We start from the raw sequence: 60587 nt of genomic DNA on the forward strand, positions 1-60587 counted from the left end.
ATTTTTGCAAAATATTTTTCAGAAAAATGACATTATTTTTCTCTGTGTAGCTGAAATCTGAAAATGAACTGGAAAATACTTCCACCATTTAATATGGAGAATCTGATTTGATTTTCCTCCGTACACTCCTTTTCATAATTTTTATTTTTATTTTTTCTATTCTTATTTTTATCTTTTTATTTGTTTTCAAAAATCAAAATTTTAATTATGTTTTATTTTATTTTATTCTTTTTCTATTTTTCTTTTTTCTTTTCTTTCTTTTCTTTCTTTTCTTTTTTCCCTCTTCTTCAGTCGATAGCTGGTCTATGGCGAGGCTTAAGCTTCATATGTGGCCGGCGGGAGAGGCACGAGCGCCCCTATGGCCATTAACCTGCCGAAGAAGAAGTAAAATAAGAAAAGGAAAAAATAAAGAAAATAAAAAAATAAATATAATTAAAATAAAAAAATAATTTAAATGAGTGCAAGGGGAGAACATGCTTGATATGAGTGAAAAAAAAGAGAAGGAAAAATGATTTTATTTTTTCAAAAAGAGGAAATCATTTTTTCCACTTTTGAAGGTATTTTTGTCATTAACGGAAAAATGTTTTCCTTGACTGGTTTATTTTCTATAAATCAAAACCTCGAAAAATTCTAAAAAAAATTCCTAAAATTTATTTTTCATGAGATAAACGAAACCTAATCGGTCTTACTTTTTCACTAGCGACGGACTTCATCATTTTGTCTACGTTATCGAACGCAAGTGCAATATGTGGACCAGACGTGAGAACAGGTATTAATCGGTCATAGGACCAAATAATTTAAGCAAAAAAAGCTTCGGGTGGGACCACTGAACCGATCTTGCATTAGTACCGACTCCCTCATCATCCTTGCGGTTTTTGATTTGGTGACTGACACTAATCTACGTAATCATCTCTTTTATCAGATGTAATGGGCATGCTTTGCACGAAAGAACATGTTAAAAAAGGTTATATGAACTTATGAAGGCATAGTAGTTTCATACACTTATTTTAATCAAAAACTTGAATGTAGGGGAAGATTTATGTCAGCATATCACGTTTTTTTCGAAAACGAAGGGCTTATTCAATATAAACAAAACGTTCATATAATACATATTCAGAACACCTAAAAGATTTCGACCCAAAAAAAAAAAATGAACACATAAAAGATAGTTCAAATAACATTTGCCTGATAAATCAAATAGACAATGTGCAGAATCCGCATATTTGATTCTGATCGAGCCTTTTTACTTAGGTATTGCTCTCCAGTCTCCTTTTTACCTTGACCGCTCTTGATGGATAGAATCCTAGAGACTCTCATCCGCCAAACCTAGTCATAACATGAAGTGCCATTGTAATTTTCTTACGGGGATGATGTTCGAACTTAAATCGTTTAAATCTCACCCCTTTCTTCCATATTATGACATTAAATGGGATGCATTAGTACTAAAAAGAATGAAGTGCTTAAATAGTTTACAATACTTAAGCACAGCTAAGCACATTTTACTAGGGAAATCGCTCTAGTTAGAGTCCGTTTATGGCCTTAAGCAATCAAATTATCTAGAAATGACCATCCGATTAACCTTTGCATTTTCTCACTAAAGTCAAGAAGCTGAAGGTACTTCTGAATTCTCGAATCACATTCCAAGTTTGATTATTTACATCTTGCGAATTAACTTTGACTCGCATCGCGATGTGGATATACTTCAAAGTCTCTCTCTCCCGATGTCCAAGAAGAGCCTAGCTAATCACCCTAGACCCCAAGAGCATACCATCTACGCAACAAGCTACGTCACATAACCAACATATACGGTCACCATATGGTCCGGCTATACGTATGAATTATCTGGGGTGTCTTTATAACAGTAGATGCAAATTTACAAGACCATGGAACATCAATTGTAAAGGATGAGTCCACCGTTGTTGTTTACACCATATATGGAAAACCGAATCATAATATACTTTTTCTTATTTATTATATTATATTTTATTCTATTCTATTCGCCAGAGATACTACATTAAAAGAGGAAGGTTCTGTTAACCAAACCGGCATTGGTCTAATATTAGTGCCTATGTAGTTTCATCGATTTTCGCAATCGTCCCAATTAGCAATAGTAGGATATTGACAAAAAAAAAAGCTGTTGAATATTCAATTGATTCAGCATATCCTTCGTGATTATGCATAAATCTTCTCGACTGATTATATTCGATAATATCTTATTATCTTAAATAATCTTTTAATAAATCCTGTAAATAGGCTCCATAGAAATTCTCGAATTCTCTTTTCGGCTCTATTGTTAACTATCCTTAATATCTGCGCCGCCTGACGTGGCGACACCATAAAGCCCCAAAAACAATGAATGCAAGTTTTTTAAGCCGCGAGATTATTGTGACGCGTGAAAGTTAGTAAAAATAGAAAGTCCTTGTCGAGCTGCACGTCGGAGGCAAAAGAGTAGGACCGAAAGTTGAGCTTTGTCGATTAGCGCGTCATGTCAATTCTCTCATATTTTCTTGACATCTAGAGGAAGATGGCGAGGTGTTTGGGCGGTGGTGAGGTGGCCAAGCCATGCATGAAAGAGTCCAAAAAAACATGGGAAATAGCAGCACCGGCTATTCTCACGGCAGTTGCACAGTTCTCAATTGGGATTGTGACTGCTGCTTTTGTTGGGTATGTGGGTGATGTGGAGCTTGCTGCTGTCTCCGTTGTTGAGAATGTGCTTGAAGGCTTTGTCTATGGACTCATGGTGAGTCACTTTTTTCCCGTGCTTTTCCTCTATCGAATTCAAACTCAAACATGACACGGTTTGAGGCAACATTGGAGAAAAGTTTGCCTTTTGATCTTGAGATTGTGGCTTTTCAGCATATATGATCTGTTACGATGTTCATGTGATTTGTTTTGATTATTCCGTTTCACTCGAAAATCTTGGTCGCGAATTGCATGCTTTTACGGAGTGTTCTTGTGCACCTGACAAACTTAAACTTGGAATTCCTTCTAGTAAGACTGTGAAGCCTAAATTTAGTGTATCTGAGAGAATCAATCTCTTCAATGCTGCAGCCTTGTGTTAGCTTGTATCTCATCATACATGTACTGGACCCCTTTGATTTCTTGCCCAAAAGAAAGTCAACCCTGAGATTCTATAATTACAAATATTCAGAACTATAACGTCTCTCTTCGTCCCAATTTGATGTTTGTCTGAACTGTTCTTGTAGCTAGGGATGGCAAGCGCCCTCGAGACGCTCTGTGGTCAAGTAGTTGGTGCAGGGAAACTGCACATGCTGGGTATCTACATGCAAAGATCATGCATCATTACCTGCATCACGGCCTTGCTTCTAACCCCTATCTATATCTTTGTATCACCAATACTCCAAATCCTTCGTCAAGACAAGCATATTTCTGAGGTTGCAGGGAAGTACTCTTTGTGGGTAATTCCACAACTGTATGCTTATGCCTTAAACTTTCCTGTTCAAAAGTTCCTGCAATCTCAAAGTAAAGTTTGGGTCATGACCATCATCTCCTTAGTGGCTGTGGCATTACATGGTCTTCTGAATTGGGTGTTCCTGTCAAAGCTTCAATATGGCCTTCTAGGTGCTGCCATAGCCGGAAATATATCATGGTGGTTCTTGGTCGTGGCTCAAACAATATATGTGGTCGGTGGTTACTTCCCACTGGCGTGGACTGGTTTCTCTATGCTTGCTTTTAGGTCGCTGGCTAGCTTCGTGAAGCTGTCTCTGGCGTCAGGCATTATGTTATGGTTAGATGTTGTACATCAAAATCTGCAGACTCACATATTCAGTATACTATTTTTCTTCTTATTCTATTGTGAGAAGCACTTTACCATGCTGATAGCATTTATGTGCTTATTGTGGCAGCTTGGAGCTATGGTATTACACAGCCGTTATTCTCATGGTGGGAAGCTTGAAGAATCCAGAGATTGCAGTTGACGCCGTATCGATCTGGTTAGACATTTATTCTTCCTCTTTTACTGGGATCATACTGTGTATTTCTCTCTTTTAAGAATGTTCTGTACTTAATTTGACTCCTGCCTAATGGCAGCATGAATTTGCAAAGCTGGGCTCTGATGATTGCCCTAGGCTTCAATGCTTCTGTGAGGTTAGCTTCTTCACTTCCCAATCTACCTTTTTTCCCCGAAAATGGGACATAACATCTAGACCAGATCATTATGAATGTTTCCCTAGACCAGCATGTGTTTTAGATAACAGGTCTTCTTCACTTGTTCCTGTTAGCTTCACCCATGCTTTTGCATTCCTGCAGCGTGCGAGTGTCCAATGAACTCGGTGCCGGAGATGCCAAAGCAGCAAAGTTCTCGGTACTGATCAATGTTTTCACATCCACGGCAATGGGGATTCTCTTCACAGCAGTAGTAGCTGCAACAACGAGGGAGTTCCCCAAGATATTTACCAACCAAAAAGAAGTCATAACAGAGACCTCGAAGCTCGGTTACTATCTCGCGGCTACAGTCTTCCTCAATAGCATCCAACCAGTTCTTTACGGTACTCTTTCATTATGTCAACACATATAACCTGAATGTCACAATTGTAAGATTTGTCTATGTAGATCTTGATCAAACATTTGATCGAACCATGAATACTTGTCCAGGGGTGGCAGTTGGCGCAGGGTGGCAATTTTTCATTGCCATATTGAACATTGTATCATACTATGCTTTGGGGCTTCCAATAGGAGCCTTGCTTGGATACAAGCTCAAGCTTGGTGCACGTGGCATTTGGATCGGGATGCTGATTGGCTGTCTAATACAGACTGTCCTGCTTCACTTTATCATCATTCGAGCGGATTGGCGAAAGGAGGTACTGTGTGCATTATCTTATTCTACTGCCTGACCACTTTGGCGTTCCTTAGTTCCAATGTACATAAAAGTCTCTTGAAAATGATGTGCAGGCTCTGAAGGCCGAGATACGAATGAGAACATTGGGCGGACCATCGGAATCTCTAGAGGCTAGATCAGAACCCAATGGTGTGGACCGTCCTCGCAGCTAAAGATCCATCCCTTCCATGATCAATTTCAAAACTCGATCTACTTGTGATATTCTCTGTTCTCCATCTGGTTTAGGATCTTTATCTGAAACCGTTCAACATGCGGAAATCAATTCCTAATTTTTAGCTGTTATGAGAAGTGCTCGACCTGACTGTGTCGCCTTTAATTTATCAGCAACTGGATTGTTTCCATTCTCCATCCACACCATCACGAGTCCCAGAAGTGATTTCCACCAACACCAAAAATCGCAAACTCCTCTCAAGCCTTTCAAGATATTGCATCATCTAGTTATTTTTCTTTCCTGTATTAGTTACTAAAATTCACCAACAAGAACAGGTGCTTCATTAGTCGAACCTGGTGATTTGCAGGTAATTCAGCTGATTCGGGGTTGTTCATCACATTGATTTGAGCATCTTGACATTTTTAAGGCAGGAATCTGAGCTCGACAAGGAGGCTCATAGCGGTCAGTAGGAATCATTGTCCTAAAAACTGTCTTTCAAAGTTTAGAAACTAATTCCTTACAGGAAATACCCTGAAAAACAAGGACAAGTCTAGGACAACTCAAAAAATCACAAGGGATCATCTAAGTTAAGGCACTCATCCCAAGATTCGCAAAACAGCTTAAAATACAGAAAGACTGCATATGAATTGAAGGGTAACAGACATTAGTACAGTCCAACGCTATTGAAAACAAACTGTCCATATCTCTGAGGACAAAGAAGAATCTATAATATCAACTATGAAGTGTACGAAAGTGAACCTGAGACAAATGGAAATCAGCTTCACAGAGAGAGCTGAAACATGAAAATGGCACCTTTTAGGCTTTCCCTTCAATCCTGGCATATGTAAGGCCAATGCAAGGATCTGCAAAATCTCCATCTATGAAGTCTGTCGAGAAGATCTGCAACCTATCAGCTAGCCCTTTAGAGAAGCACTGAGATATAATAGCCTAGCATCCATGAATTCGATTAGTGACCACCTTGACACACAACCGGATTGTCCGCTTGCGGCGTTACTATGTTCTCAACCCTGTAAAAGTATTTCCTCATGGAAGCCAGCGGCTGCTCGCCCAAATGCTTCATATTGCTATCAAACTTGGTTGATGGCAAATCGGTATTCATCCGGTCATCCTTCAGATAGCCCTCACTCCACAATGGGCCTCCCGCCTGTGGTTTGGGCGAGTTCCTAGGTTTCCAGACACAAAATCACTCTCTTCGGCAACAAATCCGCAATCGTCTTTCCAAAAGCACCTGCATCCTGGCCGATCAGGTACTCCCCAAGTTGATCCACCAAGTACCAATCAAACTCAGGCGGGTCCTGATGACCAAACTCAGCTCAGATTTTTAGTATTATGATCTCGAACTTCGTCTCACCTAAAAACTTCTTGTCATCATTCCGGAGTCAGGACGACATCTACACTATAAGTCGCTAAAATCCCATGGCATACCCGGTGATCCTTCTGGACTCAAATATCAAATACCCAAGTGCCTCCCACGAGCTGATCATATATACTTAGTGATTGGCATTCGGTGAAAGGACGAGACACGAACCATATTCCAATCTTGTTGGTCGCGGAATCATGAGTTCCTGGCCACACAATCTTGAAAATAGGAAGCTTTTCGGGATCGAGGCTGTTCATCCAGTTCTTCCTATCCAAACAGCAGTAATGGGAATTGTGCCCGCAGGTTTTACTGAGATCGCTCAGGACTTTTCCCTCTCTCAAACACATCTTTCCTTCACTGAATCTGCTTCGATATCTCAGAACACATGCTTGATACAAAGAAGATGAACAGCAAAGTTTTGACTTCTAACACTCTCCTTTCTTTCCATATTGTTAATTTATTGCAAAACAAACCGAGCTTGAAAGGGTCGGAAATATTATGGCAAAGTTTTTTGGGCCTACTTGTTAAAAGGCGCATTTGATCAAGACAAGAATTAACTCACGGATCTAAAACACGTGCACTTTACGAATTACATACCTAATCGAATGACAATGATTTAGCACTTGAATTCAACCCCAAAATAAGTTCAGCATAACAGGTTGTGGACCACAAGTGAAAACGAATCATTCCACCCATAAGTTGAAGCTTTTGAATTGAACTTATAATGAATAGGAAAATGACACAAAATAATCTCTAACTTTGACCTAATGTACAATACTGTTCTTGAATTTTTAATTTGCTCAATTTGGTCCTTGAACTATACCTAAATATTTAATCTAATCATAAATTTTCAAGTTGTTCAATCTAATCTCTCAACTTTTCAGCTCAGTCCGCTTATCTTCCTCTTTCCCAATCTGAGTGTGATTTACTCAACGGCATATATGTGTCCGAGAAGGATGACAACACACACAATCATAGGATAGTGAGTGACGTTTCTACGGTTTTTTATGTCAGTTCTAAACCTCACAAGAAGTACCGGCATGTTTGTTCCGGCTTTTAAATATTCTATTCTGATTGCTCAAAAATTTCTCATGTATGTTGACAAACTTGCTCTTTCTCCCTAGGCCTTTACCCCAATTTCATTCTTCATTCTTAAAATAAAAAAAAAAAAGTACTCGCAAAGTACAAAACAAATTCTTACATTCTCCATAAATTCCATGTCATCACGAAAAAAAAAAAAACATCTTAACTCGGTTTCATACCGTAGAGCACGTTCTAATGGTCGGACTAGACCCTTTTTTTCATTATTATTGTTTAGTTTAAGTCTTCTTTCGTTTTTTTTTTTTTGGGGGGTCGGAAAGTGTTCTTTTGTTAAGTAGGCTTGATTTAATCATTTTAAGGGTAAAATTATCTTATCTTGTAATTCTATCGAGTCGGATCTCCAAGGTCGGTTCTTAGTTCCAACCTAACCATGCCCATCCTAATTAAAAGGTGATGGAAAATCATCGATCTAACTGCATGTCGAGATTAAGAAATTGAAAGGAAAATCTTGGCGGTATAATGTTGGGGAGTATTATTCTTTTCCTGGTCAAGCTTTTATAGGTCTGTTCAGTCTACAAATATGTTTAGCCTTGGCATCAAAGTAAGGAACAGAAGCTCATTTTTCAAATAGCAGACCTGTACAAGCTTTTCTTTTTTGTTGCAATGTCCGGAGCGAAATGTGATGAAGCGACAAACTTACTCATCACACCCTCCAAACCAAATGGAGAGAGCAGAAACATATGAATGAGCTGTTTGAAGGGACATGCCCAGGTCCAAGTGGGCATTAGAGTTTCTATGCTACTGTTTGATTCTTAAAATTCTGCCTCTAGAAACAATCACAAAAATCCCGCAAAAAAGAAAAATAAAAAATATATATGTATATCTGGAGGATTCAAATGGAGAAGCACAGAAACGGGTCACTGTGAAAATGTGGTATTGATCAAGAGAGACACCAATTCCTAGGTCTAGTGTCTCCCCAAATTTAACTCTTCCAAAATGATCACATCATTCCCAAGTTCCACTGTCGAGGTGTGCATGACCAAGCTCGACCGAGCGCGGGCGCGGAAGTTCTTCAGGCAGCCGGGCGACGGGAAGGCCGGCTACTCCGCTGGGAAAGAAATGACTGCCCTCACCGGCATCAGGGAGATCAATCCCGGGGTGCTCATGTGCTATCTTGCTTTCAACCCCGTGTGGTTACTCCATGTGTGGGATCGACGGCGAACATTACTCGACAATACACGTGATGCAAGAAGAGGGATTGAGTTACGCGAGCTATGAGTGCGTGGGTCCGCATACGACGATGGTGAAGACATAGTGAGGATGCTGAGAAAGGTGGCGTGGGTGTTCCGGCTGGGCACCATGTCGGTGTCGGCAACTCTCATCCATACTTGGCTACCTACGGTCGTCACCAACACCGATCGACATGGTGCTCGGCTCGAACACCTGCGTCACCTTTCTTAGGATCCCCGCTAAGTCTTTGCCATCGTCATATGAGGACCCCACGCACTCGTGGCTCGCGTAACTGAATCCCTCTTCTGGCGTCACGTGTATCATCGAGCAACATTCGCCGTCGATCCCACTCATGGAGTAACCAAAAGGGTTGAAAGCAGAATCGCACACGGGCGCCCCGGGATTGATCTCCCTGATGAGGGCGGTCATTTCTTTCCCAGCGGAGTAGCTGGTCTTTCCGTCGCCCAGCTTCCAGAAGAACTTCCATGCCCGCCCTCGGTCAAGATCGGTCATGCACACCTCAACGGTGTAGATAACGTCCGGCGCCGGCCACACATCAGCAACGAAAGCCGGATCGCACGCATTAAACACATGCCAGGAATGGGAGGCCGCCATGTGGGAGTGCATGATAGACGCCTTCCTAGAGCAAACATTGGTGGGCAAGCAACCTTGCCGCCAGGTCGTCGTTGGAGAAGTGGAGCTCCAGCCATTTGTCGAAGCCATCGAAACCAGAAGCAGCCATGGACGACGGTATAAAGATGTGAGGAAGAAGGCTTGAGACTTTGAGGGATGGGACTCGTAACTGCAGTGATGGGAAAAGAGTGAAGTGTATTTATAGGCGTGGAGAGAGAGAGAGAAGCAAGTGAAGAGAGGGCATGCGTTGTGAACCACCTAAAGTGCCAATTTTTTTTGGAAAAACGATCTTTTCGTGTTAACTCCCATCTATTTGGCAGAGATCTGAGGCGGCCTTCTTTTTTTAATCTCCTAAATCGAAGTGGCTAGCCGGCAACAACATGCATATCGTAAGAGTACGTTCTAATGGTCTGCTATGCACGTGAAATCCACACGAGTGTTCCAGAGCAAATGCAGATTTATAGACAGGCAATTAATCAGAAATAGAGCGACCTTCAAGGGATTAGACCAGGCGTACTCCAGTTCAGTATGCACATTGCACAGGCAGTCAAATGATAGAGAACCTCCGATCTTTAGTAAAGGCCAATGAGATATCCCATCGAACTTAGCTGAGCAGAATGGCAAAATACAAGGTAGTTGATCATTCAGAGACGAGATTCTTTTCGGTGATGCTTTAAGCAAACATAGATTCACGAAAGGAAAGCTCGAGCTTTCAATGACTCAAGCACAAAACAGTAAGTTATTTGTTGAAAATGCTTGAGAACATGGCCAGTGATCAGAATCTCAACTTTATACATCTGATCTACGAACAAATGATAGTTGATAATGCATTTGCAGATAATCAGAGCACCAGTAGCCTCTTTGTTTTCAGAATAGAAATTACACTTGGAAGGGTGGAATTTTTTTTACAGAGGCTTACACCATTTGTATATTGTAACCCAACTCCACAGAAGTTTCAGAACTTCGAACATGTCGCAACATTCTGCTACGTGTTCAATGACGGAGCAACATCTTGCCCCGGAAACTCCAAATTGAATAGTCCTCTTGACATGTTTCGCTTCTTTTTTCTGAACTTTTCCCTTTTTATTTTACATCTCTTTGGGAAAGTTACAGAAAAGAAACGGCTGATATATCATCGCAGGAGCTAGGTACAGCAGAAAGTAATAAAAGAATGCACCCGCCATTGGAAGCAAAATAGCTACCAATAGTAACAAAACCCTGCAAATAAAGCAGACAAATGTATAAGACCATGCGAGCACTCCACAAAATCATGCAGCATCACTAACAATGTTCAATTTATATATACACAACCTCCGTATAATCTCTTGTTCACGCTTAGCTTGGCTCTCTCACAGATCATGTCTCAAAACAACCAGTTGATGGTCCAGCAAGCACATACTTAAGAAGAAAGGTATGTAGATGGAGCCAATTTGCATACCTTTAGGAGGGAAATAAACGGCAGAGTCAAGAAGTAAATGCGAATAGCCTATCTCCAATTTTTGTGCGACAAATAGGACACTCAGAACAAGCTAGAGAACAGGATTTACACACTGCAAAAGAGATGGGAAGTACAGTAATTTGTCAAAAAGATCAGCAAAACGATGAAATTTCAAGTGGCAAAAAAAAAAAAGTGGCTAAATCTTCAATTACTTACAACAAAAATGCCTGCAGGGTAGAAGGATAGCTGCAGTTGGCGATTCAAAACAAACTTTACACATATGCGAGTTTCCATCTCCATTCCCAGCGGATTTGAGTTCCTTTTCTCTCATTTCTTGCATTCGTGCCTGAAGAATTAAACAGCTCAAACACAGATATATTTCAAACAACAGTGAGCGATAACTTAAAATAAGAAAATTTCGCTGACTCGATCAGACAACTCAATGGATCCCAAGTATACTTTGGAGAAATATTCAGCAGAAGTGTTTGTTTCTCAAATAAACTTACAGAAGTACAAGCGTTGCTGCTCAAAGAACATCTGCAGAAATTACCTTCAAGCGAACAACAAGAGGTTCCTCCTTGACAAGTTCCTCAGTTGGTTTTGAGACATCAGGAATTTGCCTATCTTTTAGGACACCATTGCTATCACTGTCAGTAGGCTTCAATTCATCAATGTTGTTTGCTTCGGAAGATCTGTCATCCGAGTTCAGCTCAGTTATGCCTCCCCCGTCCTTCTTCAATTTAGCAACAAGGACCCACATATTGGCCAAGTCATTTTCTAAAGCTTCCTCCCTCTTCTTTGCCTCGTCAACTTTTTTCCTGTAATCATCTTCTAGAAACTCCTTTTCGGCCAATGCAGCTTCAAGAGCTGCTTCACGTTGCTTTCTCGCCTGTAGTTCCATTTTCAAATCATCTGGGTCAAAACTCCAGGCATCAAACTCATCAGAGGCAGATCCCATGTCATGGGAACGACCAGATAGACGCCCTTTCCTAGCCGCCCTTACACCATCACCGAACTTGCGGTTTAAACCATTAGCTCTAGATTGTGCCAATTCTCGCGCAGCCAAGAGTTCTTTTTCTAGCTTTGAGTTCTGCAGGGAAAGCTTAGTAACTTCCCCAGCCAAATTCTTCAGCTCCACAGCAGCAGCAGATGCAAGCTCTTTTGCATATGAAGCTTCCTCTGCCAGTTTCTGATTTTGGACACACAAACCACTGTTTTCTTCTGAAAGCTGGACGTGTTCGAGCTTCAATTTCTCATTCTCAATCTCCTGCCGAGAAGGCGCAGAGCAATCTTACAAAGTGAAGAACATTGCAAAACATATGTACACAGTAAACGCACTCGACCATTTTAAATTCATTCCTGTGCATGACATTTCTCATTATGCGGTTCAGTTTTTACTCATCAAGTACAAGGTCCTAACTCCATTATGCTTCTTGTCTATACTTTCAAAAGAAAGAAAGAAAGAAACAACAAGGAATCACCTGAGTTTGAATTTTCCTTTTCAGCTCGTTGCTATTACTATAAGAAGCAACTGATGTCTTAATAGACTTATCACTGTTAATTGAAGTCATTTGCTGCTCCAACATGTTCACTCTTTCCCGTAGTTCCCTGTTCTCTACACACTGCAAGGCACAACAAAAGAAAAAGTATTGAGCATAGAGACCTCAGCAGATGCAAACAGACATTGTCGCACAAAAATTATGTATGGTAAAATGCTGTCAGTACTTTATTCTGCAACTGTTCCTGCAAGATCCGATTGTCTGCTGATTTTATCTGCATTTGTGATGAATAAAATATCAATCCATAGGACCATCACTGTCATCTACATAAGGATGGCAGGACAAATGGACAGGCCAATTGATAGTGCAACTCAAGTTGCAGGAAACAAGAATACAAAATCATTATCATCCTTCAATTAATCTAGCACTCAAGAAACTCACCTCCAACTCAAAGCCTTTCTCATTGCATTGCGCCATCAATCTCATGACAGTCTGTCACAATATATTGATGGAGTCAAAAACTATGGCGATACGGCATATGATGGATATGACTAGTGAGTGTGTGTTTTGGGGGGGGAAGCACCTGCTGCATTTCAACTAGGGATGCATTAGCGATAGAAGCTTCGCCACTTTCAATAATGCGCTGTTCTAGCGCACTCATCTGCCTCCTCTTATCTTGAATCTCACGTTCCAAATTATCAATCTATGTCAGAAAAAACACGATTACAAATCACCAAGTGAATATTCATTAGAAAATGTTGTGCACAAGAAGACATGTTGGTAAACCAAGTTGCTGAAGCTGCAATGCAGTCACCTCATCTTCAATTTCGTAATCCACACATGAAAATCTTGGAAGGCATATGTCGATAACAAACAAATAAATATGCAGCTGCTAATACCCAAGAATTAATAATTCTTGATCTTAGCATGCCACATGAAGAATCCCATTATGCACTGGTTAATTCAAAACAAAAATGAGGATTTCTGGTTGAGCAGGCCTGCACACTCTCCATTCTCTCACATTGTGAAAACGTACCATTCTTGATGAGCACATACTGGTCATTATCAGCTTCTTCAATTGTGAGAACAATAACAGTTCTCTCGAAAGTTACGCAGACAGAATCTTCCTTACTATAAATTAGAACACTTTGGGGCAGTATATATATATATAAACGGAATGGAAAATGAGAATACAGCAGCAAAATGTACCTGAGCTTTGGAACTCTCAGGGTCATCCACAGACTGGTCTACCAAGCGCTTCAGAGTACTCGTGCTGAACGCAATCTCCCCAGCAAGCATCTTTACTTGCTCAACTAGCAGATCCATCTGATCTGACATTGACATCCCACCCTAATGCCAAGAAAATAGGATGAGATTAATTATTCTGGGACTAACAAATGCCGAGCAGAAGCAATCAAATAGTTTATGTATGCACTTCATATGTGATGGTCAACTAAGGATCTTAAGATACAAATAGTTTATTCATGCACAACTCATCTGTGATTAACATAAAAATCTGACAAACAAATCCAACATCAAGTATAAAAGAAAAACTCCAGTCAGTCTCTGGCCAAAAGAATATTACCGCCATTTTCATACTGTGCAATAAGATCTGATAATACATTTTCAAGTATATCATATTAACGCATTTTCAAGCAAATGATGAGTTGGAGGAAGAACGCACCATTGTCAATTTGTTTGCACTTATTAGTTCGCCAGCCTGAGTTATTTCTGTAACTGCACTGCCAGCAGGTGAGAATTCATCACTCCATTTGCTACAAGATCTTTTATGAGTGGGATCACAAGGTGGATCTGACATAGTAACAGATGAAGAACATTGCAGCTCCTTCTGATTCTCTCCATCACTAAGCGGAGAACAATCTCGCAACCCATCTGATTTCTGACAAAGATGAGACAAATCAAATTATCACTTGCTGAACTATTATGAAGAGGTTTTGACTATAAGATGTCCTGGAAAATTCTTTACGAATGTAAGTAGTCTTCTGTGGTGGCAAATGTTTTAGCAAGTGACATGAAGACCATAACAAAGGGAAATTGCAAAAAGGACTAAAACTTTATCAACAATGGGATACAGTAACTAACATCACAAAAAACATGGTAGCGCATAGAATTTTACAATGTCCATCGATGAATTTCGGAGATGGTTTTCTTAAGTGCTTGCACAATGGGCCCAGAGTGGAGAAAAGGAAACATGCATAATAACAGAGGCCATGATACTTGCTACATGACCATAGCAGAAAAGAAGCTTGCCTCATCTTCACCAATAGAATGGCTCTTATGGGGATTAGGGATATTGCCCAAACATACTGGAATTGTATTTTTGGAAGAGACAAGAATGAGCTTTGTCAATTTCTGAATTCTACTCATGAGAGCAGCCTTGGCTTCTTCCTCCTCCTCCAATCTCGACTGCATTTTCACTTGGCCTTCCTCTAACTGTCAAACGAACCATCAATGTACTGTCACAATGTAAAAGTAAATAAAAGCAGACTTCAAATAAACTAGCCATCAAAAGAACCTGCTGCTTCAAGCTCAAGATCTCCTCATGGCTCACACCCACTAGCATCCCCCTCCTCAATTGATCAAGTTCTTCCTTCAGAACAGAAATTTCTCGCTGATACTTCTTAATCAAAGATTTTTCATCAATAATCTGAAAGAGAGACATAAGGAGATGCACAATTAGAAAATCCAAAATTATGTTACTTTCTTACATTTGCCCAGAAATTGCCTTGTCGTATAACAGACCTTATTCCGTGAGGCATATATCTCCACTCTTTTTGCCCGACTTGCAAATTTCAATGTGTTATGGGTTTCCTCCATGTTACTAGATGCTGGAGTAACAGTACATATAAGCTGTCAAAAGCACATCAAAGTCAATAGGGAAAGAGATTATATTAGCTGCAACACATCCAAAAAAGAAAAAAAAAACTGGATTAGAAAAACTTGAATTGTTTACTGATAAACTGGCTCAATCATAGCAACGAGAGAAGATGATTACAAAAAGTCTCCATAAAAAAGGAAAGGTTAGCAGAGGCTCGTTCTACAATTTCACAAGGCTTACCGAATATAGAACTTACCGACACATGTCCATGCCCACTCAATGAAGACTGGAGAAGGCGAGTGAGTTTAGAATCTCGATATGGAACATGAGAAGCTTTCCCTTCACTCAGTTTGCCGATCACCTATACAAAGCAGGCAGATCATCAAATCAAAAGCAAAAGACCGCTGTCTGACACACTTCAAACCCTGGATTATAAAAAAAAACAGCCATCTTTTGGTATAATATATCATGGTCCCTGCACAGGGTTTTGTGAGATCAGTACTACTATGTCTATCAGACAAAGCAGATTGATCACCCTACAGCACAAGGAAACAAATAGGGCTTTTTATCACCGAAAAAATAGAAGAAACCTACAGTTCCAAGAGTAAGAAGACTTTTATTTATGTAAGATCCTTCCTTTCTCCGCAGTCCAGTTGTTTCAGTCTTGGAGCTTTCAGATCCAGCCAGGTCAATCAAATTCTAGGGGAGAATCCAAAACGAAATTAGAAATATATACTAGCAGAAACATCATTGATTAGGTAAATTATAAACCTAATCCTATCATACCAACTGAGAGAAGATCACTCCATCATATTCATCACCATCGGCACTACTCTCAATCATCTGCAGGAATACCAGTAGTTATGCAAGGCATCAGAAAAATACAAGAAATGACTGCCAGGAGTTTATTTGCAAAGAAAAGCTTGACTGATGCAAAAAGTACATTAAAGATAGCACTGGGCTCTCTCATATATTTTCCACCATAGGCAATGATAATGGGCACAAACACTACTCCAGCCACACCAAGATGAACACAAAAATTGAAAAAGAATTCCCCCAAAAGAAATAGGTGAATTATTTCATATGAGTATGACAAGGTGTAGAGCTCTGCCTCCATTAATACGATTGCAGCTGCATGCAGATTAACAATAGAGTGGATGCCAGAATCTACAGAACTACTTAAAAAGGAATTAATAAAGCTCACGCAATACCCAGAATGCCCTAAACAAATGTACTAAAGAGCTGCAATAAAATAATCAACTAAAACGAAAAATCTCAGGAAACTAAAGGAAATAAAAATAAGAAACAGTGATATCAAGTTACACTGTGAAGGAACGCTGTGAATGACATGAAAAATATTATGGGTTTTTCTAACTCATTTTTAGATGTTTACCAGAGTAAAAATGGTGTGACTTCGGCTGCTCAAGAGATTGAAGTTATTGGATCCCACATGACGATGCTCTGCCAAACCAACATTAATACAAGTTAGACATTTTACCAGGATATCATTAAGGCAGAGACTAGAATACCTTCCCCAGCAGCAATGAATGACAAAGCATGCCCAGGAGACAATACAACTTCTTCTTTTATTCCCTCAACGTAAGTTCCCTGAGAAGAAGTTTTATAATTGACTGAGCCAAAGTACTGGAAAAATCTTATCATTGTAGATATTTTTGAAAAGCAGCAAGTGGAACCATTTTTTTGGGAAAGAGATCTCCAAAGGCTAGCTTTACTATGCTATGTCACAGGTGGGTTGGAGAATAACATAGATTATAATCATGCAGCAAAAAGAATAAGAGCAAAGAATCATAAAAATCAAGAGATAGCAGCAACTCTTAACAGGAAAAAATGAAAAATGTATAGAATTCCATGCAAAAGTGGTTGCCCATATGACAGAATAAAACAGCTAAGGAAAATAATTTGGAAACAGAATCCAAACAAAAGTGAAAACTGAGATGTGAACATGAAACGTGTTCCGATATGAAAATGTCAAGAGGAACGGCAAACAACTTGCATAGAAGAGAAAACCTGTGCATCTTCCCTAACACGCAGATTTTGACCGGTTGGATCAAGCAAGTCATTGATCACCTGGTGTAAATAAACGTAAGTGGAAATGCAGATCAGATAACTTTTGCAATAGTCAAACAGGTAATGCCAGAAACATGAATCAGCTAAGACAAATTCCAATGCTACTGACCTCGTTATAGATTTCAAGATATGATACACGGAGCAAAAACTCTCTGCCCGGAGTCTGTGACAACAAACTGTTAATAAATGATAGTGTGGAAGTATACAGCATACAGCTATCATGGAAATAAGAGTACCCTGCAATTGTTGCATGACAACCAATAGGCTGATAGACAAATAAAACTAGAAAACATCACACTTCTCTCCGGAAAGCTGTGTACATGAGTGTAATTTCTCAATTAATGAGATTTGATGGTAAAATACATAGTTTCAAGACTCATACCCTGGAAACAACCTTGAACTACCCCTATGACCTTAATTGGCGAACATGACAGTTTCAAGACTCATACCCCGGAAACAACCTTGAACTACCCTATGGCCTTGATTGGCGAACATGACAGATGTTGGAACAGTTTCCAATATACTCATGCCACCTTGATCTCAAACCAGACATCAGATTTTAGTAGTCCCACGTTACAGAAATCAAACTAGTTCCATCAAACAAAAGAGAATCTATGTGAACATGTAGTGCCTCAAAGATGCGTTAAATTTTAAGTCACTTACATCTTGGATCATGCTAAAAACATCCTTGATAGCCAGCGGTATGACACCAGGAGAATTTTGATCACCCTGAAGATTTATAATGACAGACAATTTAACATTAGGTAAAGGCAGCAACTAACTCAAAAAGCTCTGGATGAATATCCTATGAGTAGACACCAAGAATGAGCATACAGGATGCAACTTCAAAAAACACATAGCAGAGGCTGAGACTGGAAAAGTTCAGCCTTCACCAAATCTTTTCACGAGATGATATGCTTACTGGAAAACAAGTATGATGTAAGCATCAGCTGAATGGAATTAGCAAAATAAACAAGACAATGGACAAGAATAAACTACCAAAGTACTATGCAGCACACACATAATGCTCTAGATAAATGCCGCACATAGCCTGGCCATTTTGATCAAACATAAGTATACATAACCCAGAGCACCAAGTTCAAAAGACTAGGAATAACCACAAATCCCTTAAGGACTCACTAATTGAACATGAGCGGAGGGAGTCTCGAATGTAACAATAGCCTACATTCCCAATTGAATGTCTAAGTGGGTCAATAGCCATTTCTAGTATCCATCCATCAGGAACTCTGGTCTGCAAATTGAGGAACTCTACTCAGAAAAATTTGAATTTACGCGGAAACTTGGCACGAGACATGAAGTGGTCCAAATTATGCCAAAACTCTCTAAGTTCCTTCCCCTTATATTGACATCACTCAGCCATACAACAGCTTGTGTACAAAATAGGTACATATATGATACGGAAAGGCGAGAAATAAATAAGTCATTGAAAAGCCACTGGAGTAGACATTGGGTTCCTAAGAACGACCGGACACTGTTCAGTCAGAATGAATGTTCATGAGTAGAAGAGTTCCTGTCCCCAGGTTGCAGTGTGAAATACTGAGAGAGAGAATGCGAGATCTATCAGAGTTAGCATATAAACTTACATGCATAGTGTGTGTCTTCCCACTACTGGTAACACCATATGCAAATACAGTTCCTGCATTCGATCAAGCAGATTCCAATCAACCAATAACCGAGCTTCACACCACTGGACAAGCAAGTCATCATAGCAACTGCAATACTTCTCTTCAAAAATTTCTTCCATTTGACACAACTAAACTCAAAGTGCAGCTGAAACTTACCATTAACACCTTCCATCGCAGCCTTGACCACTGGCTTTGCGGCCACTTCATATACCTCCAGTGATGTAGTATGCGGCCCAAAAACTTTATCTGCCATAACAAACCATCGGTCAGCCCAAAACACACATAATAACTTAACTTTAGCAAATCACTTGGATCGCGATCTATTTGCATCTACTCAAATAGAAAAATATTGGCCAAATTTCAGTTCAGCAGTTCCTCCGTCTTGTATCCAACAAAATGAGTTGACATTGCAATAAGCAACTTAGAGGTTGTACTATACCAAATGCATAGGAAGCAGCTGGATTGTACTCATTCCTGACAATCTTATCCCCATCGGCAAACCACGCTATCTCATCTCCTCTCTGATACTCTCTCTCGCTGCAAAATCCACACAGCATTTAATCACGCACCGAGAAAAGGCAACAGTGAAACCACGTCAGTAAGCTATTGCTAAGTCGAATCCCCTTAGATCTGATCCGGCGACCACAGATCTATCGTTACCTCAACGGTCTAAACCGAATGGTCACCGAAATGCTATCTGCCGAGCGCGGCGCATCCAGAGGCTCGCCCATTAGCTCGTCGGAAGGGAACCCCACCGGAGAGCGATTATCACACGCACGAGGGCCGCCGCAGTACATCGAATCGGACTGAGAGCGACTCGGCGTCATCGACCGCGAGCCGAATCCGCTGCCCGGGTTGCAATACGACGTCGCGGAGGAGGAGCAGGAGCGAGGCAGGAGCCGCGGATTGGAGAGCGAGGAGGAGGAGGAAGTCGAGGAGTAAGGACTGGAAGGCTTGCGATACGAGAATGGGGAGCTGCTCCTTGCCCGAGACGAGGAGGCCATTTGAGCCAGTCAACTCGGGCGAGTTGATGAGTCAATGACTCGGCACCAAACGGCGAGGAAGATTGCAAAACCAGGAAGTGGAGGAAAAGGTGAAGAAGAAGAAGAAGAGAATGTGTCAGTAAGCTCACATGGCTAGATGGACAAAGGCAGAGACCAAGCACATTTCCGTTTTTTTTTTTTTTTGGTTTTTCCTGAAATTCTCTTTATAAAAATTTGCTCTGCAACAATTTTTAGCTACCTTGTCCGAGAGAGTGAGCTCTGCGTTCTTCTTCTTTAAGACAGAGACTCGCAGAGCGATGCTCGGAGCGAGAGCGAGAGAGAGAGAGAGAGAGAGAGGAGAGGGGGAGGGGTCTGATTTGCAATTACAGGTGAGAGAGACGGAGAGAGAGAGAGCGATGGAGGAATTCCCGGATTTTTGTTGTCCTTTTCTGTAATTTCATTTACGGTTTATTCGATTTTGAATTTGAATGATCGGCTTTCCTAGGTTGCAGGTGGTTGGGGATTTAAAAGAAATAAATTTAAAAAAAAACAAAAAAATTGGAAAATTCGCTGTGGTCAGGTGACGTGGCACTTTCGTGTTTCGAGTTTAAACATGGACAAAACAATTCGCGTCGCGCGCGCGCAACTCAGACGGGACTTTTTAAAATGGAAATAAACCGCCGGATGAGCGGGAATTAATAGTAAAACTCTAAACCCCGAGACACAGAGAGAGAGAGAAAGAGAGCGCATCTCTCCCACTCGCGCGCGTGAGCTCGAATATGGCACTCGCGGTGACAAAGCAGGCACGTGCCTTCGAGACGAGGTTATTGCGGGTTGGGAATTGTGACTAGCGTGTAAGTGGGATTAAAGAGAAGGAGAAGCGCGTGCGAGTGGTTGGCGTAGATGTTAATGGAACCACTGTGCTCGCAGGTGTGCTGTGAATTGGACGAAAAAGGTTGTTAACTGCTCGAGCGCGTGAGGAGCGCCGTCTGCGTCTCTTGATGGAGGAGTTTTGTCCATTTTTTGTTTTTCTTTTTTTGGTCAGAGGAGTTTTGTCTATTGACTTCGCTATAAATTTGTTTTTGTATTTGGAAACTCTTAGACAGATGTTTGCCCGAACAATTGGATAAGAAGTTCTTGATGAAATGTTTCATTAATTTCACCTTCATTAACTCAGAAGTGCTTTTTAATATTTATTGCAACAAATGGAATCCAAACCTGATTTTGCATCAATTACTGAGCTAGATCTAGCTCTATCACGAAGTCTGGTTATTTGAATGCGAGTCGTTCAACCCTAGTGCCGAGCTTCTTGCGAGTACTTCTTGAAATGCCGCAGAAGGGAGCGGAGAAGGACCCAACTTCGAGCATGTCATGTTCAATCGAGATCCCCATTGCTTTTACCCCGATAAAGCAAATCGCGTGGTGGGTTTTGAGATAGATTAAGAATCTTGTTACAAATTCACTTGTTAATAAATTATTTGGGATTTACACTATGGAGGAATTGAAACATGTATCTTGATAATGCTTTTTTACAAGAGTATCCTTGCTCCATTAAAGAACCAAAGGTTACTTATATAATTTCGTAAACTTAATTATAAGGTTCATTATAACTTTGTGATTTTTTGCAAAATCCATAATATTCAGGCCTACCTTCTATTTAGGTTTTTACTTTAGATTTTTATGTCATCTCGTGTTAAACTTCCACGACTTTATGTGTAGCGGCTGTAATTTTTTAATTGAAAGTGCAATGCATGAGTTTGAGTAAGTTGGTGTGACTATACATTCGAGGTGAACAAAAAATAAAACGGATAGATGCAGAGACTAGACACGAGCTGCTTAAAAAGACGGAGTAATCGAAAGAAACCCTAGTTCCTATAGAATAATATTTTCCTCTGTATTCAATAAATCCGCACTGCATTACAATCGTTCTTATGTACAATACGGGGGCTAATCCTAGCATCTTAATAAATCGGGAAAAAAAACTATAATAAAGGAAAAAACTTCCTAATTTGTAGGAAATACAGCTCACGCCAGCACTCCCACTCAAGTGGGTGAGAAGATGTTTTCGATACCCATCTTAACAAGTCGGCTCTTAAACGCTCTACTTGACATGGCTTTGGTCAAAACATCGGCCAATTGATCTTTAGATTTGACAAAATGCAACTGAATTACTTTAACATCCAAATTCTCATCGACAAAGTGTCTATCAAATTCAACACGTTTGGTTCGATCATGCTGAACTGGGTTCTGAGAAATAGCTACAGTGGCTTTATTATCACAAAACAACTTCATCCTAGACTCTGGTGGATACCCAAGTTCGGACAACATCTTTTTAAGCCATAATAACTCACGCAACCCCTTCGCTACTCCTCTGAATTCCGCCTCGGCACTGGACGGGGTTATAACTTCTTGCTTCTTGCTCCTCCACATGACTAAGTTACCTCCTACAAATGTGAGATAACCCGACGTCGACCTTCTATCCGTTGCATTCCCCGCCCGATCCGCATCCGTATATCCTTCCACTACAAGGTGACCATTCTTTGCAAACATTATTCCTCTCCCTAGAGCCGACTTTAAATATCGAATGATACGATATACTGCATTCATACGGTTTTCACTAGGAGCGTGCATAAATTGACTCACAACACTTACCGTATAAAAAATGCATGGGCGAGTGTGAGACAAATAAATTCATCTTCATAGTAACCTTTGATACCTCTCTTTATTAGTCGGCACTTGATTAGTATACTCCCCCAGTTTATGATTCCGCACCATAGGAGTATTAGCGGGCTTACAGGTCCAACATTTCCACTTGACCAACAAATCGAGTACGTATTTTATCTATAACAAGAAAATTCATTTCTTAGACCTAGCTACTTCAATACCCAAGAAATACTTGAGTCCTCTCAAGTTCTTCATCTCAAACTCTTCTGCTAATTTCTTTTGAAGCGTCGAAATTTCTTCAATATCATCTCCTGTGACGATCACATCATCAACATATATGATTAAGGCAGCCACTTTATTTTGACTTTGCTTAAAAAATAAAGTGTGATATGAATTACACCGGGAATAACCATACTTTCTCATGACCAAGCTAAATCGACCAACCCAAACACGAGGTGATTGCTTCAAACTATATAACGACCTTTTCGGTTTACAAACAACATTTGGCTTATCAACACACCCATATCCAGGTGGAACCTCTATGTAAATCTCTTCCTCCAAATCCCAATAAAAGAAATGCATTCTTCACATCAAACCGATGCAATGGCCAATCCAGATTTGTGGCAAATGACAGTATAACCCGCACAGTATTCAATTTTGCAACCCGAGAGAAAGTCTCTCGATAGTCCACACCATAGGTCTGCGTGTATCCTTTTACGACCAATCGAGCCTTGTACCTTTCAATGGTACCATCCGCCTTGCGTTTAATGGTGAACATTCAACTACACCTCACGGCTTTCTTCCATTCTGGCAACTCTACAAACCTCCAAATCTGATTTTTTTTCTAATGCTTCTATCTCCTCCTTCATAGCTTGGACCCATTTTGGATCGTTCAAGGCCTCTCCCACCCCATTCGAAATTCGAACAGCTGATACATTCGACACAAAAGCCTTACAAGGGCTAACCCTAGCATCTCAATAAATCAAGAAAAAAAAACAACTGTAATAAAGGAAAAAACTTCCTAATTTGTAGGAAATACGGCTCACGCCAACAATTCCAACGTGAGTTTTGATGAAGTAAATTCAAAATTATGGGATTTTGACAACAAGTCCAAAATTTTATATAAGAGTGCAATACGAATTCTTAAACTTTCAATTGGTTAATCAAATTGTAATTTTTACTAAAAAGTGCAATCGGGTTCTAAACAAATCAATCGGTATGAGTATTTCTCAATATTTAATTTGGGAATTGAAATTCAATAATATCACGCGCAATAATTTTTTAGTGATGAGCACAGGTGATCTTATAAGCAAAATAATTGGCTATCAATGAAAACATGCGGATTCGTGTCAATATACGGATCAAGCGCATCGTGTCGTGTAAAAAATTTATGTTTTCCTTTTGCAATTCATGTTTTATCTCGTGTCGTGTATAACAAATCCGCCGACACTAAAATTGGGAATCTTTCATCTCACGTACCTTACGAGATATAAGATGGATGGATTTCAAGACAGTTGCAAGTCGAGGTCAGTCGACCTTTCCGACTTCGTCGGCTTCCCTTTTCCGGAGAACTAGGCTTGCGGAGCGTGCAACGCACGCGCGAGGCGAAGCATCAGAGACATAGTTGAGAGAGAGGAGCGATGGACGGCGGGGAGTGGAAGATACTCTCCCATGTGATGGGCGCTTCTACCTGTCCTGCTTTCCACGTAGGATTCGCGGATGGCGATGTGAACAAGCGCGAGCCAATTGATATGGTCATGATTGTCCTTTGGCATCCTCCTCGGCGACGTCATCAAGTGTTGGCTCTGGTTTCCCTTCTCTCTCCATCGTGCGACGTGAGCCTTGGAAAACGAAGCTCGGTGTGGTTCCCTCTTTCGTGTTAAAATCCGATGTACAATCATAATAAAAATAATAAATAAATAAAAAATCGAAACGTAAAGATTTATTTCGATTCACTTTTGAATTATGATCACATCTACCAAATGATTTGATTATTGTTAAAACCTTGCTCACTCAATTACAATCGAAAAAAATTATATATTTAAGCGTGAGTTATTCATGAGCTCAAATTCAAACTATCAATAAAAATGGGCTGAAGCTATAAAAGTCTTATAGAAGTTCGAAAGCGCTGCACTCACGACTCTCGTCGAGTTTCCTGTCAATAGGGAGTACAAATCATATCTCAATATTTTGCGTGAGCTTTATTTTTAACAAGGCAAATTACGAATATTTTAGACATATAAGCGGCGTGGTTGGTACATATTTTTAAGCTCGGAAATTGATTTACAATACGTTTCTTTTGGATCGGACGTGAGGGGTTGATAGGCGGATCGACCGACAAATCTTTTTCCCCTTTCTTGACTATTTATTTGTGTTGTAAGGTCTCCCCATGCCCGTGGTTGCTCGTCATGTAAGAATAAGAACTGCTGCTCCAAGTCGTGCCCGTAACTCGCTGCATTCTCTTCTTTTTTCTTTTTTTTTTTTATCAGAATTCTCAATCGATTGTATTTGCCGGAACAAATTCGGCTTCCCGATGCCTAGGTGGACACATAACCCCGAACAAATTAAGCTTCTCAATCGATTATTCGATAGTTCACGTTTTCCTCGCCACTTCGACCGATCAATTAGAATGCTTCCAACGTGAGGTGAGTTCATGACGTTTTTAAAAAATAGAAAGAATCATGCTACTAGAGCGTTTCTCCACTCATTCATCCGTTGCATGCGGTTTGATAGGACAAATCTTCCGGACAGTGCAACTCATTTTTTCAACAACTTTTTTAGGTGAAATTTGTATTGATTCTGTATAGTTTTTAGAGATGAATGACATGGATGGCACGAAATTTTTCGAAAATAAAAGGAACCATGCTACAACAGCTTTTTTTCACTCGTTCATCATGTTACATTCAGTTTGATATGGCAAATGTTTTGGACAACATAACTCAACTTTTTTTTTTTTATTCTGCATGACATTTTCTAGAAGAATGTCATGAAAAGCATGAAATTCTTCGAAAATAGGAAGAACCATGCTAAAAGAGGGTTTTTCTGCTCATTCGTCTTGTTGCATTCTGTTTGATAAGATAAACCTGTCGAACAACGTAACTCATATTTTTCACAACTTTTTTTCGTGATTTTTTTTATTCTGCGCGACTTTTTCGGAGGAGAAACCATGCTATTCGATGTTTCTCAACTTATTTGTCCTATCTCTTTTTTTTCAAAACGTCCTGATGTGGTTCATAAGCTATTCACATAACTAAGCAGTTGGGATCAACGCCCTTTTAACAATTATTCCTTGCGTAGTTGCGTGGTAATTATGGACGTCGGATTGTTAATTTGCACGTATAGTTCCAAATTTTCCTTTGATCAATTTGACGGGGTGGAGATGAGAACGTCGGGGCTCGATGGAGTATATGACAAGAAAACTTACCATAATTTACAAACTTTCCTACGCTCAAAGTTGACTCGAGACAATGAAATTATGTCGTTTCTTAATTTGTGCTGATGATATTCCTATAAATATAACTACGACCTAATGTCGTCGTTTATCTCGTTATTTTACGAATAAAGGGCGGCTCTGGGGAGGAATCCTATATTTGCCGACAGACATGTCACGGTGTAAGCTCTCGTTGACAAATGTTAAGATGGGGCCGTACAGGGATTAGTAATAGCAAAGAACCAGCAAAGAGCTTAGTTTTTTTTTTTTTTTTTTAAATTATCCAAAAAATCCTAAATCTATTGCACGATAATCATTTTTGTGCTAAACATTTTCAATCGTGTTAATTTAATCGTAAACTTGAAAAATTATCTAAAAAGTCCTAAACCCGATTTTTTTTTTCTTAACTCAATAGTAAACCTTTCAATTTTGCCAATTGAGTCATAAATCTTTTCATACTTTGCCAATCGATTTCATAGGGCTAATTTTGGTCTGAAATCGCTGATGTGAACATCATTTATCTTACGTGACACTGGGCAGACCGACGTGAACAATTTCTAACACTATTTAAATAATTTTTTGGATTTTTTTTTATCTTTTGTTTTTAGTTTCCTTTTTCTGTGCTTTTTTATGGCTGGTGAGGGTCACCGGCAACCCTTGCCTGCAGCCAGTGAGGTAGCGATGGCCTTGCTTAGGGCCTTTGTGGCCCCACCGGCAAGGAAAGGCGCAAAAAACTAAGAAAAAATGGAAATGAAAGTATAAAATTCGAAATTCGAAAAAATTGGAACAAATATTAAAATGTTAATATCATTTAATTCTATCAAGATCGGTAATGACAATGTCACGTAGGATGGTCGGCGCCTACGTCAAGGATTTATGGCCAATATAGGTCGAATAAACTCAATTGGAAAAATTGAAATTTTTAGGACTAAACTGGCAAAAAGGAAATAAGTTTAAGATTTTTTAAATAATTTTCTCATCCTAAACCTTATGACAACTTGTCAATTCAATCTTATAATCTTAAACCTTTTAAACGATTTGTTAATTTTGTCGTTCCAGCAACTCCCCCCTCCCCTCTCTTTTCTTAGACTTTTGTCCTTCTCAAGCCTCTGATTATCCAATGATGTAGATTAAGAACCTTGAATTGGAAAAAAAAAAAAACAAATGAAATTAAGGTGGGAAGTAAAGTGGCTCTTAAGTTAACGCAACGGGTCTACCATGCCCACCAACCCGATCGAGTGAAAAATGTCTCGTTCAATGGAGGGACAGCAAATGTAAAAAATTAGATGTGTTGTGTAATAAGATTTACTCGGGTGGCGTCGAATCTTGTCTTCTTATTGTTTTGGTCGGAACGGCTTCTTCGCATGCACACCACGAGTCTCGAAACGAGGAGGAGTGCAAGCAAAGAATAATTGAATGTGCGGACCCCCATCGGAATTCAACTCCATCTCCTTTTCTTGTGGAGGGGGTCGACATGCACATGCGAAAAAGGTCCAGCCTTGCTTCTCGGTGTTCTCACCATTCGAGTGGGCGAGACATTATCACTCAGCCAACTGCTCAAGAGAATCTCAAAAAATAAATTAAAAAAAAAACTTATTTACTTCCATTTCAAGAGCAACGCAAGAGACATATTCAGTTAAACTGCTATATTTACAGGTTTCAATGTTAATAATCTCAGAATTTCTGCATAAATCATGGATAGCCGCGTCTTACAAGATGATAAAAGAGCTCAGCTTATAAGTTCACACGATTACATACACTTTGTTAGTCTTTTGTTTCCCTCTTAACTCGCCGAGAGAACTATGATCAAGTGAAACCCCACATGCTAATTTGTCGCAAAAGGAGTATTTCTTCATTCTCACGATATCAAGCGTCCGTCTACGTGGACTTAAATTAGCCCGTAGCTTACCCGACCCACGAGATTAATAACAGGGATCCAAATAGGTCCATGGTCCTATCTACCGTAGATAAAAATCCACCGATTTTAATGCGGATTCCTAATAAGGGTTTGGCGATAAGACCAGCAGAAACAGAGCTGAAAAAAAAGCTGTCAGCTTCCCGCTTTTCAGCGCGGGCAAGTGGGTCACGTCACGTGCGACGATCATCTGCACGCGCACGTGTAATGTTCCTCCGTCTATGCTTTTTCATGGGCGGGGTTGGGGTTGGGGTTGGGTTGGGGTGGGGTGGGGTGGGGCGGGGCTCCCACGTGGAGCTAAATTCCTCACTAGCAACTGCTTACCTCGAGCTCGATCCACGGTCTGTATCCACGTCTCTTCAGGAAGGAACGGTCCGATTCTGGTTGATGCGTGGTTGGGAATATGGGTGTGGCTTCATAACCTCCGGTCAATTCGTTCCATTTGTGTTCTCCATTTGCAAAAAAATAATAAAAAATAAAAAAATAAAGGTACACGTTTTTTTATATAATAAGGGATTTGGAAGATTAGAGTTTGGTAACTTTTGGGGGCCTAACACATGCTACTTGGGTAGTGTACGAGCGCCGAGTGGGGCCGTGATTGGTTCGGGTGGATAAGATAGTGCTTTAGTCCTAGATGTCCAGTTAAGTAACGTGCCTCGCTGCGTTTGGGTTTGCGGGTCAATGATACTGAAAGAGGCCGGGGCGAGTAGGCCCAATTGTTTCCTAGAGGAGAGATGGGTGGGCCTGTTTCACTAACAAATGGTCCGATCCAACTACCTTGCAATACGTTCCACTTCCAAAATTAGAAGCATTTTTGCTTTTGTCGAGAAACAAAATTTTGATTTGACTAATCCAATCTAAGATAAAATTTTCAGTCTTCTGTGTTGATGATCTACTGGTGCAGCAGTCACATCTTAAATTTTGAAGATTTGGATCTCCTTTAATGCTAAAAACATAAATTTCTTACCCTCTCGTTTTTATTTTTTTAGCAATGAAAATGATGATTACTCCACGAGACGATTCATAATATTTTTTGTGAAGCAATGAGATTCTCGTCCGTAGAAATCGAAAGCAAAGATGAGAAAGAACTTGTGCCATGATTACATTTATTAAATATCTCTTTTTTGTATCGTGATCTATTATCTTGAATAAATTATTAATTCATTAATGGGAATAGGTAAAACCTAAGGTTCTTTAAAACCATTAGATTAGTAGGAGGATTTGATCTTTACCGTTATATTTGTTTGACGAGAATTGATATCGAGCATTTTCAGATCAATTGTCAAAATGATTAGGCGGGGATGGATATATCCGTCAGATAAATAGAAAATCAAAGCTTACAAAGAGAGAATTCACGTATAAACATAGGTAAAATATTTCTCTGGGAAGCAACGTGACTCTCTCTCTCTCTCTCTCTCTCATCTTTTTAAAACACGGGAAAGATTTTTGGAAAACAAGAATCACCAGCTTCCGTTGCTTAAGCCTAAAACTTCACCCTAAATGGTTTTGCCAGAATCAAGACGAGACCTTGTATCCTTGGATAATCCTTTCGTTGATCGTAGGCTGCTTGGTTTGCTTTAAATTTTTCTATATGTTGCTGTTTTTCCCTGTTACTGATCAACTGTTTGTCTCTTTCTTCCTCTCTTTTGTGCGTTTTTTTTTTTTTTTTTGGTAATGAAAATGAAGGGTCCGTTAATAGGACTACTATCCATTTCTGTGGTGTCGTTTGGCCTCTATCCTCGTAAGGACTAAGGAGTCACTACAAGAGCGAGATTCACGATGTCCTACTCCCTCCACTCTCCTCCATGCTTTTCCTCTACTACTCTGCGATCACCCTCGGTTCATGGTCTCTCTCTCTCTCTCTCTCTCCCCCTCTCGGTGACATTCCCGCGATTCAGCAATCAAATTGCAAATTGCTTGCGAATTTGACATGATCGTTTAATCTGTTCCGCGACAGAGCAATGCATGCCCTGCACTGAAATGACCATTGTGAGGATTGTTCCTGTTGCTTTCGCTTAATTCCTAGTGTTTGTTCTTTGTTTATTAGGCGTTTGTTGGCCGAAGGCGCTGGTTTCAAGAAATGGGTTGTTCTGCTCTGCAACTAAAGCTAAACAGAGAAGAGGAGTGACCGCTCGCGGAAGCAGCGGAATGAACCCAGAATTTGGCGAAAGGCTGTATCTTGGGATGGATTTTGGTACTTCAGGAGCCAGATTTGCTCTTATAGACAAGCAAGGCAATATCCATGCTGAAGGAAAAAGGCAGTATCCAGAATACATGGTTTGGCTTCTGCTACTGTGACTCAGTTTTCACTCTGTTCTTTAGGGTTGCCAAGACATTCAACTGGAATGTGGAGTCATTGCATATATCGGTTCTATATCAATTATCCATTTCGTCATCATAATTAGCCGACGCTCTTAAAAGACTGTCCATTGTCAGCCGTGCTACATGAACTATTTAGCCAATGCACACTCTCCAAATTGTTTCCCCTCTTACTTGGAGAATGATGATCACAACAGGGAACTATTGAGCCGTTTATGGTGACTGAGCAATGCGAGTATTGAGAATGGCAAAGCTTGCTTGTACAAAATTTATGATCCTTGTGCCTGCAACTTGGCGTTGTTTCTGGGATATTACATGCACAATGAAGGAATAAAGTGAAAAGTCATCCGAACATTGTCAGTTGTACTTCTAATATGATCAAGCAAGAAGGGCATGAGCGGACTCTTATTGCAAATTTACACAATTTATTGATGAGCGTCTCCTTTTGCATGTTCAGTGATGTCAGAGATAATATCTGAAAAGTGTTATAAATTATGCCCGGTGAACTGCTAGTTTTTCCAAATCTGAGACCTTCCATTCCCTAGCGTACTGAGAAGTTCGTTTGTTTTGTCTAGAAAGAGTGGAGACACAAGGGATTGGGTTTCCTCGTGGAAAGTTACTCTTTTCTCTCTCCTGGAAGACATTCCGGTTCATCTACGCTCAATCATTGCTTCTATGTCGGTCGATGGAACTTCTGCAACGACTATGATAATTGACAGGTCAATCTTGTATGACTCAATCGGAGAGAGAATTTTTATAATGTTCCTTTTAAAGGAGCCACTGAGCAGAGGCTTCTTATATGTTGCTGCAGCAAGTCTGGAGAGACACTTGGAAGACCTCTCCTTTATAATGAAAGCTGTCCCGATGCTTTGCCAATAGTAAAGTCCTTTGCTCCCGAAAACCATACAGTCTGCTCTGGTTCCTCTACTCTGTGCAAGCTTGTGTCATGGTGGAACTCCAGTGCTGCCGATAAAGGATCTGCGGTGCTAATGCATCAGGCAGATTGGTTATTGTGGCTTCTGCATGGCAAACTGGGAGTTTCCGATTATAATAATGCATTGAAAGTACGACTTATTGAGGTTACATGTTTGTTGGTTTTTTGTCGAATTATTTTCCTCAATCAATGATTTTTCATGGTAGATATAATTGGTTTTGCTTATGTTATGCCGCAGGTTGGTTATGATCCAGAACTTGAGTGCTATCCTTCTTGGCTGCAGTCTCAGCCGTATTCTAATGCTCTGCCTTCTGTCATAGCTCCAGGAAAACCAATTGGTCATTTGAAAGAGGATATTGCTCAAAAACACGGTATGCTTCCCTTCTCTTAGCTAGCGTGAAAACTCTTTTTTTTTTTTTTTTTTTGTGCAAGTCATCTTCCTTCCTGTTGACCTATGAATTATTTTGATTTGAGTGCCGGGAATGTACAGGACATGAGTTCCTGCTGAGCTCTTTTTTGGCTAAATCGAGCTCCTGCTGACCTGATAGGATTGAAGTTCGATATCGACATTGATGTTCATTGATGGCATTTTCTGGCAGGTTTTCCAAATGACTGTGTATTGTGTACAGGGACTACCGATAGTATAGCTGCATTTCTTGCTGCAAGGGCAACACAACCTGGAAAAGCTGTGAGATTTATGGGCATAGATAGTTACTAAGACATACTGTCTGTGGTGTATCCAGAATTTTCTATTTCTAGATGCTCGAAGATTTTGTTCTTATACTTTTCGTTTAGGTAACTTCATTGGGTTCAACACTGGCTATTAAATTGCTGAGCACGCGGAGGATTGAGGATGCACGGTATGGTGTTTATAGCCATCGCCTTGATGATAAATGGCTTGTTGGAGGCGCTTCAAATACTGGCGGAGCTGTTCTGAGACGAATCTTTACTGATGAGCAATTAGAGAAATTGAGTGAGCAGATAGATCCATCAGAAGCATCACCTTTAGATTATTACCCTCTTCAAACTGCCGGCGAAAGGTTTCCTGTTGCAGATCCTAATATGATGCCCAGGTATTGATGTTGAGATATCTGAAGCTTTTTGGCTTGGTTTAATTTCTTGATCGTGGATGCTATTATCATATCTCCTGGATCATTGGCCCACCACAATTTGAAACCAAGGCAGCAATGAGAAAATGCTAAACCTGATATCGAAGCTTCCTTTATCTGACAAACATTCTAGAATAGTAACTGAACACCTCATGTGCGATTTCTGATCATGGTCATGGTTAATGCAGGTTACTTCCACGCCCAGAAAGCGATGTTCAATACTTGCATGGCATGTTAGAATCTATTGCCCGTATCGAGGTACACACATTTGGTAGCATGTCCCACCATTCTAATTTTTGCACTGTCAAGAGCCGAAACGAGGTTCTGTTGTGCAAGCTTGGACCGGTGACGTCAATTTGCGCATGTGCAGGGAAAGGCATATAGCTTGCTGAAGGATCTGGGGGCTACTCCGGTGGAAGAAGTGTTGACAGCTGGAGGCGGCTCGAAAAATGAGAAATGGATAAAGATACGCGAGAGAGTGCTCGGCGTACCGGTGAGCCAGGCCATCCAGACGGAGGCTGCGTACGGAGCTGCCTTATTGGCTTTGAAGGGTGTGGAGGGGAACATATAGCCGAGTATCAGACTAGCAACAGCAGGACAGAACAGGGAACAGAAAAGACACTCAAAAATCACCTGTAAAGCTCACTTTTTCACGAGCGAGTTCGCTTTTTTTTTTGCGGTTAAGAAGCTGAGAGTTTGCAGTTATCATAGAGGCTTCAATCGCAGCATTGAGTACTAAAAGATGGTGATGCGATACCAGGATGTTGGCTTGTTCACTAGATTTTTTGCCTTTGCGTGCGTGAAATGGATGAATGCATCCAGAGGAGATGCAGAAGATGAAAAAAGAAACTTCCCTGACCTCCGAAGTCAAACTTAACCTATACCCTGCCACATGTAATTTTCACGTGACGAAGTGAGGAAGGGAGGTCCATATTTAGGCGAGGCTTAACCACAACTTCCGCTAAAAAGAACACAAGATCAAGGACCGACAGATTAAGCTCTTGCACTAATAGAAAGGCAAAAAGATAAAAGAAGGAAGGAGGGCTTTCACAGGAGAGCCGAAAAAGCAAAAAGATTGAGGGGGTGTTGCGAGAATCGAACTCGCGACCTCTCGCACCCGAAGCGAGAATCATACCACTAGACCAAACACCCGATGTTTGAAAGCGTAGCAAAATGATTATATAAATATGCATACGACGAAAATTTTGTTCTATGAAGTCGCCATCATATACCAAGCCGGAGTAGTACCGACGTGGATTTTGGTGCGAAATAAGACGGCCTTGTGAATTGTGATGCGCTACTCCGTAACGGCGGATGATAGAGTATGAATATTGGACCATTCTTGTACTGCTGACATGTTTATGTGTATCCAATTCACATCTCTATTAGGGAAAAATAAAGTGTATCAGTGTTACGACTTATGTCATCATAAATGATTTATATAACATGCTCAATTATTTTTAAAATTTCTTTTGTATATCAATGATCAACTGACTCTTTTAACTGAAGAATTTATGGTGAAATGAAATCATAATGATCGTTAAATTAACAAATCAAAAACAAAAATTCTCGCTTTGTGAACAAGAACTAATTTTATTAAGGGAAAAAGCCACACAAAAAAAAAAAAAAAATCCTCAAACTATATTTACTGTGACATATGTACTATAATCGTGATGCCAAAAACCCCGAATATGTATTTGCATCACACATTTACCCTGATTTTTCTTTTTTGGTAGCACAAAAAATCTCAACTTGTATTTGTGTGACATGTTTACCCTAATTTTTTTTTTGTGACACAAAAAATCATGAACTTATGCCCGTGTGATACATTTAACCATCCGTAAAGATTCTGTTCACAAACGCCTCTAAATATCTTACGTGGCTACCTACATGGACGACAGAAAAAGCAAATGGTGCCCAAGTGGCGTTTACGTTGTAAAAATATATCATCTCATTGTCTTTTTTTTTTTTTTTTTTTTGTCTTTTTTCCCTTCCTCATTCATTTCTTCTTAGCTTGGCGACGGTGAGGGCGATGACGATGAAGGCGGCTACGAATACAAAGGAGGAACGAAAAAACAAGAAAAAAGATTAGAAAGAAATTTTAATGGAGGGTAAGGCTCTGTTTTTTTTTTTTTGGGGGGGTCAAATGTAAGTCTCTGTTTGTTTAGCGAAAAAAAAAAATGATTTAGAAAATATTTTACAAAAAATGATTGCTTGTATCGTATAAAATAATTAATTAATGAAAAATATTTCTGCTGTCGACAACAATCTATGTCTAAAAATATTCATGAACAATGAAAATATTTTTACTTTCATTCATTTTTGTTAGCGATACAATCATTTTTAGAAAAATAATTTTCAAATTATTTATTTTTCAAAAAACAAACAAAGCTTAAATGTATTGCGCATACACAAGTCTGGGGATTTTTGGCCTCATAATTTTTTTTAGGTAAATGTGTCAAGGATACAAGATTGGGATTTTTGGCGTAACAAAAAGAATGTAAGTAAATACATCATATTCCGCATAATTTGAGGTTTTTGGTAGTTTTTTCCTTTCATTAATTTAGTACGAAAAAAGCAATCCCCTCCCCAGTCCCCCCAACCAAAAATAAGAGAGGGCACCTTCTCCAAACCTGTTAAGAGTGTTGACACCAAGTGCAAGTTTAAACAGGCGGTATGTACATTTCCGCTAAATTTTAGAGAACCTGTGGAGCTATTCCGCATAATGATTTGCAAAACGCTCTCTTTTCTCCGAATGTCTGGTACTTAACCCAGAACTGAGCAACCCAGATGGAGCAACTAGGGTCGAACTGTCGACTACGTTACTAAATTATAGGTTACGACTAATGATAAGCCGGAAAGAAGTAATCACACTCACAGTATCAAGATTGGAGCCAGATTTGAATAAATAGCTTCTACTATTAAAAGAGAAGTAGCCTCAGTCGTATCACCTCCAATAGGGTAATCCTATTGTCTATCCTATTACGATACAGTTACATTAAGATGCAGACGGACCCCATTTTTTGGTAGAAGAAGCAAAAAAGAGCTTTAAGAAACTGCCTTGCTTAATGCTCTTGGCCTCTTCGAGGCACAAAGAATGGAATAACCCTAACCCAATGTGAGGAAACGGATTAACCACTTACCATGCATATGGTGGATTAGATGGCTGAGAAGCGCGAGAAGTCACTTGGTGGCACCTTTATCCAGACCATCCGACAAGTATTAATACTGAGCACATGCCTCATTGAATGATTTATAAGCTAAGTAGCTTTTAGCTTGTGCAGTTTATAATGGCTCAGATCTTCCGTGTACAGTACACTGTTGGGAGAAGTAAGGCGCCGCAGGGCGAGAAAGAACCGAGCCTGAAATTTTTTTCTCCATTTAAGATGTGCCTCGGACAAAATGCATGAATATGAGCAGGGGTGTCAACCTTACCCATTGAAATCCCGATAGTGCATACCAACATCCTGCCAAACCCAACCCTTTACTGCTTACGAGCTGGTAACAAAATCGAAAGGTCAGTGAACTTTTCAAATGACCTAGTTCTATAATGACGTATGGCAAAAGAAAAATCAGCTTACCAACAGCAGAAGTGCGCCCAGAGTAAAGCATACGCTCATGGATGCACTGATAAATCTAAGATCTCTCCCAGCCTAGCAGGCATACAAGCAGTTTTATAACATTACGGTGAAAGTGATAGATACTTGCATATGCATGCAATGCTACTCTATGTCGCTCAGGTACGAGGCTTCAAGCAAAATCAACATGGGTAAGGCAGAGAGACATGCACAATAACCTGAGCACCTAACAAACACATAATCAAGGTCCCCATAGCTAGACATTCTTCAAATAAGCCCATACGGAGGACGTCGACAGTCCACGGAGCGCAGAGGCATGGAGGCGAATGGCCAGTCTATGCCTATACCCTATCCAACTGGCACCATCCTTAGAAAGCAGAAACTACACTGGTAGCTCTTAACGCATATAATAGAACTACAGATCAATCATAAGAAGGCAAGAGAAGATTATGTCAGCCAAAGAGCCTTATCTTTGTCTTTTTAACTGATAGGATGCCACAAGCCAGAGAAGGTCTGAATAACCGAAGAGTTGAAACATAAGATCAACAAGAATCCTACAGTAACATGCAGTGATCTTTGATTCACTGTAAAAGGAACAAGAGAGCTCGCAAAAATACATAATGATAACATTCTCACCAGCAATGTACCCTCGAGGCTGTGTGTGGGTGGTGTGACGGCTAATGCCATGTAGAATGGAATTAACACCTTGTGCATCTGAATATAAACAAGGAATTCAAAGAAAATCAGATACTTGATATCCAGAAGAGATGGGGAATTTACGATTTGTTCATCAACAAATTTTCTTGAAGCAATTTTTGGCAACATTCAGTAACGTAAAAAGCAATTCTATTTGGATACATAAGCTACACCATAATCAGAAAAAACTTTCTAGCCTCCGGATAATAACATGCATATGATCGTCTAAATATAAGAAAATGCATGGAATAAATGCGGCCATTGAGTCAATTTAAAATTTAATTTGCTCGTTATAGCTATGAGGAAACAAGAGTGCTAGTCCAACTGCTCCTACATCGTTTTGAAATTCAATTGTAAGGAAGAATTATAAAACTGAATTCAGGCTTCCGTAGCACAGTTTGGTGAAACTATATGGGCCATACCCAGCCGCAATTTATACAAAACTATAAGCATGACTTCCATGTTCACAATTTACCATAATCACTTACCATAATGTAAATAATCTGTTATCATGAACTACACCCTAAACCTAAATTATTTAAGGGTGGAGCCAAACAATTTTGATACTAACCAGCAGCTTTTATAATAATATCCTTGAGTATACCAGGCAGGCTTCTCTTGATATTGTTCATTTGTCAACTAACGAATGACAACATAATAAAACAGCTGATTCCGGTGACGACAACGTATTCAGAGTCTTGAAAGTTTGCACGCTAACCTCTTTTATGACATTTTGATCGGGTGTAAAGATGTAAGGAAACTGCCAAGGCACAAAAGTTCCAATGCTTCCCAAAATGATTCCGAGAATGCCGCCAATGATCACAAGAGACTTCAGCAATGTTCGAGCCTGTTTTGACACCAAGACATCTTGAGAATAGTACAATTAACAAAGACAAAATATTAGCTCATAGGGGCAGAGTGGCATTGACTAAGATAGAACTTAGAGCATAACTTTGCACTAGGGAGAATAAAATGACACAAAAACCATAGTAAGATAGCCACCAGTCACCTTTTCCAGACTCCGATTGATTCCATATATTAGCTCAGGCATAAATGATTGTGCGGTTTGAGATAAAGGCTCACCCCATACTGTACACATGCAAAGTGTTTGAACCATTACCTGAATTGAGTACAATTAGTGAAAGCAAGAAACACTTGGTTTCTCACAAATAAGCAGCCAAACTTGAGAAGATAACAATTGTCATTGTCAACGGAATAAACCTGATGAGCGGCCACAGTAATTGTGCCCATAGATGTAGCAAAGTATGTAAGAAGTGTATAAAAGGCCACCTGAAAAAGGTAAGTTCTCTTTTATGCACTGAAGTAGTTATGTGAAACCAAGGAAAGCCACATATAGTGCAAGACAAAACCTTTGAGATCATAGTAATGAACACGGGAGCAGCAAGCACAAATATTGACAAAAGTTCATCAGCTGATGGTACAGAGATTGCAAACGCATTGTATCCTTTCTTGTTTAGAGCAGCCATCATCATATAACCTGCAACAACCTAGAAAGTGTTCTGTTTAGCAAAGATCGCACAGATGAGATTACATTCCCCGACTTTTAAAAGGCACATTACGAGTATTTCAACATTTATCATACTTGTGAAGCCATTGTTGCCCATGCGGCACCAGCAATGCCATAACCTAACACGCTGCAGAGGATGATATCACCAATTCCATTTATGGCACTGGCGGCGGCCAGAGCCTTCAGGGGTCCCCATGAATCTTTCATGCCAAGGCTGAAAAAGAATGGAGAGCTTCAGGAAAAGAAAAGGCTACCCAAAAAAGTATGTCTACAATTTCCAAGAGAAAGGAAAAGGAAAAGGAGTTGTAAAGGAAAGGGAAAAAGCTACCCTAGAAGTACGCCTAGAATTTCCAGTAGAGAGAAAAAAGAAAAGCTACGCTCAGGTTCTTTAGCTGAAGAGGAAAGAGAGTTGCATTATTAATTCAATATGCCAAACTAATGAAAGACAGTGCAAAACTATGCATAACTCAGGGTATATGAGGTTAAGCCTCAGTAGTACGATTGCTCAGTTACTGCATTTACTTCAAAATGAGTCCAACCACACAGATGCCTTATGCCTTATTGCTTTTGAATCCAGCATCAACTCAAACTTGTGTACGAACTATAAGGTCCACCAAACTACTGCATAAACCCTCTTGAGTAGATTTAACCAAAAGCATAGTCCTATCCAAGACGGTATGTACTAGCAGGTCAGGGAGTTAAATGTGAATTAAAAGAGAGGCCAATTAAGAAGAGCTGATCCAATAGATAAATACATGGAGGGACAAAACTATTCGCACCTTGCACTTTGAGCAACCCAACCAACGAGAACTGCTGGCCATGCTAAGCCTCGAATCTAACAATTCAAACAATTCTGTTCAGTTAAAATGAGATTGAAAACATATTCATCAAACTAAAATATCACGATCGTCAAGTACAGCAAATTAGAAAATCTCAGAGGTAAATAATTATCATGATGTACCAAGCATGATTGAGAGAAACTTGCGAGGTTGACTTGATCAAGCAGGATAAATCATTTTGGGATTGCAGGTCTCACTTAACAATCTTTGCCTAACAGATAGTGATAGATTAGTACTCGCTTTGCCAAATAATATATACTTTTCCAATATCTCAAGGTTTCCATCAACATATACTGCCAAACGTCTTCCAGCGATCCATGACTTTAAAATGATCACGAAGAAGAAGGCAGACATTTGAAGTAAGACCGCCTCTCAAGCCCTACTTTGATGTTATGATTTTGGGGTATATTAGAAGAATAAAGGGCATTGGAATTTATCAACTTGAAACAATGGCCATTCTATACCAGAGTCAGGAAACGGGGTGCAAAAAAGGTAAGTGAACCTGAGCATAAGTATTTGCTGCAGGGACAATATGCATATTCTTTGGCCCAGCAAAAGCTGCAAACATGGGAAAAAATTTAATGAGTCAACTAGTTGTCTCTTCTCTGCCTGCTTTAATCTTCTAATTGGCAACACGTCATACAAAATTGTATGATAAACAAAAGAAGCGACAGATAAAATGTTAAAATATCACAGGAATTGTGGGACAAAGCAGTCTCAAGTACCAGCTAATGCCCAAGGACCAAAGAATATCGTGAAGAGGAGCATCAAGAAGCCACAAGTCAATCCAACAAAGAGCAAGATTGATATTTGATGTTGCACCCCGTCTTTATCCTGCATGATATACTACCGGCCATGAGTATTTGCATAATGAAAACTTTCATGTCTCCTTGAAAGGCATCCAACCCGATAATCTGCCTATGCTTACCAAACGATTCAAAACAAGGAAATATGCTTTCATTTCCCGCATTCCACAACAAAACATGTCGAAAATTTCAAAAGCCAGACAGGTTACTTCAAACTCGCCCCAGATACATAGAAAACGATGTTTTAGTATCTGAAACGGAAAAATCCCAAGGATGCGGCTGGAAACAAACTGATGCTCCAGCAGATGCAATTTGCATGGCTACACCTAAGCAATTATCAATAACGCTATGACAAGTTCTACTCGTTCAAGGAAAGTATTACCTGTTTCGCCAGAGAAGTAGCTACCATATTCGAGGTAGCAATTGAGAGGAACATGAACACGTAGCTGGTATAATCGCAAAGCACTGTTCCAGGACCTGCAGTCGAAAGCACAGCATCATGTTCTTGCACATAAGTACCGCTCTGCAGTTATGGAAAACCAGAAAGAATCCTCTCTGTTCAGAGCAAAAAGGACAAAGCTCAGGAGGTCGCCTAAGTTCTTCTCTCCAGCAAATAACTCATTCTGAGAAAAGCAAAAGGTTTATCGAGCTACCTAGCGCAGCGAGCTCAATCGAGCTTCCCTGACCGATGACGGCAGTATCAATTAGACTCATCAAAGGCCCACAAATCCATAAACCAGTCGCTGGGCCCGCGAACACCATAATCTCCTTCATTTGACCCCACAAACTCTGGTCCGACAACCCACTCCTCTTCGCCTCCGCCTCCTCACCAAACGACGGCGACAGGGGAACAGCGTCATCACTCCCAGCGGACGTCTCAGCTTCGCCCTCGGCGATCTCATGGCTGGGGCTAACGCAAGCAGTAGCGAGCCGATCCCGAGCGCGCTTCGCCTCCAAGAAGCGGGAGCTCGACAAGACTCGAGCAGTCGGGCAACGAGGAGGGCGGGAGCAGAGAGGAGGGGGACTGAGGAAGGGAAACGAGCGATCGGAGAAGCGTCTGGGGATGGGAGTGTGGAGGGGAATGCGATGAGAGTGAATCTGCATTGTTCTTCAGGTTAGGTCGCCGGAAACAGGGACGAAGACGGAAGCTGAGAAGAGAGAAAAGTTGGTGGTGAATCCTTCTTCTGTATCGGAACCACAAGAAAGAAGACGATGTTTGGCGGGCGGAGAGCGCGTGTTGCGTGGGGCTCTCTCCCTCTCGCTTGCTCTCGGCCAGTGGCCTGTCATATTATACATATACATAGAATCCAAAAAGAAGTGCAGGGCCATGGCAGGAATTGGAGAAGGGGCACTTGGTTCGATTCTAACCGTTATTCCTCAAATCCTTTGGCGTTTGCTTCGATTGTTTCATTCGACTTGATTTGATTGGGCTTTGGCACATTCGATTTCCCCTTTTTCATTATAATCGAGCGATGTCCCGATCGATTTTATCCTATCAACTTATGCATCTTTCCTATCAATTTCGTAAGACGTATTCCTCTCATGTCTTCGGATGTTACGCTTAAAAGAAATTGGATACGATTTACATTATCGGGCATATTCTAAACCGACCGGTCTTTGAAACGCCGGAGTCCCTTTTATAAGTTACGACTACAAAATGTATCTTGTACCTTTAACACCAAAACCATCTGGGAAGATGTTACAATAGGAATAAACCTATGGTTCCTACCTAGGAGGGGACGCGTTGCGCCTTTTTGGTTTTTTTACGGTCGGATCGAAAAACCAATCACCCCCATAATAAACTCTGCAAGCTTCTGGTCACTGGAAAGAGACAAATCTTTTACGTCAGGAAAAAACAGAGACCGTTCATCTATAGAGCCACTTTTGGCAACAAAAAATCTGATTACTCCATGCACCAAGTTCCAAAAAGCATATGCGCATCGACCGCCTATCTTTCTTGACCCGGAAAGGAAATTATGATCCCGCGGAATGAGAATTTGTCAATACGATTGATGTCTCCGCGGGCCCACATTTTTTGGCTTTGAGGATGCCGGACAAAGTCGCAGGGCCACGGCCATTTCGATTCATTACCCCTTTCTGTCACGCTGCACCGCAAACGGGTAGATTGGGTCGGATCAAAAATAATCTGACGTAAATAGATTCATTTAATTTTGACAAAAAAAAAAGATCCATTAAATTGATTTAAACCATTTTTATGTGATATGGATGTAGTAACTCATAACTAACTTGACTCGTATAGTTAAAATACTTCTATATCTAATTTAATTTAGAAAAACTCATACTCAAATTGAACTGATAACACGGAGCGATTAAGTGCTAGATCAGAGAGTAAGATTAATAGAGGATCATAGAAGCGAATTGAGTTTGAGTAAATTGTGAACCTTTTAACTAGGTGTGGAAAAGTGGGCTTAGAACCCATATTTTAAACCATATTTAATGGTGTGGGTCATAAATAGATTGGTTTAAGTTTTAAAAATAAGCTTAAGCGGATCATAATTTAATGATTTTAAATAGGTTATAAACGAGTTAGTTATCTAATAAGTTTTTTTTTTGGATCAAAAGTTATCTAATAAGTTTAAGTGAGTAGTGAGCAAGTCATGTTTTTAAATTAAATTAATATTTTTTTTCATTATTTTTTTATTTTTTTCTTTCTTTTCCTTTTTTTCTATGAAATCCGATAAGGGTAACTTGCTGCCAATCGCCGTCGGCCAACCCCTCGCCCGACATAGAAAAGAAAGAAAGAAAGAAAATAAAAAAAAAATCTGAATTTTCTTTAAAAAAATTATTAAAATTGTCAACAGTGTTTGACAATAAGTGTTTTCTAAAATATTATAAGAAACATTCTTTTTCTAAATTGGATTAAATATTAAAGTGTTTTAGTAATATGAGTCGGGTTGGACATGGTCTCTAGGTTTATAGTGCATGAAAATGCGTTAAAATGAATTAAATGGGACAATATGAGTCGGACCATTTTCGACCCGACCCACACATTTGATGGCTCTACTATTAACACCCATATTATTTTGGCTCTAGCTATTTTAAATCAATTTATGACCTATTTACTGAATATAACCAACCAACATAACAACCCAGCTCCTCAAATATCTATTAAGAAATGGATCTATGAACCATTTTGACATGTCTAATCAAAAGTCGGAAACAATCAAACGGCAATAGACTGCGCCTTTTAATACTTTGTCCAACTTAGCATGTACAGATTCACGGAAATTCTCACCTATGTACAAAATTCTCTCCTTCGGAAATTTCATTAGCTCAATTCAATGACTTCCTCCTGCTTCATGATCGTTTATCTGTTGACCGGACGAATTAGACATGGATGTGAAGCTACATAGCTCCCAAGTCGCTCGGCTTGTATTTGCCTGAATCATTGTCGTGAAGTACGCCATCTGAAGATAGCAGGCGTTGGAGAGCGAGGAAAAACCGAGCCTGACATTATCACATGAAGAAGCCGAATCCACATAAATACATGTTCTACAGGAAAGAGAAGCCAAGGAGCAAGAATTTAGCCATACCCATTGAAATCCTACAAGTGCACACCAGCAACCTGGCAATCCATATCCTTTGCTGCTCAATAGCTTCAACAAAAAGTAGCCAGAAATGTTAGGGCAATCAGATAAAAAACAAAAAAACGTTGAAGACATCATAAAATTTCATAGTAGGAAAGTAAGCCCAGACCCCTACCGAGAGCAACAAAGCACCCAAGGAAAAGCATCCAATCGTTGACAAACTTATGTATTTAAGATCTCGTCCAGCCTGCATCGAACAAACAAGCGGGGTTCTGTTAGGAACTCCTTTTATGAGGAAGTTAACTACTTTGATGACAGATAGAGCAATTCGGCACGTCATAGGATTTGAGAATTACTTAGCTTCCTTTCCTTTCTCTATCCTTCAATACCACTTTTTTTTATTATCTCAAACTCTCAGCAATTTGGCGTGATATGATACTAGCGCATGTTGTTTCGGGAGTTTACTAAGGTTTTGAAGTAGATGCACAAACAACTAATGCAAAACTGGAGTTGCAAGCGCAAATGCAAATATCCTAATGCAGTCGGATTACTGTAGACGTACCAGCAATGTGCCCTCGAGGCTATGAGTGCAGGGCGTCACTGCTAATGCCATAAAGAATGGTATCAACACCTTGTGCATCTGAGACACAAAGTTGATCAATCAGAAAGAACAGACTAACAACGACGCATACTCCCAATTTGCAAATCTCATGACTAACCTCTTGGATGACACTTTCATCATGTGTAAAGATAGTGGGAGAGAACCAAGGAACAGATGCCCCAATTGTTCCAATTACCAATCCACATATCATGCCAATAATTAGCAGTGATTTTAGCAGTAACCTGGCCTGTTTGACATTGCTAGACTTAAGAAAATCTATTTCCAGAGAAAAAGAAAAACTTATGCAGGACATTCAACAGAAAAAGGTAGCAAGAAATACAAGGTAGCTGTTATACTCCTAGACAAGATAAAAAAATAATGCTTCGGTTGGGATAGGGCATCACTTACCTTTGCCAAATTTCGAGTGGCTCCAACCATCATCTCAGGCATAAATGATTGGGCTGTTTGAGATAGAGGCCCACCCCATACAACACACATGCTGTACATTTGATTCATGACCTATAGGGAACAATAAGATTAGGTAAATTACATCAGTTCCTCTTGTACAGGATCCTATACACAGAAAACAATTTAGCCAGAGTGCAATATTATCCTCACCTGATGAGCCGCCACAACATGCGTGCCCATAGATGTTGCAAAATAGATAATTAGGGAGTAAAAACCCACCTGAATCGTCAAAAACATATGAAACGTATTGGAATAGTCTCAGCATGAAGTAAAATTGAATGAACAATTTGATTCTCACGCAATTTTAACAACATAACAGCGTTGAGTGACTCTAACCCACCTTTGACATTGATGAGGTAAAAACTGGAGCAGCCAGCCCAATTATCATCAGAAGTTCACTGGCCGATGGAATAGTAAGGGCAAAAGAATTATAGCCTTTCTCATTTAGAGATTCAATCATCATATAGGCAGCAACAACCTATAAGATGAGTTGATAAATGGGTGCAAATGAGCTCACTAACAACTTTGAAAATGTCGAGGATGCACAAACAAGAGCACAACATATTGTGCAGGTTACATACTTGAGATACCATGGTAGCCCATGCTGCACCAGCTATTCCATAGCCCATAAGGCTGCAGAGGAGTATGTCACCAACTCCATTTATGACAGTAGCAATGCCTAGGGCCTTTAGCGGTCCCCATGAATCTTTCATGCCCAGACTGGGAAACAAGAGATCAATCAGAACCGGAAGACAAGATTGGAATGATCAAGTCTACCACTTAAAATCAGACAAGGCACAAAAATAACTACATGCCATTTTATCTGGACAACAAAGTCAGTAATTGACCTCTCAGTCATTTCAATAGGGACAAAGTACCTAGTAACCAGCATTTTGCAAGTTAATGAACATTCTTGGGTGCATAGATTAAGGGTCAGAAAGTACCTCGCACTTTGAGCAACCCATCCAACGAGAACTGCTGGCCATGCCAAGCCTCGTATCTAATAAAAAAATGGAATCCTGTTTAAACCAAAGGTGGCCCGCTTATTTGCAAGCAGCTATTGAGCCCAAAATTCAGAAGAGGCCTTCCATAAGATACAGAAGAACCATATAAAATAAGAACTCATTTGCATTTCTGAGCCATTGGTTCAGATTGGATGATAACGATGCAGACGGCAAAGAGCAAAGCATTTCTCCCCGAAAATCAAACTTGTAAAAGAAGAACCTGGACATATGTGTTGGCAGCTGGGACAATGTGTGCATTTTTGGGTCCTGTAAAAGCTGGAAAAGACGTCAACAAAGAACAGATTAGTCCACATTTCCTTCTTTTTGAAATGCCCACAGGCCTCGCTCCCTCCTTACTGCCTAGCATGATATAAATGGGAAAAAAAAAGAAAGGAAAAGGGCTTTTATTTTTTGGAAAAGGTAAATGGAGGAACAAAACTAGATAGTCAGAGAAAAGCAGCAGCAAATGAATTCTAATCAGCTAGCCAGATAATCACATATGCCGTACCTGTAAGAGCCCATGTACCTAGGAATCTGGTAAACAAAAGCATTGATAAGCCACACGCCAACCCAATGAAAAGCAAGATCGATATTTGATGCTGGACTTCATTTTTGTCCTGCATAAGGAATAATTGTCTGTGAATCTCATTCAATAACATGTGAAACCATCATACCTTTTCGCTAGTCTTCTTTTGTGGCAAGAACGAAGAACCAGAAAGAGATGGACCTTGTGAACAAAAGAAACAAAAAAAGAAAAAGAAAATTGGACCTTGACTAGTGTGATGTAACGAAGATAAAATGTTTCAAGAGGAACTCCTTGATAGTGTTCACTGAACAAAATCGAAACCAAGTAATATACTAGTGGAGACCCTTACATCCATTCAATGTTGAAAATGATGATACCTCTCAACAGCACGGAGGACTAACCCGTCTGGCCAGTGAAGTGGCAACCATGTTTGTGGTAGCAATTGATAGGAACATGAACACATAGCTCACATTATCGCAGAGCACCGTCCCCGGACCTGTTTATCCATATTTTACATTAGAAAAGTTGTTGTAGTCAACAAGTCAAGAGACCATGTGATTAGCAAAGGATTGTTAAGGCATCAGCTTAAATCACTAAATAAACTGGTGACCGGACAGACCATAAGTCGAAGCCTTCAAGGAATCGGGTTCAGTATTCTATTTTCTGGTTCAAACGATGCCTCTGTTATAGGTCCTCGCCTATGGTGCTCCTCAGAAAATCCTCTGTTTCAATTTTCAGTATGTATACAAATGGAATCCTATTAACCCTGGTACAAGCTTTTAACTCTCTGAAAAATTTCCACCGCTTATCCTTGCTAAATAGTTCCTGTAGCCAAACTAGCAATCCAAAACAAGTTGGTGATAGTTGAGAAATCACCTAAAGCTGCAAGCTCGATGGAGCTTCCTTGACCAATGACCGCAGTGTCGATGAGGCTCATCAATGGCCCGCATATCCACAGACCGGTCGCAGGACCCGAAAACTTCACGATTTCCATGATTTGATTCCACAAGCTCTGATTCGCCAGTTCCCCTCTCGTCGCCCTCTCGTCAATCCTCTCTTTTTCATCAAAATCGTTCTCTCTTGTCTTTGACTTGTAAGTATCACCCAGTATTTCGCTAGAACTAGAATTGAGACAAGCCGTGATAAACTTGTTGGTAAACTGTGTAGGAGCGAGAATGCGCAAATCTGAAGTGGCCTGACCATGAAAAGAGTTGGATTTAAGCGAATAGAGGGGCCGCTTCTTGGGGAGGATCATGCTATGATGAAGAAAATTCATGGCAGGGATCAGGAGAGGAGTAAGGGGAGGTTGAGCTAGGGTTCTAAGCTTCATGTTTGCACAGTGAAAATTGAAGAGAAAGGAGAGCAAGGAAGACAGAGAAGTATTAAGCAGTTCCTTCACTTGGAGTCGGTGCAGACATGGAATGAGCCCCGAGAAAACGGGTTTGGCGGGTTGGCATTACCGGAAAACGACCAGGCCAACCAACTTCTCTCTCTCTCTCTCTCTCTCTCTCTCTCTCTCTCTCTCTCTCTATATGTCGGATTATTGCAGAAGGCAAAGACAATCCATAATTTAGGAAATTATGTCCGACAGCAAACGTGAATTGCGATTTCCCCCCAAATTTTCGGCACTTATACTGAGTTGCCCCTAACTTTAAATTGGTTGCAGAGAACAGTACTAACATTACAAGACACAATACAGTCTACACAATTTGTTTATTCGCACAAATTAATTGATGACTCTATAAGTCAACTATTTTGCTTGTTAAAATACGATGTTTTAGTGCTACTATCGCTTTATCAGAGACATAGTACATAATGGCACGTGGTAAGCACATTACCCGTAGGGACTATGCCAAAAGCCTCAAGCATGTATCACGAGAGGGCATGACGTGCCTTGCATAGGTAGGACAAGTGACGAGAACTTCGATTTCGTGTTTGGCAGGAGATGTTCACGACCGGAACAGGCACATCCGCAGGGGCGATACAGTGGGCTCTAGCGGAGCTCATCAACCATCCCCGACGTATTGAACAAAGCAAGAGAAAAAATTGACTCCGTCACAGGAAACAAGAGGTTGGTCAAGGAGTCAGACGTGCCTAATCTTCACTATCTCCAAGCAATTGTCAAGGAGACTCTGAGGCTTCACCCATCAGGCCCCCTCTTCCCAAGAGACTACACTCAACACTGCAAAATCGGAGGCTACGACGTCCCCGCGAACACGAGGCTCATTGTCAATGCGTTGTCGATAGGGAAAGACCCCAATTACTGGGAAAATCCAGTGGATTTTGTGCCTATGAGATTCATCAATGGAAGTGGAAGGAGCCAAATAGATGTGAGGGGACAGCATTACGAGCTTTTGCCATTTGGGAGTGGAAGGAGAAGCTGTCCTTGAACTTCTCTGGCTCTACAAGTGATCCACACTACTCTCGCCGGATTAGTCCAATGCTTTGACTAAAAAGTGGTTAACGGCAAGGACGATTCATCGGACCTGACCGAAGCTGCCAGGATTGCTCTTCAGTGGTTAACGGCAAGGACAATTCAGCGGACATGACCAAAGCTGCCGGGATTGCTCTTCTTATGGCTCATCCCTTGATTTGTGCTCCTATAGCCCGTGACCGTGATATACCCTTCTTAACAATCTAATCAACGTGACACGTTTGGTCGGATCATGTTCATCCTGGTGTATCTGATGGCTCCGATGAAATTGGTGCACATTGCCCATGTCAAGGCTAATTGAAGTTTCTAGTCTAGTTTATATCCTTCACTTAGGAAATGATATCTGTCCTTCACATAAAACTATCTGCATTTAACTTTAACCATGTCAATGAAATAATAACTGTCCTCAACATAGAATTTTCTACATTTTCCTTTATCCTTGTCAACGAAATACAATGACATTCCAATAGATTCATACTTCGCGAAACGTTCTAATTGTTCTAGTATGACATATTTCAGCAACAGTAAAGATACGCTCCAACTACGTTAAACAATAGCTCAGAAAGGTTCCCTTGCTCACGACCAATCCACTATCCACAAGTATTGATAAGCACTCCGATCAGATTCCTCACAACAGCAATTTGAGTTGTTCCACATACTGAGAGCATCAATTTGACCCAACAAGAAGGCTAGGTGTTCCATAAATTGCACAAACACACCAATTGTACCCCAGAGTACATATCTTACACATCAAAAGCATTGATCCCCAAAAAAAGAATACTAAAGACATCTAAAATACTTCGGCCATTTTGCTTGCAAGAACACGCTCCCTTCTTTCAACATAACCAAATGGGAACCATCCCGCTTTACCTTTACATTCACCCTCCGCCCATCCATTGTTAGTCACCTGTGAAGAGCACTCGGATAATTATCCTTCCGATTTCTATTGTTGAGTCAAAAGATGAGGGAAAAATTAACTTGGGGGGAAAAAAAATTAGCAATCACGCCACACAGGGAGGAGAATACTATTCCCTGCCCATAGGCACATCAAGCATGAAGCACATTAATGGAAAGAGTAAATCTATGGACATATTCCATTAACTGTACTTGTCAGATGAAATGGGATAAAAATAAGCAGGTGAAAATATGTTAGAATCATTCATAGCCCCTCCATAGGATATTAAGATCAATCTTCGTTTTACTACCAAGTCGAAGGACGGTTAAACTTACCTACATTAATTAACCTACATAAAAGTGACAAAGTTGCAAGAACCATGTAGAAAACCCTCCACCACACACCATTTGACTACATCTTTAGCTTTCGAATATGAAAGCTTTGCCTTATTCTATTCCTGTTGTCACTCAAGCCACATTCATTTGTTAGTCCATTAATCAAAGGAAAAATCTTTTGGCAGGGTGTGAGTGACATGAACCTGTTCCGGAAACCAAATCTACTGAATGAGCTATTCTTTCCAACCAGCCAAACTACTTTATCTGCTTGCTGCAGTTTAGAATGAATACAGCAATGCCATATTATACAAGTCATATAGCACACATAAACATGATTTAACCCTTGGTCCCTACTTGACACCCTCAGTAGGGATATGAGCAGACTAAAAAACATGATGAAAAATATCATTCTAATGTTACAAGCATAATAAGACAGTCGCTAAGTCCACCGCAACATAAGTTATCATCTTAATTTTGGGCAGCTTTCGAGTTTAATTGCAATTTTGTAAACCAAATGTGTTGTGGAATCTGATGGGTTAAGAGATGTCTGAAGCTAACAGGAACAAACAATCAATTTTAGAATAAGCAATGGACTAGTACTGTCTATGTATTTGGTCAAGCAGTAAACCTTTCGGATGACGACGTAATCACCGACTGATAGATTCAGCTCTACATCAGATTCAGCTTGATATGGAAGAGTAACCTAGGAGACATTAGAAGTCTATTAGACTTACGCTCAATAACAATAGTTTAAGGATATCGAGTGACGCCTTTTCCTGTCATTCACAAACCTCTCCCAGAAAGTAACTCATTCTATCAGCAGAACCATTTTGCATATGTGATGCATAGATGCCATTGGCTACTTCATATGATGGAGATGCACACATGTTGTCCAAACTCGGGCTAGGAGGTGCTTCAATACGATGTCTTTCTGACATCATCTGTCAATTAAAGGAAAAGAAACAGAAATCAACCTAACTTAGGTCAATCAACACACCAAAGAATAAGGTAAAAAGTTTGGGAAAACACAAGTATACCTCGCCTTCAAGCTGTTCAAGTATATGAAGAACTCTCTTATGATAAATACGCTCCACTTCAACCTTCATTCAGAAAAGAGGTAAGATTTCCAGTTTGATTTTAACATCAAAAGCTAATAAAATATCAGATCCTTGTCAGATTCCAAAGGGCCTACCATGGCAATAAGCCGCTGGAGTGTAAATCTCTGTTGTTGAGCTTCAACAGCAGACATAGAAGCGGCAGCTTCTTTCCCTAATACTGCCATGTTTGACTTGAGATCTTGCAGCTTTGCTTCTGCTGCTTCCAGTTTTATAGCATTCTCAGCATTGCCTGGTGTTTCCCTCACTTTTGCTTGGCGCTTGGAAACTTCAATAGCCTGTCTAAGTTCCAGGGAAGGCTTCAGTTCACATTTTCTAGTGTCATGTTAATGCAAGTCTGCTTTTTATCTCAAGTAAAAGAGAAACTCAGTGCTTGTCTAAGAAAGATGCTATTAGAAAGCATATAAAGCATCTTTTACTAAAATTAGTATTCACATCAAGTTGTTTCAAGAAAGTGCTCATATATATTAGCCACAGAGGATGACAACATGTTCAAGAATACCTGAGATTCAGCTTCCTGTCTCATCCTGTCATATCGTAGAGCAAGATGCCGTGCTTCTTCCAAGGGAGCTCCCATTATCATCGCTCTTAATGGTTCTGCAACCTATAAATGAAGCCATAAGTGCCACAAAAAGGTAGGCAAATCAGGTTATCACCATGCATATGACATGTTGATAAGAATTTCAAAAGTGGATCCTGCCTCAAAAAATTTCTATACGAATTCAGATGATGTGAAGCTAAAGAAGCAGAACAGTATAGAAGCTGATTTTCAGACATTCTTAAAGACGGGCATTATCGTAACAAAAAGCAGTAGCACAGATAAAGTAACTTTCTTGTCTTCATTATTTTACCGGAAGCACATCAAGACTTACCCAGCTCTTACAAAAAATATTTATTCCATACATGAAACCCAAGAAAAAAATGACAGTTAAATACACAACTCCAAAGGCTCCACCTCATGATCCACAACCTGCTTATATAACAGAGAAGAATTTAGCCAAACCTGTGTCCCTAGAGCTTTCGAGAGATCCCCGCGTTCTTTCTCAATTTGAGCACGAGCCCGTCCATAACTTAAGGCAGCATTTGTTAGAGTACTACCACTGGTACAAGTACTTTCAGAACCATATTTTCTACTGTCCTCTGACAATTTTGTTCCTGTTAAATAAGATACACAAGCAGAGAAATGACGTGCTAAAAATCAGTAAGAAAGCCAAAAAAATTCGAAGATTAAAAGTAGAGCTGCAAACTGACCAATCTCAACTTGCTTTGACCCAATAACTATGTATCCTTCTGCTCCACGTACAATATCCTTTTGGAAATGCTGAAACATGAATTTACCATAAGTGTATTGGATATACAGAAAAATCCAACAACGAAGCAGCCTTATCTCTAGGGAGTGAGTATAGCATGGAAAAAGTTATTACTATTAAGGGGGAATACCTTGCCAGAGCGTGTTGATATGTAAAGCTTCTCAAGTTTCTGATGTTGCTGGAGTTCTGCCTCATCAGTGATCATGCTATCTGGCCCTCCATATCCCCCTGCTCCAAACTGCTTGAGGACAGCCTAAGGCAATAGTTAAAATTGTAAAATGCTACCTCGTCAAAGGATACACGTATAGCATATGCACTAAAGAAACTAGAGACTTGGAATTCAATCCAATGACATAGCACAATTCAATTAGAAGAGGAAAAAACATAGCTTCCCTAGAGTGAAAAGAAAATTATTGGATAAATGGCATCGGTATGTTCAAAATTTAGATTATGATTCCCATGGATATCCCCAGGTTTCCAGATTATGCCATTTTTCTAGTCCTAATGAACCTGGATATGACAAGACAGATTATCACTAAGCACAAGATGTTGATTTTCAGAGACAATATTGACGTCTTAAAGCCCTTTCTCCTGGCGTGCTTCAATCTCTGGCACTGCCTTTAGATACTGCTCTCCACTAAGAGCGAGAAGAAAAAAGTACAGCACAAGGTTGGCATCACCAAGCAGCACCCCTATTTCCTATTAGCTGCATATTCATCCTCATCTTCAAAATTCAGCGGCATTTGCCACGAGAGGAAAAAAAGGTCACATTTCGCTCCTCCAAAGCAACAGTTTGCATCATCTATTGTCTCTAGCATAGCTTTTCTGCTGACTTATTCTATTCCAATACACGTCGAGTCAAGATTGTGCCCGTACTGATTAAAGGGTTGGTGTCTGTCAACCCTCATCGGTTACATTCGCACTGACTTGTTTTCCTAGTCCTCCCGTCAAATGTATCAAGAGCTACACATTTCTGTTCGTTAGATCCGACGCTCAATGCGACTGACGAACGCAAACTCAACCAAAACTGTGCAAACACACTGACACGGCAACAGCCCACTACCAATGCAAAGTTTTAACAGGTTCGCATCGCAATGCGTCAATCGGGACAGAGACGGCATAAAGTAGCCAGAATCTGTGGCGTTTCACGCATTCCAGCAGCGATAAGCTGAGAGAGAACGCAATGACCCCGTCTCCGCATCATCAGTGGCAAAACTCACATCATCGACGTGCTTGGGCGAGAGAGAGAGAGAGAGAGAGAACCTGCTGCTGCTTGGCGACTTGTTCTCTGAGTCGAGTGGCTTGCTTTCTAAGTGCCTCCATTCACCTTCGGATGGCTCTCTGATCTCTCTCTCCAGAAGCTATGGTGTTCAGAGAGAGAGAGAGAGATTTGCATTCAAATGAGAAAGTGTGTGGGGGCACTTTCGTTCACTTTTAAGCTTCGGTCCCTTCGTCCTACGCCCTGCCGTCTCTTTTTCAAATTGGAAGTTCTTGTGGAGAGGGGTTGTATTCTACGGACGCTCTCAGGCAATTCCCCATGAATCTTCGAAGAATCAAGTGACACGTCGTATCCTCGTGTAACGGTGGATTTTCCTTGTTAGGGGCTATTATTGTATGCAATTTATTATTATTATTTAAAGAGTAATTTTCTTAAAGAAATTTCCGTCAAAATTTAAAATAGTATATAAAATTTCAGTATTTATCAAACAAATTATATACCAATTCGCATTTTGTAATCCGTATAAAGAAAGGAAATTATCAATTTTCATTCGTATAATTTTCGAAAAATAATTCTCAGTCAATGTCTTTTGATTATATACCAAGTGTATCGGTTCCGTGTAATGCGCGGCCTCTGTCTAATTATTAGTAATTCTACATGCGACTTCGATAGATTTTGCCCGATGAGTGTAATCGTCAAGATTGATTTTAACAATTTGTGAGTGAATTCGTTCTCACCAATAGTGATTGTGTCGCCAATGTAGCTAGCATTGGTTTTTGGTCGCCAAGACAAGAATTGGAATTGAGATAGGATACAATGGGAAAAGTAATGTGGGGGATTTTTTTTTCATATCCTATATCTTGTTTGGCAGGTGATCGGAGATAACCCGTACTGGAATTAATAAATAATAAATAAAAATAAATGACTTTAAAAAAAAGAAAACCCTAATTCTCTATTTGTGGTCAGAGATCGACCCATCGCTTGTGCCGGTCGCCATTTCCGGCGGCAACCTCCACAGTGGGGTGGCCTATGTGGCCACCGTAGGAGTGGTTGTATTTGTTCCAATGACCCCTTTAGGGGTGAGTGTTTTATCATTATCGGTTCACGCATGAAATATTATGATTTTGAATCATTTTCGTCTTCGGTGCGTTGAATAATATTCTGTTTGAGCCATGACTATACAATCCATCCGAAAATCAGAGGTTGACGAGTGTATTGGAAGTTAGGACGTCTCTATACACGAGGTAGCAAATATGCATACGCAAGACGGTTAGAGATACGCTCCAGATATGGCTCGAAGTTGTGATCTTATGAAAAATAGTACACTGAGTTACCACGCCCGGTGGTGAGTTTCGCTCGGTTCTATCGGGAAAAGATCAAACATGAAACTTTCGTTGGTAGAGCCGAGTAGGTTAAGGTGCCCTCCATTTATTTAATGTCTTTTAACTAAATGGACACCGTCCAAGCCTAATGAACTAATTTAAATATATCTATAATTGATTATGACAAAAATAATTGGCTCTAAAGGTTTTGGTTATATCCTCATGCTCAAGAAAATCACATACATACCAAATAAGGCTAAAAATACCAAAAAAAATTATAAACCTATTATATTGATATCAATTCCGTCATAAACTTTTCAATTCAACTAATTTAGTCGAAACATTTCATATTAACACCAGTTGAGTTCATTCGGCAAATTTAGACTAGAAATTACCGACGTGGGATCCAACCACCCCGCATGGCATAACTAGCGCCGACATTGACGCTTTTTTTTTTTGAATTTTTTTCTTGTTCTTCCATGGACTGTTCCAACATCGGCATAGGCCATGGTTAGCGAGGCCAACCCTTGCTCAGCCGATGCTTGGCAAGAGGGCAAGGCTCGTCGGCCATGGAACAAAAAGAAAGAAAAAAATATCGATAAAATATAATTAGAAAAAGTCCACATTAGTGTTGGCCGTCTTACATGACATGATCGATATCCGGGTTAGAAATTCATTGCCTAAATTGGACGGATTGACTCAATTGGTACCACTGTGAAAGAGTTTAAGACTAACTTGATTTAATTGAAAGATTCAGAATTGAATTAATACCAATATAATAGCCTTTAGGACTTTTTGGCACTTTTCCCACCAAACAATAGATTCTAACCTCAATCTCTCACTATCGAGCTCAACCACCTTGCCTCGCTTTTGCCTTCGTCTAAGCCGCTATCGGCCTTGCCCATGACGAGCACCAACACCATCGCTATCTCAGCTTGCCCATGTCAAGAAGGGTTTTCGTTGCTCTCATCACTCAATCTCCTCTCTCCGTAAATAGTAAGAATTCATTCGTGTCGCTGAAAAATGAATGATTTTGAAAATATATTTTTTAAAATAATTATTTGCATTGCTTGAAATAATTTATCAATTGAAAATATTATTTATGATTCAAGCGATACAAACATATTTTTAGAATAATATTTTTTAAATTATTTATTTTTTACGGGGAAAAAAAAAGCACTGTCCACGAATGCGTGGTCTATGCCATAGACTCTATGGTTGTGGGAGAGATAGCCCATGGCGGCGATTGAGGCGTATTGATGGCTACAGTAGCACTTAAAAGCGATTAGCGTGACGTCAATAAATTAAATAAATCGATAGCCTCGTCTTAAGAAAAGAAATATTGCTTCTAAAATCTTGAACTCCGAAAATCTTATAGCAAGAAATTCGTATATGGACTTCATAACCTAATCTAAATTAATTATTGACTCGCCACGCCCTCTATCCAGGCTGTCTTTTCACTCCGTTCCACCCGGGTGTCGTTCAAATGTGCACGTTTGATAGAAAAGCTTACAAAAGTGCATGGCAAAAGAAGCTGTTAGCGGTAAACATATAAATAAAATTTTCATTATACCTAAGTGTATCTGATAGAATTTGCATCCACGCTCTTAAAACTACTGGCTATCCATCTCGTCGAAAGTAGATGGCTCATTCAGTCTACGTACGATAGTCGGGATAAAAAAATTAAAATATAATATATTTTATTATATCCTATGTTTGGTCCCTGCCCAAGACAGGATGATGTCATAGATACAAGGGAAATAACCTAGATAATTTTTTTCATGGGAGTGGTGAGATGTAGGTGGATATGATTTCTTATATCTATGACATAAAAGTTGTTTCTTGAATAACAAACTTATTAAATTAAGAAATTAAATGAATACTTGAATATGAGTAGTATTTGAATTCTAATACAAAAAAGAAAAATTCAGAATAACAAAAAAACCATTTTATTTTTTATTTATTCATTTTTATGCTTGTGTGTTTTAATTTTTTTTAATCTACAATATATCATGTGTGTGTGTGTATATATATATTTAGTGCTCATATTTATTATGTATTGTAGGTAGATTAGTATAGCTTCTTATTTGATAGATTTTTTACTAATAAATGATAGAAGGGAATAAAAAAAATTAAAGAAGAGAGTGAATGACATAACAAATCAATGAACAAAAATGAAGTAGATAAATTCAAATTTTAAATGAATAAAGTCAAACTTGAAAACGATTTTTTTAATTCTAGAAGAATGGTGGGCAATGAGATTTTTAGGGGAAAAAAAAAAGCTACACCCTTTGTCTCATTCTCGTTCGTATCTTTAGTTTATATTGAAATATCACAACTCCTCCGTAGTTCTTTGGTTCGTAATAGGGATGAGCAAATCGGACCGATTAGACCAGGAGCGCCGGGACCGGACCGGACTGGTGGTCCGGTTCCCTGTTCCGGAGGGTGGCGGTCCGGTTCCCGGTTCCAGAGGTACGGGATCGAACCGGACCACCGAGAGCGGAACGGTCGATTTTAATTTATTTTTTCTGCATTTACGAGGTCTCATATGATTGAGGCTTGGACTGCATGTTTATTTGGCAGCTTCTATTGCCATGACTTCATCCAACAATGTCGAATGCTACTTGTTATTAGCTTGTGCTCGAAAATTCTATCATCTCAAATTTTCTTTTGGAAAAGAATGTACTGTTTTAGAGTCATTTCTTCGAAAATAATGTCCTTGATAATATTCATTTGACTCCATTGGACAGCGGTGCGGTCCGGTCCCCGGTTTCGTAAATTGGGAATCGACACCACCGATTCGGTTCTCTATTTTTGAGGAGAATCGGATCAAACCAAGAACCGCTCACTCCCAATTCGTAGCAAAGTTTCATGAAAACGACAAAAGGGTTGAAACTCCTTCTCTGCCACAACTCTCCCGTTCACATCAAACGCCCACAAAACAACAAGAAAGTTGAACCTTCTTCTCTTCCGTAGCTTAGTGGTTCACAATGAAGCCTCACGAATATGGCAAGAGAGTCAAAGCACTATATTTTTTTTGAAATTATGAAAGTTAATGTTAATATTTTCTCTCTCTTAGGCTCCATCTGTTTCATAAAAAATAATTTTCAAGAAGACATTTTTTGAATTTTTCGGCATTTAGTTCACGGAAAATTAACTATTTTGGGAAAATATTTTTCATCCATGAAAAAAACTCATTCAAAAGTGAGGAAAATATTTTCCTCTTTTTGAGAAGCGAAAAACATTTTCCCTCATATTTGCTCTCTGAATTCCTTTACATTCATTTCCTTTTATACTATTTTTTATTTGTAATTATTTATTTATTTTTATTTTATTTCTTATATTTATTTTATTTTTTCTTTTCTCCTCCTTCCTCCTTCCTCTACGCGTAGCTCCTTCCTCTACCGACCACAAACCTCAGCGACGGCCGACAACTAGGCGATTGGCCACATTACGAGTCGACGAGCCCAAGATCGTTGGGGTCGGCAGAGCCTCGAGCTTGCCTTTGGCCAGCCGAAACCAAATGAAAAATAAAAAAATAAAAAAGAAAAGAGAAAATTGATAAAGATAAATAATTGAAAAAAATAAAAAATAAAAAAATAATAATTGAAAGGAGTTCATGGAGAAAAATCAAGTCCGATTTTGCATACCAAACGATGGAAAACATTTTCTGGATGTTTTTTATATTTCACTCAAATACTGAAAAATATAGTCATTTTCTTGAAAGTCGATTTCCAGAAAACATTTTCTACAAATGACTCATTTTTCTCTAAACAAAGGGAGCCTTACTAGATTTAGCATTCGTTGCCAATTTACCTTGTCGTTTTTGCATGTGCTCGTTTACATTTCTTATCATAGTTGAACCCGTGGCTCGGAAATACTATATGAACTCGTTTGTTATTTAGGATTCAAGATTGTACAATAGTTTTGAATTGATTGATGGAGGTTATCTCCATTTGTGCATTAGTGGTTTCTTTAATAGTGAATCACGAGAGATTCTTACCATCTTCGTTTGTCATTTTCAAGTCTATTTACAGTAATATGTCGTTCATAACAAACAATGGATATACAAAATATGAAAGTATTCGACTTTATTATTGTGATTCACCAAATAGTGTATATGATATGGTAAAGTTTATGGATTTCTTATCTTATCATATCCTATTCTAATTGAAAATCCAGACGACTAAATGCAACATTGACACTTTCCTATTGTGAAAGTGGGAGTATTGAGTAAAAGCGAAGTAAGTTGATTTCCAATTTGTAACATTAGTGATGTATCAAGCAGTTTAAAATGAGTGGCTGCCATCATATGCGCCAATCAAGCAAATGAAATAATGGAAGAGACCAAGTGCCATGTGATTCCACCTTTAATTGTCAACTGAAATCCAGTCTTCTTCACGCAGAAGATACGTGACGAACGATTTGCATTCGGCGCAAGCCATCGACCCACCTTGCACTTCACGTCGTGGATGAGAGGACAACGGATCAGATCATGTGGATTACCTTGTGCCGTTGTGCACATCAAATTTTTCCGGGAGGAGGCCACCGATATTGGGGATAACTATGTAAGCATGAAAGCGTGTCCACGTATATATATTTATATCGTGAAAATTGTCCGAAAAGTTTTATATAGTTTGTACTTTTGCCAGCTTAGTCCTAAACTTTAATTTTACCGATTGAGACCTAAATCTTTTCATATTTTGCCGATTTAATCCATCCGATCAATTTTGATCGAAAATTACCGACGTGAATCGCCGATCTTGACATGAACAATTTTTAATTACATTTTTTAATTAATTTGTGATTTTTTCCCTTTCTTTGTTTTTAAATTAGATTAATAACTAGAAAAGAAAAGACAAAATTTTATTTAAAAAAGAAAAATTGAAAAAAAAAAAAAAGAATAGCAGCATTAGTGGGGGTTGCCGCAGCCGTTGCCCATTGCCCAAGGGGGCGACAAAGGTGTTGGCTGTTGGCAGCCGAGGCGAGGCCTCGCCGACCCTAGACGAATGATGGTCAGTAAATTGTAACAGTAAGTGATGGTAACATGAAGTAATGATTTACTACAATCGCTTAATTAAGAATTCAAGTTGAATCCGGGTAGATTTTGAAATCTGTGAATGGTTGGTTCCAGAGTATGTATGGCGGGTTTCAGATTTCAAAAATTGAAGAATCGGTTCCAATGGTAGATTTCATCCTGAAATAAAGCTAAATGGAGAAGGAAGAAAGTGAGATCGCCCTTTTGAGTTTGCGCGTTTTGATTTCGGGGAGATGACATGATGTATGTTCGCCTTCTTTTTCACGACGTCAATGGGCCAACACGGGAGCAATAGGAACCTTAGCCAACAAGATATGCACAACATCAACGAGAATTATAATTAACATTTGGATTTGATGAGTTCCGGGCCCACATGAAAAGCAAAAGCGAGCTTTCCCCATCTCTCGCTAGTAATCACTTATCATAATTATGCACGTCTTATAATGATTCATCTCTCCTCATTAGCACCCTGTGATCTCAATCAAAATTCGAGATTGATGGAGCCAAATTTTTTTATTTCTCCCTAGGATTGAAACAGTGGCAACGACCCATGAAAGTAGTGAAAAGAGTTGACATAAGTACGACATTTATAAATGTTCCCTAATCAAATGATCAAAAAGGCTAATAGGCATGCGGCTCTGCTGGTAAATGGATGACGGGTGCGGGGTTCGACTCCCGCATTCCGCAAAGAGGTGGATCAAAAACAAAAAAAAAAGAAAGTTAGAGATAGAATCGATAAAAAAAAAAAAGGGTACTCTCCCTCATTATTGGAACACAGTGACTTAATCTTTTTGAATTGGCCCTCACCGAACTCAGTGCTTGGCACTGAAAGTAAGTTCAAACGCGCTTATGATGTAATGATTCGTTTGGTGATTCTCAACTTTTGGGATGATAAGCTTTTGAAGCGTTTCAGAATGAGCGACATTATTGGATCATGAGCTATGATTTTTTTTTTGGGGGGGATATTACTAGATAATTGACAATTAAAATAGTTTTCTTTACTTGTAATCATGAGGGAGATCATTATTGTCGTGAAAAATCAATATCTTGAGGAAGTAATTGTTAGTATCGGCGCACAATCACATCAAAGTAAAACCAGCGAGAAAGAGAAAATTGATACACGAGATTTTATTCTGGTTGACCCTTAATTTAGGGCTACGTCTAGCG

At 39.8% G+C, this 60587-nt stretch overlaps 6 protein-coding genes, 1 non-coding gene and 2 pseudogenes across 11 annotated transcripts; 2 read left to right on the forward strand and 7 right to left on the reverse strand.

Moving 5' to 3' along the window:
• Positions 1-3100: 3100 nt before the first annotated feature.
• Positions 3101-5010, forward strand: LOC115735739 (protein DETOXIFICATION 33-like). The gene is made up of 6 exons (XM_048273070.1): positions 3101-3748; positions 3867-3992; positions 4051-4107; positions 4270-4508; positions 4615-4820; positions 4912-5010. Exons 1-6 carry the CDS (start codon positions 3213-3215, stop codon positions 5008-5010), a joined length of 1263 nt encoding a protein of 420 aa, XP_048129027.1. The 5' UTR covers positions 3101-3212.
• An 815-nt stretch (positions 5011-5825) lies between these two features.
• LOC115735883 lies at positions 5826-6777 on the reverse strand (annotated as a pseudogene).
• Positions 6778-8600: 1823 nt separating this feature from the next.
• LOC125312967 lies at positions 8601-9384 on the reverse strand (annotated as a pseudogene).
• A 740-nt stretch (positions 9385-10124) lies between these two features.
• Positions 10125-19882, reverse strand: LOC115735879 (kinesin-like protein KIN-7D, mitochondrial). Of its 2 annotated transcripts, XM_030667309.2 has the most exons (25): positions 19465-19881; positions 19244-19341; positions 18961-19050; positions 18763-18815; positions 17822-17887; positions 17268-17321; positions 17099-17158; positions 16600-16678; positions 16464-16531; positions 15857-15913; positions 15665-15769; positions 15327-15431; positions 14995-15102; positions 14768-14899; positions 14503-14685; positions 13916-14131; positions 13441-13581; positions 12815-12934; positions 12673-12723; positions 12458-12505; positions 12214-12354; positions 11283-11999; positions 10949-11078; positions 10733-10844; positions 10125-10512 (listed from the first exon to the last, which is right to left on the reverse strand). In XM_030667309.2, exons 1-24 carry the CDS (start codon positions 19806-19808, stop codon positions 10759-10761), a joined length of 3252 nt encoding a protein of 1083 aa, XP_030523169.1. In that variant the 5' UTR covers positions 19809-19881; the 3' UTR covers positions 10125-10512; positions 10733-10758. The 2 variants fall into 2 exon arrangements, with proteins under 2 accessions (XP_030523169.1, XP_048128164.1); XM_048272207.1 differs by lacking the exon at positions 12458-12505 and having other exon boundaries at positions 19465-19882.
• A 9402-nt stretch (positions 19883-29284) lies between these two features.
• LOC115735954 (D-ribulose kinase) lies at positions 29285-32863 on the forward strand. Of its 2 annotated transcripts, none has more exons than XM_048272799.1 (10): positions 29285-29326; positions 29550-29642; positions 29844-30073; positions 30695-30834; positions 30927-31179; positions 31288-31420; positions 31649-31737; positions 31845-32122; positions 32347-32416; positions 32529-32863. In XM_048272799.1, the coding sequence occupies exons 2-10, from the start codon at positions 29576-29578 to the stop codon at positions 32727-32729; spliced, it is 1461 nt and encodes a 486-aa protein (XP_048128756.1). In that variant the 5' UTR covers positions 29285-29326; positions 29550-29575; the 3' UTR covers positions 32730-32863. The 2 variants fall into 2 exon arrangements, with proteins under 2 accessions (XP_048128756.1, XP_048128757.1); XM_048272800.1 differs by having other exon boundaries at positions 29308-29326; positions 29553-29642.
• Positions 32864-33238: 375 nt separating this feature from the next.
• TRNAP-CGG lies at positions 33239-33310 on the reverse strand. Its single transcript has one exon. It is a non-coding gene; the product is annotated as a tRNA-Pro (tRNA).
• Positions 33311-35057: 1747 nt separating this feature from the next.
• LOC115735814 (protein DETOXIFICATION 46, chloroplastic) lies at positions 35058-41003 on the reverse strand. 2 transcript variants are annotated; one of them, XM_030667231.2, is made up of 15 exons: positions 40815-41003; positions 40259-40753; positions 39988-40082; positions 39525-39633; positions 39302-39357; positions 38740-38795; positions 38036-38174; positions 37803-37940; positions 37654-37722; positions 37442-37552; positions 37151-37279; positions 36373-36450; positions 35740-35811; positions 35594-35656; positions 35058-35520 (listed from the first exon to the last, which is right to left on the reverse strand). In XM_030667231.2, exons 2-15 carry the CDS (start codon positions 40707-40709, stop codon positions 35419-35421), a joined length of 1668 nt encoding a protein of 555 aa, XP_030523091.1. In that variant the 5' UTR covers positions 40710-40753; positions 40815-41003; the 3' UTR covers positions 35058-35418. The 2 variants fall into 2 exon arrangements, with proteins under 2 accessions (XP_030523091.1, XP_048128433.1); XM_048272476.1 differs by lacking the exon at positions 40815-41003 and having other exon boundaries at positions 40259-40808.
• A 1606-nt stretch (positions 41004-42609) lies between these two features.
• Positions 42610-47082, reverse strand: LOC115735815 (protein DETOXIFICATION 46, chloroplastic). The gene is given in 13 exon segments (XM_048272477.1): positions 42610-43073; positions 43160-43222; positions 43329-43400; positions 43716-43793; positions 43873-44001; positions 44163-44441; positions 44563-44700; positions 44804-44942; positions 45167-45222; positions 45447-45502; positions 45735-45843; positions 46154-46248; positions 46629-47082. Coding segments are annotated over 13 exon segments (1770 nt in total). The 3' UTR covers positions 42610-42971.
• A 1562-nt stretch (positions 47083-48644) lies between these two features.
• On the reverse strand, positions 48645-53288 carry LOC115735816 (SH3 domain-containing protein 2-like). Of its 2 annotated transcripts, none has more exons than XM_030667233.2 (10): positions 53105-53288; positions 51972-52094; positions 51783-51852; positions 51535-51686; positions 51034-51135; positions 50609-50809; positions 50454-50516; positions 50208-50357; positions 50045-50119; positions 48645-49093 (listed from the first exon to the last, which is right to left on the reverse strand). In XM_030667233.2, the coding sequence occupies exons 1-10, from the start codon at positions 53162-53164 to the stop codon at positions 48977-48979; spliced, it is 1113 nt and encodes a 370-aa protein (XP_030523093.1). In that variant the 5' UTR covers positions 53165-53288; the 3' UTR covers positions 48645-48976. The 2 variants fall into 2 exon arrangements, with proteins under 2 accessions (XP_030523093.1, XP_030523095.1); XM_030667235.2 differs by having other exon boundaries at positions 51972-52082; positions 53104-53224.
• Between the last annotated feature and the right edge of the window lie 7299 nt (positions 53289-60587).

The sequence above is a fragment of the Rhodamnia argentea genome, chromosome 11, assembly GCF_020921035.1.
Source record: "Rhodamnia argentea isolate NSW1041297 chromosome 11, ASM2092103v1, whole genome shotgun sequence".
Classification (NCBI taxonomy): Eukaryota; Viridiplantae; Streptophyta; class Magnoliopsida; order Myrtales; family Myrtaceae; genus Rhodamnia; species Rhodamnia argentea.

Excerpts from the sequence above, each read along its gene's own strand:
- LOC115735739 (XM_048273070.1), top strand. The coding sequence starts at position 3,213 with ATGGCAAGCGCCCTCGAGACGCTCTGTGGTCAAGTAGTTGGTGCAGGG. Across the intron at positions 4,509-4,614 it reads CATCCAACCAGTTCTTTACG|GGGTGGCAGTTGGCGCAGGG; the intron begins GTACTCTTTCAT and ends ATACTTGTCCAG. Across the intron at positions 4,821-4,911 it reads GAGCGGATTGGCGAAAGGAG|GCTCTGAAGGCCGAGATACG; the intron begins GTACTGTGTGCA and ends AATGATGTGCAG.
- LOC115735879 (XM_030667309.2), bottom strand. The coding sequence starts at position 19,808 with ATGGCCTCCTCGTCTCGGGCAAGGAGCAGCTCCCCATTCTCGTATCGC. Across the intron at positions 15,914-16,463 it reads GTCACACCATTTTTACTCTG|ATGATTGAGAGTAGTGCCGA; the intron begins GTAAACATCTAA and ends GTATTCCTGCAG. Across the intron at positions 15,770-15,856 it reads GAGTGATCTTCTCTCAGTTG|AATTTGATTGACCTGGCTGG; the intron begins GTATGATAGGAT and ends ATTCTCCCCTAG.
- LOC115735954 (XM_048272799.1), top strand. The coding sequence starts at position 29,576 with ATGTCCTACTCCCTCCACTCTCCTCCATGCTTTTCCTCTACTACTCTG. Across the intron at positions 31,180-31,287 it reads ATTATAATAATGCATTGAAA|GTTGGTTATGATCCAGAACT; the intron begins GTACGACTTATT and ends GTTATGCCGCAG. Across the intron at positions 32,123-32,346 it reads GATCCTAATATGATGCCCAG|GTTACTTCCACGCCCAGAAA; the intron begins GTATTGATGTTG and ends TGGTTAATGCAG.
- LOC115735814 (XM_030667231.2), bottom strand. The coding sequence starts at position 40,709 with ATGCAGATTCACTCTCATCGCATTCCCCTCCACACTCCCATCCCCAGA. Across the intron at positions 38,175-38,739 it reads TGGGTTGCTCAAAGTGCAAG|CCTTGGCATGAAAGATTCAT; the intron begins GTGCGAATAGTT and ends ATTCTTTTTCAG. Across the intron at positions 35,521-35,593 it reads CACTATCGGGATTTCAATGG|GCTCGGTTCTTTCTCGCCCT; the intron begins GTAAGGTTGACA and ends AAAAAATTTCAG.
- LOC115735816 (XM_030667233.2), bottom strand. The coding sequence starts at position 53,164 with ATGGAGGCACTTAGAAAGCAAGCCACTCGACTCAGAGAACAAGTCGCC. Across the intron at positions 51,687-51,782 it reads GTCAAAGCAAGTTGAGATTG|GAACAAAATTGTCAGAGGAC; the intron begins GTCAGTTTGCAG and ends CTTATTTAACAG. Across the intron at positions 50,358-50,453 it reads TTGAACAGCTTGAAGGCGAG|ATGATGTCAGAAAGACATCG; the intron begins GTATACTTGTGT and ends TTTAATTGACAG.